We start from the raw sequence: 71,537 nt of genomic DNA on the forward strand, positions 1-71,537 counted from the left end.
TAGTTCTAATCCCTGCACCGTAATGCTGCCATAATCCTAATCCCCATACTGTAATTCTACCATACTTACTCCTTTTCCCTCAGGGGGGAAATACCCTGGCCTCTCTTTCTCTGATTTACCCTCCCACCAGGGGTATTTGTATGTATGTTTGTATGTTTGTATTGATTTTAATTCCGGTATAATTAGCATACAGTGTTACATTAGTTTCAGGTGTGCAATACAGTGATTCAACATTTCCATTTATTACTCAGTGCTCATTGTGATAAGCGTACTCTTTAATCCCCATTACGTATTTCACCCATCCCCTCACCCACCTCCCCTCTGGCAATCATAACTTTGTTCTCTATAGTTAAGTGCCTGGTTTTGGCTTTGTCTCTTTTTCCCTTTGCTCATTTGTTTTGTTTCTTAAATCCCACATATGAGTGAAATCCTATGGTATTTGTCTTTCTCTGACTGACTGACTGACTTCACTTAGCATTATACTCTCTAGCTCCATCCATGTTGTTGCAAATGCTGAGATTTCATTTTTTATGGCTGAGTAATATTCCATTGTATATATATACACCACATCTTCTTTATCCACTCATCAGTCGATGGACATTTGGGCTCTTTCCATAGTTTGGCTATTGTTGATAGCACTGCTATAAACATAGGGGTGCATGTATCTTTTCAAATTAGGGCTTTCATATTTGTTGGGTAAATACCCCATAGAGAAATTACTGGATCATATGGTAATTTGATTTTTAACTTTTGGAGGTACGGTTTTCCACAGCAGCTGCACCAGTTTACATTCCCACCAACAGTGCATGAGGGTTCCATTTTCTCCACATCTTTGTCAACATTTGTTGTTTCTTGTGTTTTTGATTTTAGCCGTTCTGACAGATGTGAGGTGATATTTCATTGTGGTTTTTATTTGCATTTCCTTGGTAATGAACATCCTTTGATGTGTCTGTTGGTCATCTGTATGCCTTCTTTGGAGAAATGTCTGTACATGTCTTCTGCCTAATTTTAATTATATTATTTGGGTATTTGATGTTGAGTTGGATAACTTCTTTATATTTTGTATACTAACCCTTTACCATTTGCAAATATCTTTTCTCATTCAATAGGTTACCTTTTAGTTTGGTTGATTATTTCTTTTGCTATGCAGAAATTTTCATTTTGATGTAGTCCCAACAGTTTATGTTTGCTTTTATTTCTCTTGCCTCAGGAGACATATCTAGAAAAATGTTCCTATGGCCAATGTTAGAGAAATTACTGCCTGTGCTCTCTTCTAGGATTTTAATGGCTTCAGGTCTCACATTTAGACTATTAATCCATTTTGAATTTATTTTTGTGTATGGTATAAGAACATGAATCAGTTTCATTCTTTTGTATGTAGCTGTCCAGTTTCTACAACACCATTTGTTAAAGACAAATGGTTTTCCCTTTGTATATTCTTGCCTCCTTTGTTGAAGATTAATTGACCATATAATTGTGGATTTTCTTTTCTGGGTTCTGTATTCTGGTCTATTAAACTATGCCTATTTTTGTGCCAATTAACATACTGTTTTGATTATTATAGCTTTGTAGTATATCATGATATCTGAGATTGTGACACCTCTAGTTTTGTTCTTCTTTTTCAAGCTTGCTTTGGCTATTCAGGGTCTTTTGTGTTCCATACAAAATAGGAATATTTGTTCTAGTTCTTGTTCCATACAAAATAGGAATATTTGTTCAGAGAAATGCTGTTGGTATTTTGATAGGGATCATATTGAATCTGTAGCTTGCTTTGGGGAGTATGGACATTTTAACAATATTTGTTCTTCCACTCCATGAACATGGAATATCTTTACATTTTCTTGTGTTGTCTTTGGTTTCTTTTATCAGTGTTTTATAGTTTTCAGAGTACAGGTATCTAACCTCTTTGGTTAAATTTATTCTTAGGTATTTTATTGTTTTTGGTGCCATTGTAAATAGGATTGTTTCCTTAATTTCTCTTTCTGCTACTTATTAGTGTATATAAATGCAAATCTATATATAGATTTTGTATCCTGTGACCTTACTGAATTCATTTATCAGTTCTAGTAGTTTTTTGGTGGGGTCTTTTGGGTTTTCTATATAAACTATCATGTCATCTGCAAATAGTGAAAGTTTTACTTCTTCCTTACCAATTGGGATGACTTCTATTTCTTTTTCTTGTTTGACTGCTGTGGCTAGGACTTCCAGTACTATGTTGAATAAAAGTGGTGACAGTGGACATCTTTGTCTTATTCCTGATCTTAAGGGAAAAGCTCTCAATTTTTCATCGTTAAATATGATGTGAGCTGTGGATTTTTCCATAAGTGGCCTTTATTATGTTGAGGTATGTTCTTTCTAATCTTACTTTGTTGAGAGTCTTTACCATGGATTGATGTTATACTTTGTTGAATGCTTTTTCTGCGTCTGTTGAAATGCTCATACGGTTTTTATCCTTTCTCTTATTGAAGTGATGTGTCATTTTGATTGATTTAAGAACATTGAACCACCCTTGCATCCCAGGAATAAATCCCACTTGATTGTGGTGAATGACTTTTTAATGTATTGTTGGATTCAGTTTGCTAATAATTTGTTGAGGATTTTTACATATATATTCATCAGAGATATTGGCCTATAGTTCCCTTTTTTGTGTGTGGTGTCTTTATCTTGTTTTGTTATCAGGGTAATGCTGGCCTCATAGAATGAATTTGGAAGCTTTCCTTCCTCTTCTATATTTTGGATAGTTTGAGAAGAATAGGTATGAACTCATAAGTGTTTGGTAGAATTCACTGGTGAAGCCATCTGGTCTTAGACTTTTGTTTGTTAGGATTTTTTTATTATTATTGATTCAATTTCATTGCTAGTAATCAGTCTGTCCAAATTTTCTGTTTCTTCCTGATTCAGTTTTGGGAGGTTATATGTTTCCAGGAATTTATCCATTTCTTCTAGGTTGTCCAATTTGCTGGCATATAATTTTTCATAATATTCTCTTATCCTCCTTTGTATTTGTGTAATGTTAGTTATAATTCTAACATGTTTCTAATCCCCATACTATAATTCTACCATAATTCCCATCCCATACTACAATTATGCCATAATTCCAATCCTGTACTAGAATTCTACCATAATTCTGATCCCTATACTGTAACTCTATAGTAATTGTAATGCCTATAGTATAATTTTACCATAATTCTAATCCCTATCTATAATTCTACCATAATTCTAATTCCCATACTATAATTCTACTATAATTCCAATCTCTATGCTACAATTCTATAATTGTAATTTAACTTTACCATAATTCTAATCCTTATATTATAATTCTAATCCCCAATTATAATTCTAGTGCATTCACCAGGATCTAGGAAGACAGGGGATAGTGGGGTCAGGGAAAGAGCATGGGTACCAAAGGAGGGGATAATATTGACTTGGTATCAAGCCCTCATGGCCAGGGACCCTCCTTGTACTCATAGTCTCCCCAGGGAAAACATGAATTTCCACATGTGGGATGCGGGAGAGCAGAGCACTCAAAGCAGAGGAAATGCCACGTGGAAAGGCCCTGAGACTAGGTGGTAAGGGGCAAGTTTGGGAGAGAATGGATTTCCAGATTTAACTGGAATCTGTGGTTTCAGTCAAGATGGTTTATAGCCAGAGCGCAGCTACCCTTGGATGCCATGGGACCCATTCAGATCTTATCCATTTGTGTTTTGAAGGGCTCTGAAGGTTTTTGACAGGAGAGGCACATGGTCAGAGCTGTTCTTCTGTAGGATGGAGATGGGGAGAAAAGAAGTTGGGAGTACAGAAGGAGGCATCCATCAGGGCTGACACAAACAGCCACAAGGATAGGCCCTCGCTCCATGTTGCACAGTATGTTACCTTGTGGCTCCAAGAGTAGAATTGGTGTCCTCTGCAAAGGTGTATTTTTTTTTACCCACAGCATTAAAAAAGTGAAAAACCAGCCCTGGCCGGTTAGATTTTGCAGCTCTTGCCAGCTGGGGATTTTGGGATCTGTGACAGCAATAACTATAACAGCTCCAGCACCCTCCAACAGGCCTTGGGTCTGTTTCCCAGGAGCAACTATTGCCATGGGCACTTATGGGGGTTGGCTTGGGGGAGTGGTATGGGAACTGGGACCCATGGAGGGCATGATGGCAGATGGGATCTTGACCTGCCACTTCCCTTCCTCCCAGGCCTGTGGGGAGGAGGATGCCCTAGGATATAGTCTTGTTAAGGTCTGGAGAAGGAGTCTGGGGTGAGGATGGGGGTTGTGGAGTGAGAGAGAAGGAAAGAAGGACTGTTTATGCCACTCCTGTTCACCTTCCCTTGCCACCTTCACCTTGCCCCAGCCCTGACTCAGGGGATGAAAGGAGTCTCTCCTTTTCTTTTGAGGAGCATCAAAAAGAACATCATGCTCCACAGCCCCTTTAGATTGGCAGTTTGGGGAGTATAGCCAGATGTGGCTTTCTCATAAAAGGCATTGGCCATGGAGGCAACAGAGGGGTCCCCTCCTATGGATCCATAGGTAGTAGGAATTGCTGAGAGGGATTCTGGCAGGAAAGCAAGATCATGGCTCCATTTTATAGGAGAAAATATGTATCTCTAAGTACAATGGAGATACCCTATGGAGACTCCAAATATGACTCTCTGTGTGTTGAGGAGGAGGGATCTTTACATAGGGCTGGTCCTTTGATGGTGAGTTGAATAAGGGTCAATAATTGACAGCAATTTATGGGAAAGTCCTTCCATTGTGCTCTAGGTTGGGGAGCCATGAATTACATGTGCACAGTCCCTGGCATAATGTAGGCACTTGATAAATGCTTGCTGAACAGTGTTTCATAAATGGGCATTGAGTGGTCATTGAGACCCAGGTCCTTTTGTGGCCTTGTTTATCCCTCCCCATAACTGCTTTGGGACACAGCTATTGATGTTTGATGTTTGCAAATCATGGGATGTATCTCCTTTGGTTTCCACAGACATCTGGTTTCACCCTCTGATGGAGGATCCCCAAGGGAGCACCATGTTTCTACTCCTAAAGTCTAAATGTTAGAGCCAGAACTTTTCAAGACTTTTAACTAACTCTCATCCACATAGTAGAGATGGAGAAATTGACCCACTGGTGGGAAATTACTCATCACAAGTTATGAAAGGAGTCAGGGACACAGCATTAGAGTCTGGCTTGCCTGATTTCACACTGGCACTTATTCCACTGAGTCTTCAGTACCATCCCCAGAGGGGAAGGGGAAGTGTTTCCCTATGAGAGTGGCCTGACATCATGGCAACAGAACTCTAGGGTTTCAGATCTCCCTGTTCTTTAATCCCCTGAAAAAGGACTTCAGGAAAAGTTATCCCTCATCCCTCTGAATGGTCAGGCTCTTAAATTATATTGCCCATGACTTCAGAGCAATTACTGGGGTTAGTGGTCACACCTTGGGCAGCATAATAGTTAAGGCCACAGAGTCTGAAACCAGACTGGCTGAGTTTGTGTTCCTGCTCTGCACTTGCTACCTATGGTGATCTTGGGAAAGTCTCTCAACCTCTCTGTGTCTCTGTTTTCTCATTTCAAAATAAGGATGCTAACAATACTTACCTCATAGCGTTGCTATGAGGATGAAATGAACTTCTTTTGTAAAGGACTTAGAACAGTGTCTGACACACTGTAAGAGCTAGACAAAAGTTTAATATACAAAGCACTGTTGTAGTCTGGGTTCCCTAGAAACCAAACCCAAGACAGATTCGGGTGCACGAGATTTATTAAGGGATCCTTAAAGGAGAAAAGAAAGAAGAAAGGGAAGGAAGACAGAACATGAGTACAACTTAGCTAAGGATGTGGTCTTAGCTGGGGTCTGACTGTATAACTCAGGAATACCAACTGCACCACAGAGGCAGTCTCATCCTAAGGCAAGGGGCAGGAGTTAGGAAGCAGGGAGCAGCCTTTTGCTTATACCATTCAGTCCTTGTTTACAGTTTTCCCTGAGCAGCAGGAGAGTGGAACGTCACAGAAGAGGCGAATTCCATTTGCCAAAGGCAATTCTAGTGAAGAGAGAGGCTGTGAGCCATTAGCAGCTGACACTAGCTGCAGTTGGGCAATGGGCCCATTGGCCCAGCACAGGGGATCCGAGCGGGGCACCAATGGCGCTGGCTCAGAGCACTAAAGCCTCTCAAATCCCCCTTTGCTTGATAGAAGGGAGAGCATTGTCTTTGGTCTTGACTCTTCCTTTCTATCTCCAGCAGGGCTGGGCTTCCTTTCCTACCCCACTCCCCTGCAATAAATCAAAATTCTTATTCAAGAGCTAGAGAAATTCAAGGGCATCCCCAACCCCTGCACCACATTATCAGCTCTTACCAGCTCCCTCCTAGGGGAGGGATCTCCTAAGGACTCCTGAACTCAGGAGGCTCTGGCTCCTGGCATTCAGGAAGGGTCCAGCCTTCTGGTGACAGCTTGACCCACCTACCCTTACCCCCAGGTCCCTGTGGTGGGGCCTTAACCATGCAGGAATTTCTATCACACCATGAGCACCTCGAAGGAAAATCGGCAAAATTAATTGGAAATTAAAGTCACCAAATGAGCACTGAATTAAGAAACCATTAACTCCAAATGACTGCTGGAAGGGAGCGGAAGTTAATTACAAAGGCTGCCTGGTTATTTTGCATGTTTTCTGCAACACAGTTATCGTCTTAGATCCTGATGTCTGAGTCTGATTAGAATTCTGGGCTACCAGTGTTGTTTGTGGTGAGATATGCGGCCCACCCCAGGTATCCATGGACCAACTCAGGCATCAATGAGGCCTCCCCCTGCCTGAGACAGGGCCTCCCCACAAACTCCCTGCCTGATGCACCACAGCATCTTCCCACAGCTGCCCCCTGCCTCAGTACCCTCTAAGGAAAGCCATCGCCTGCGGCGTCCCAGGGAGTCCTTGCCAGCACATTCTCATTGCATAATGGGCACCACCATCCACCTCATTAGGCTCTGTTGGGGATCAGGATTAAATGGAATAAAATGGAAGAAGCACATGGCTTATTAGCCAAGGGGGCTGTAGGAGAGAGTTGGGGCGGGGGAAGCTGACTGCTTGCCAGGAGAACCTCCCAGATGTACTGCCCTGAAAGGCAACTCGGGACCCGCTTCTTTCTCTCCCTGGAAGCAATCTACAGCAATAGTTGACTAACTAGTAGGATGTAAACCCCACAAAGGCAGAGGCTTTTGTTGTTTTTATCACAGTTCTATCCTTAGTGCCTAGATCTGTGTTTAGAACAATAAATATTTGTTGAATGAATGAGTGAATTAGAACCCCCAAGAAACCTTCTGTTGCCCATGAGCTGAGGGAAAGGCCAGTCAACTGCTGAGAGCCATTGTGACCTTTCACTGGTGTTGTGGCAAAGCCTCCTCACTCCTCCCCCTCCGTATTCCATCTGGTATCCCCATCTCCCTCCTCCATTCTCTATATTAAATCCCTGAGTAATTTTTCTAAAATCCATATCTAATCATGTCCCTCCCCCAGGTCCATACTCTATGCTGCCTACAAAGTAAACTACAAAAGTTTAAAAGGTCCCAGCCTGGCATTGGAGACCCTCAGAGATCTGTCCCCAGAGCTTCCCTTCTAGAATGTTCCTCCTCCACGAAGCCCTTCCCAACCACCTGAGCTTCCTATGAACCTAAGTTCTCCACTTTGACTTTCTGTGTCTTTCTGTGAGTTTAGCACATAACTAGGCACCATCCAGTATTTTGACTCTTTCATTAGTGTCCCATGAGTGATTTTCCCCCTCCCCCTATCAATTATAATCTCCTTGAGGAAATGGATTAGGATTTTCTTGGCACTCCCACAGAAAACCCAGGAAAGGGCTGAGAACACACAGATCTCATGATGAAAGACACTGATTGCTCCATCAATTACTTCAGTGGCTTCCCCTCCCTGTGCTCCTCCACCACATTGTCTTATCACAGCTCTCAGTGTGCTGCTGCTCAGTAATTCACACCCCTGTCTTGTAAGCATTGATTTTCCTATATGGCCTCAGCCCCTGGGCTGTGGGATCATTGAGCACAGGGTACAAATGCCCCTTCTTCCTTCAGGGAGAAGCCCCAGCAACCAGCACAGTGCCTGGCATCCTCAGCAAATAAGAGATAATGAAATGATACCTCCCTGGCTCTCTTTTCTTATCCCACACTCATACGGAGCTGTACATTGACCTTCTGGAGCATTCATTTCTTCTCTTACTCATGTACTCATTTCTGTGTTCAGCAACTGTTCAGTAAACATGGATTATGTGTGAGGCACAAGGCTAGGTATTGGAGAGAGAGCAATGAAAAGACAAGCAGCTTAGACATCTTCATTTCTCTACCATACGGTAGGTGGGCAAGTGACGATGGGAGGGACAGCAAGACATTGGTGCCGGCCAGTGATAGCACACGCAGATGAGAAAATGCTTTCTTCCATCCTGAAGATTGGGGACTGTCTTCTCAGAGCAGAGGAGGATTCTTGATCTGGGCAGTGAGTCCAAAGTGTGCCATGCGGACGAAAAAAGAAAGGTAGAGGAAATGGAATGTACAGAGACACAGTGAAGACCTGGGACATTTGGGGAATTGCTGGTGGAAGCTTGATACCGCCAGAGTTTAAGAGACAAAGGAGAAGGTGGGAGGCAAGTCTGCATGGGTAGGCAAGGGGGAGGGTGAATTGTAACTTAAGAAGCACAGGCTTAATCACGGAAGCTTGGCGAGACTCGGGCATTACTACAGTGAGAAGACAGTGGAGAAGGAGAGAATGAAAATCCCTGTGGGAGCAGTAATACAAACCCCGCAGCTGGGGTGAGACGTGTATCTATAGTTCTTGCTTGGTCAGCATCTTTTCCTCCATCAAGTAGGAGTATTTTCCTCTGGGGAACAGCCCTCTCGCTTATCCAGAATGTTACCTGCCCTGCACCCACCCCGCCACTAGCCCAGGCCTGGCCAATCACAGTGTTCCACTCCCCTGGCCAGTGATTGGCTCAGAGATGATCATGTGATCCCACCAAGCCACTGAGACTCAGTTCTGGGCTCTTTTGTTAGAGAGAAGGGGATGCCTCTTCTACTGGGGTGTTGAGAAGCCAGAGCTGTCTGCAGCCCTCTGCTCACCACGTGGTTCAGGCCTGCCTGGATGAGGCTGGTATTGAGGAGCCCAGAGCCTGGAGGTGGCATGCGGCTGAGCTCTGAGTCCTAAGAGCAGAAAGATCAGCTTCTGGGCTTTCTAGCGGAATTTTTTTTTAATTAAGCTAATTTGAATCAGGTTTCTGTTATTCACAACTGAAAACGTCCTAACGCACTGATAAAGGCTGTAAAGGTTGTATTGAGACTCCTAGGGGTGAGTAGTTGGTTAGTTGCTGGCCTGGATTAGAGGCTTGGCTCAAGGAAGATGAGCAGAATGTTGTGTGCCTGAAATGTTGGGTTTGGGACACATCTGTGGGAAGGGGCCAGAGAACACAACTGAATTAGCATCTGAGGAGAGTGGTTTGGATTTGAAGAGATAAGATGGACCTAGGACCCACACAAGTAGGGAAGTATTTACCCAAGAACAGAGGAAACTGGAGGAAGACCCCATCTTGAGTTGGGGGAAAAGGTAGACGTAAAGGGAATTATCAATAATACAGGACTGTGCTCAAAACAAAAATCTGTCCCAAAGGAAGCAAACTAGAAAGACAGTTGGCAACTCACTTCCTGTAAAGGGCCAGTTAGTAATTATTTAGGTTTTGCAGGTCATACAGTCTTTGCCTCAGTTACTTAACTCTGCTGTTGTAGAGCAAAAGCGGTCATAGACAATAAGTAAACAAATGAAGTTAGCTATGTTCCAATAAAACTTATTTACTAAAAAAGGTAGCAGGCCATATTTGTTTGTGAGTCATAGTTTGCTGACCCTTGAACTACAATGTAGGCTATTTAGTGCTGTAGACAGAGCCACGTGACAGCATGTGTCTGCAACTTGCAAATCATTCTTCAATTAATACCTGACTTGCTTGCCATAGAAGAATTCGTCAGTGGGGTAGCAAGAGTGCTAGGGTGGACTGAAATTCCCATAACCCCTCTAAATCTTGGTTTAAGAGTCCAGCCTTGAAGCTGAAAAGGGGCTTCAAGGGCAGCAAATGGTGGGAAGCAGTGGGCAGTACCAAAGACAGCGCCACTCCTTGGCCCGCAAGGTTAGTTTGGGAAGCATCCTGTTTCCATGTTCATAGAAAAGGCCTGTGATCAGAGCCCTTCTTGAGGTGGAAGAGGCAGAAATAAATAAATTAATTAAAATTAAATTTTTTTTTAATTTTAAAATGATCTGGATATCCCGAAAGGTGTCCTGAGAACCTGGGTGCTTAACTCCACAAGCCGACCCCTAGGACTATATAATCAGTGAGAATGAATCTTTTTCCTAAAAGATCTAAAAATAAGCCACAATTTCATGCTGGTATATCTAGGTGGTGTGAATGAAAGCAGTGCCTGGAAGGGATCTCTGAAAGTCACTTTAGCTCTTGGTGTCTCCTCTTCCTCACCTGTCAAATGGAGATAATAATCACATCCCGGCTTTGCTCACAGGGTCATTATGATTATCAGATGAGACAGTGGACAGGAAAATGCTGTGAGCAGCAGAAAGTATGGATGGGAGAAACTCCATCCAAAAGTCCAGCCTCTGACCTGCCATGATTCTCTCTCATCCTTTTCTTTTTTTAGTGTTAAAAAAAGAGAAAAAAGAAAAAGAAAGAAAGCCTTTCCTTTCCAAGCAATGCAGAGAAATGTCAAAACTAGTTTACTGCCTGTAGCAGGCATCGTTGGTCATGCACCCAACATCCATCCTACTTACCAGTCATTTCTCCTGTAACAGCACTTAGGCTGTGTGACCTGCTCTAGAAGGTGTGGGTTTCACAAAGGCAGTTACAGTTGTCCCATTTTCTTTGCCAATTGTTTTAGGAATTGATATTTGGCCAATGAGATGTGAGAGAAAGAGGTATGGATAATGTGCTCAAGTTGATTAAAATTTTAAAAAATTTTTTAATGTTTATTTTTGAAAGAGAGAGTGAGAGCGAGAGTGAGAGCGAGAGGGAGAGAGAGAGAGAGAGAGAGAGAGAGAGAGAGAGAGAGAAACTGGGGGAGGTGCAGAGAGAGAGGGAGACACAGAGCCTGTAACAGGCTCCAGGCTCTGAGCTGTTAGCACAGAGCCTGACTCAGGGCTCAACTCATGAACCGTGAGATCATGACATGAGCCAAAGTCAGACGCTTAACTGACTGAGCCACCCAGGAGCCCTGTTTTTTGTTTTTATAAAAAGAGAGAGTGTATGCAAGGAGAGGAGAGGGGCAGAGGGAGAAGATCCTAACCAGTCTCCACACTCAGCATGGAACGCAACATTGGGGCTCGATCTCACAACCATGAAATCATGACCTGAGGTGAAACCAAGTTGGATGCTTAACCGACTGAGCCACCCAGGCTACCCTATGCAAAAAATTTTTAAAGAGGGGCACCTGGATGGCTCAGTTGGTTGAGCATCTGACTTTGGCTCAGGTCATGATCTCACGGTTCATGGGTTCAAGCCCCATGTCGGGCTCTGTGCTGACAGCTCAGAGCCTGGAGCCTGCTTGAGATCCTGTGTCTCTCTCTCGCTCTCTGCCCCCCCCCCCTCACATTCTGTCTCTCTCTCCTCAAAAAGAAATAAACATAAAAAAATTTTGTAATAAAAAAATGTTTTAAAACACACAGGAAGAGTTGATGTCTCTCAGAATAATGGAGTGAAGCCCATAGTGGAAAAGCAGAGTCAGAGATGCTCCTGGAGCCCCTGGAGCCCACCCCATCCTTGGGCTACCTGTTTTGTGAGATACTGGGCTACTGTGGTTTGAGTTAGTTGGGCCAGAGCTTTCTCTTCCTTACAGTCAAAAGTGTTCTCACTGGTGATCACCACTCATAAGGAGGTGACCAGGCACTGGATACTCATTGGCAGCCACCTCTCCTCTACCCAGAACCCCCCTCATATTCATTTCAGGGCTTCATCTGAAAAGAAACCTGACAAGCCATATGCTCCCCAGGTCTACACTCATCTTTATTTAACCCTTGGGAGCAAAATGTTGGGATAGGGGGCCTGGCTGTAAGAGTGGAGCCCTGTCTCTCCACCTTCAGACCTAAAGAAGCTCTGTGCCATTGACATGCCTCTTTCATTTAGAGTTCATAAATGTTCGGTCAGACATTTCAGGGGAAATGTTTATTCTGACTTTGGACCCAGAATGGGAGAAGGAATTTTGTGGTTGTTGGGGTATGTGCTTGGGATCAGCTGAGGGTTAAGACCCAGCTCCTTGAGAGTACAGAGTCAGGCCTGGGCCCTGACACTTTCTCTCAGAGCTCGGGTCTGGGATGGGTTTGTCTGGGGTGGAGAGCTCAACTCACTCCCAGGTCAAAAAAGCACAAGTTGTGACTTAACCCTTTTGTCTCCACCAGGAGACATCAGCTCCGTCAGCTCTTCTCAAGCAGAAGACTTTCAGAGCCAACAGATGCTCAGAAGCATAGATGACAGGGCTGTGTTAAAGGTGGGAGTGTGACATGAGATGGACCATGGGGAAGTTCAGGATGAACTAGGTCCCCTACTGAGTCAGCAGAAGCATAGGGTATGGTTGGGTTTATTCAAATGGAAGAAAGAAGGACCCCTAGCTTCTGAGGCTGGTAGGCAAGAAGGAGACTCAGATGAGAAAAGGCAAGCCATGATGAAGTCACGAGGCAAGGCCAAGGAGAATGACTAACATCCTGCTTCCTAGAGGGCTAAGTTCTGTTGACCCAAGACCCAATCAATTAGTGGTATGGGCTTTTCTTCCCAACTCCAGCTCAACACAGTCCATTATCTCTGATGTCTTTCCCTCTGAAAACAGACTACAGAACATGGAAAAATGTGGCAGCTACATTGAGGATCTCTGCTGGAAGAGAAAGCATGACCTCTACTCTGGATTGGCTTATCCTCCAGCCACAAAATAAGGGAAGACTTTCAGGCATTCTCATGCTCAGATGTTCTTTCTCTTTCTCTCCATAGTGACCATCACTGCCCACATCCAATCCACCATCCTCTCTTACCCTGAGAGCCTCCCAACTGTCCCCCCACCTCCAATATCTTCCTTTTTCATCTATTGCCTCCACTCTGGAAACTAGAAGGATCTTTCTAAAGCACAAATCTGAGCACATCACTCTCCTGTTTAGAACTTTCAATGGCTCCCCATTACCTTCAAAATAAAGTCCAACACAACCTTCTTAATGGCTTAGGAGGCCCTTTATTGTCCTACCCTGCTTACATTTCAAGCTCCATCTCAAAACCAGACCCTTTTTTGAATTCAGGACATTGGCTTCATCAGGTCCTCAAATACACCATGTTCTCTTGCATCTCTGAGCCTTTCTGGGTAGACCATTTTATTCCCTAAAAATTCCGTTGTCTCCTCATTCCCCATCCCTACCTAGCTGCCTCTACCCATCTTTCAGCTCTTGCTAATGCCACTTCCTCCAGGAAGCCCTGGCTCTGGTTCACTCCTCTCTTCAGGGTTTTTGTAACTTCTGGCTTATTTCCACCAAAGTCCCCTCAAAGCTTCTCACAATATATAACAATTGCCCCTTTATTGATCTATCTTTCCCACCTACCTCTGAGTATCTCAGGTATTAAACTGAGACATGAAATGTCACATCTTTGACCATTTTGACTTACAAAATGGGCAACATCATATGGTTCTACCCAACGCAAGGACCATGATCATTTTGTCACTTGGATCCCAGTGTCTAGCACAAAATCTAAAACACAGTAAGTGCTTAGTAAATGTAGATCGTTGGTTTTCAGTGTGACTCCAATTAAGTTTTTACGTCTGATGGCCAACATCAACAGAAATCTCTTCGGTGATAGAACCAGGGAATATAACGGAAGGGTCTCCTAAGGTCACCTGATTCTGCCTCTTGCCTCCTCTTGGCACTGATGCACATGTGAGAAGCATCACGGTGTTGCATGGGCTGACTTAGTCTAGAGCTGTCCCCAGCCTGACATGCATTCCCACCAGGCCCAGAGCATGTTCTGAAGCTGAGGAGGCCATCCTCCCAAGGGTGGGTCAGTGACATCACCATGGCCATAGATGATAATCGTCTAATGTGAACATTCTAGTGTTTCTTGGGCAGAGGGTTTAACATGCCTAATTCACTTGTGCAAAACCAGGCCAGGCTTTAGGGACTATGAAAATCTTACATTGTGCAGACCCATTAAAGTTCTGGAACCCTTAGAAAACACTAGAAAGATCAGCCTCGATACTCTAATTCTTCTCACTGGCACACCACATGGTGCTTGCCCAGGGCCACACAGGTACGTGGATCAGGGGTGGAGAGTCCCCAAGCCAGAAGCATACCCCTCGAGTGAGGTCTCAGTTAAGGCACCAATAACTTATATGTGGTTTTCACCAGGGAGGAGGGCTTAATGAGATTACATCCTTTTACTAATGAAATTAAGTGATATGCTTTTCCTTTCCCGGGACCTCCTGCCTATGATAAAACCAAGAGCCCCGGGGGTGCATAGGCAGTCCAACATGTGGGTCAATCCTGGTGCTATTGCCGCAAAGGGAGGAAACCAGACAGCCTGCTGGGCCGAGGCACCCCCTGGGCCGCAGCTGAGCATCTGTGTCCCACAACGCTGTGGGCAGGCAGGCCGGCAGGCAGGCAAAGTCCCTGGCGGTGGCCAACGCTGTGCCTACATTGATGGTCCAGTAGCATCTTCTCCAGTTACGTGGGGGGTCAGGAGCGTGCACTCACATGTGGTCATGTCGCATCTCTGTAGGCCCGGGGTCCCAGTGCTGTTTCCTCAGCTCACGTGCACACTCACCCCTACATGCATATAGTTACGCCTGTGCCCTCGTCCAGGGCCAAGCCCTCCCATTTCTGCCCAGGGCTGGCAATACTCTGTATTTATGTCCCCCAGTCCACCCCTGTGGAAGGTTCCTGGGATTTCCGCTTCCTGGCTTTGCACCCTCAATGCCTTTCTCTGCCACCATCAGGATGGCCCAGGTGGGAACCCCAACCCCCTAGGCTCCCTGAAGGAAGGTACTCATACCTGAGCATACGCGAGAGGTATATAGTTTGCTAAAGATTTTGCAAGGCAGTTAAGGGGGAGTGTACATGGGCACACCCCAGAAACATCCTTTGGACCTGTCTCCAGAGCCCCTGCTTGGCTGCCCCCTACCAGGGCCCTCCCCATTCAGCCCCAGCTCCTGTGGCTCCTTTCTCCTCCACCAGGATCAAACCACCCCAATTCCCTCTTCAGCCCTCTGGGCTCCTACTCCCACACCTGCACAAACAAACCCGGCAAAGTGCCTGGTGGACAAGACGCCTTCCCAGTTTCGATTACTGACTTCAGAAAATAGCTTTAGATGCAGAAATTCTTTTGTTCTGCCTGATTCTCCTGGTTGTGACCTGAGCGCCCTTGCACCCACCCCCACTTGCCTCTCTGCCTCAGCACGCCCTCTGGATTATTTCCTGGCTCTTTCCAGCTACAAGTCTGTCTCTGGTCCCAGCAATGCTTCCTCCAACAGACTAGGTAAAGCCTTCCCCTTCCCGCCCCCCAAGAGTGCCCATCCCCAGGATCCCTCTGCCTGTGACCAGCCACGTGCCCATCTGTTCCTTGCCCCTGGCCTGGTGGGGGGTGGGGGGAGATGGAAAGGAGAGGGTGTGAGTAAAAGAGGACTGGGTGTGCACTGGGTGTGGACGGCTGGAGCTGAGGGAGAGCGTGAGGAAAGGAATGAAGGGGAAAAGGAAGGTGAGACTGATAGCGGGTTAACGGGGATTTCAAGGGTCCAAGAGGGAGGGGAAATGGAAGTGAATAGGTGTCAAGAGGCGTAGAGGAAAATGGAAGGAGACCCAGAGGCAGAGAAACTCTAAGAAATCCAGCTGGAGACCACACAAACCCTCCCCTGGATGGCACCTGCTCTGTGGCAGCCGCAGGGCAGACAGCTGTGTGTACCCCCATTCCTCGATGCCAGAGCCCGGGCTGGGGCAGCCTCAGGAGGGTACGCCCTGCTGGGTGTCAGAGGATGGGCCTGGGGCCTTGGCGGGTGCTCAGTTTACTCAGGGAGAAGGCAACAAATACAGAGGTTGATTGTGACCAGACCCCATTCCCGGAACCTGTCTCTCTACCCCTGCCCTGTGCGAGGCCTGCCTCTAACCCCCCCTCCCCGCCCCCTTCTGGGCAGCACCGGGTTGGATTCACCTACCCCATTTAAAGGAACTGGAGCCTGAGCCCCACAGTGCTGTCCTCACTGGGGAGAGGAGAGACCTCAGGCCCAGGAAGGAAGCCAGGCTGGCAGCCTTGGAGACCGGAGCAGGGAGCACCGGCTCCGGAAGGCCCCAGGGTGATCCCTCTGCTTCCCTGAAGACACAGCCTTTGCTTTTGGCCTGTGTCTCGGGGCCCTGAATGGACAAGCTGCCCCTCCTTGTCTGCTACCTTGGGCTGGGGGATCCTTTCTGCTTCCTCCCCTAGAATAAAGGCCTCCATACATGCCAGGTGTCCCACCTCCTCATCTATCCTCGGGCGTTCTCCACTGCCCCCCCCCCCACACACACACACACAAGCTGGCTCCAGCCTGCTTCCTCCTGGCAGCTGCTTAGACCGCTTCAGCCCTCCCAGACCTCACCCTCTGGGCTCAGGTCTCCCCTGGGGAGGGGAGCCGAGGCAGGCACTGTGGTGGGAAGGGACAGCACGGCCACCTTCAGGTTGTTTGGCACATGGTTGGGAACAGGACTTCACACATCGTCCCCAAAAGACAGCCCCGGAGGCTCTCTAGCTTGGGCCACTGCCCAGGTGGCGGATATGAGGGTCAGCAGAGGAAGGCCTGCAACTTGGGCTGCTGGCTGAGGTTTGGGGAACACCCTGCCGCTGCTCAGAGGAACAAGGCATCAGGGGATGCTGGGGGAGGAGCCTAGGGTCTTGGCCCACGTGGCCTCACAGCTACCTTGCTGGGACCAAGGCCCCTCTGGACCATCCATTCCTGAAGCAGCGGTTCCTGTGCTGGCCTTGGGAGATTTCCACAGCCGGCAATGGCTCCCACCTGTCCCCACTCCTGAGAAAGAATGCAGAGGGAGACCACAACCCAGCTCCAGCCGGCCACTGTCATATTTCAGGGGCGCTGGCAAGTCCTTCCTATCCTTGCCTCGGTTTACCTGTTTCATATCTACCCCATCTATTTAAGAAGGACATCTGGGCCAGCCCTGTGCCCCATCCCGACCTTTGTCCCAACAGTGGGGTGAGTAGTGGAAGGGCCTTCTCGGCAGTGGAGGTGAAAGGAGGCGGGGCTATTGTAAGAAATCCCTGCCTGGTCTCTAAGCAGTCAGGAGGCAGAGTGGACAGTCAAAATGGCTGGAACACATAACACATATTAAAATTCCCCGGTGTGGCCAACCTGGGGCCACAACCCAATACCAGACCGAAGATACAGAAGGAATCATCTGATAGCCTCTAGGGTGAACCTCTAGGGCATGAGCTAGACACTGACCCCTTGGCTCACAACCCATGTCACACGCCTCCCCCACTCCCACCTCTGCCCTCCACAGTTCCCTGTTTCTCCACGGAGCCCCCAACCCACCAGTGGGAGCCACACCTTCTTCTGGCCATGAAGACCGAAGGACAAGGTCTTGCATGGTGAAGTAGGTCAGGCCAGGGGTGGGAGTTGGGGTGGATAAGGGGCTCTGTGAGAGGCTCAGAGTCTAGGGGACACTCCAGAGAACCCTCATATGACAACAGCAGCTTCCCCAGGTGGGGATAAGGTGACTTTCTCGTTTCTCAGGGCAGCCTGCACACCTCTTTCCTATTCTAGGTTTCCCCCTTCCCCCACTGGCAGCCTGGCTTCCTCCTCCAGGACTTGTGGTGACTCAGAGATAGGTCCAGCTCAAAGATGTTTCCTTTCTGGGGCACCTGGCTGGCTCAGTCAGTGGAGAGCATGTGACTCTTGATCTTGGGGTTGTGAGTTCGAATCCAGGTTGGGCACAGAACTTACTTGAAAAAAAAAAAAAGATGTTTCCTTTCCATTTAACAAAGAAGCAAAACAAAACGGAAAGGAAAGGGTGTGAGAAGAGTGTTTCAGATGCCCTCAGCTAGGAAGGAAGGACAGCTGCCCTTCAATGCCAGGCATTGGAAGTCTGGGCACACACAGGGCCTCCTGAGAACTGCGCCTTGAGGGCTGGCTCTGCAAGGAGGAGGCAGCCTCATTGGGTCTTGGGCCGGGGTGCAAGCTAGCCCTGGGGGAGCCCTGCCGAGAGTCCTCACTGAGGCCCAGCTCCCCTTCCCTGACTTCCTGGACCCACAGCCTTGGGCTCCCCATTTTGGCCCCTGTTCTCATTGCCCAGCTCCTTTCTCTGCAGCCCAGGGCACTGGAAGGAACCTTCTGCTGAGGTCGGCAGACCAACCTTGTCACAACGGGTGGAGTGACTGTAGGCAAACCACTCCCCTCCTGCTTTGGCAGCCTTCCTGGCAGAGGGGGTATGTGAACATACAGGTCCCTAGGAGCCTCGGGCTAGACCCTGCTCTGAACTTCTTCTAAGGAAGGCCCCCTGCCATGGCTCTTGACATGGAGGCCGCCATGTTTGATCCTACCAGCAACCCCTATTTACTGGGCACGGCCTCACTACTTCTCACAACAACCCTGAGGGTAGTGTCTCCATTTTACAGATGATAAATCCAAAGTCAGAGAGGTGAAATCACTTGCCAAAGCAAATTCACCTGACAAATGGCAGGGCCAGGATTTGAGCCCAAATGTGTCTGACACCAAACTCCCCTTCCCTCCCACCCTGGTTGCTCCTAGAGGGTATAAGGCTGCCAGCAGGGATGTGTGGGCAAGGTGGACACCAAAGTGATCCACTGAGATAGGCTCCTACTTGGGACCGACAGGCCCCCAAGTTCTACAGGCTTATCTGGAATGTTCAAGAGGCAACCATCTTCCCATAGTGAGGGTGGGCAGTGGGCAAAAACTGGGCAGGACCCAGAGAATCTACCCCTGTTCCTGGGCCACTTAGGAGCACCAGGGCAGGGCTGCAGAGCCCTAGGTATTCCGAAGGTCTGAGACCCCAGCCTCTCTGGTCAATCCGCCAGGCTGGCCCAGGCTGCATGGAATTAAGAGCCAGTGGCATATGGAGCCCTGCAATGGGGCTCCTCAGATAAATCAAAGACCCTCATAGATCTAGACAATACTGTATCCATAGGGGCGCCTCTGTACTGTGTGCCTGGGATCGGTTTCGTCCAGGGGTGATGCATCTCACTCCTTGCTTGTGCTTTGTTTTGGTTGAAATTAAATTACCTTGCGTTTCCTTCAGTGCGCGGCAGTTAGAGTTGCAGTGATAAGCCCAGGGGACCCTTACAGGTCATTTTGTTCACTGTTTCTCAGCCCTTTTAAAGCCCTGCCTCCCTTTGATAAATATAAAAACCTCACACTTGCCTTTAGTGACGGGTGACATTTCTAAAGGGAGTCAATGCTGTGGTTCTAGTATGCTGAGTAATGGCCCCCAAGCAATTCCTGGGCCCAGTGAATGTTATCTTATTTGGGAAAAGCTTCTTTGTAGCTGTGATTAAGTGAAGCTAGAGGGGAGAACATCTGGACTGTCCGGGTGGACCCTGCATGCCACCACATGTGTCCTTAGAAGAGGGAGATGTGACACTCGCAGAGGGAAGGCCATGTGACTGCAGAGGCAGAGGTAGGAGTGATGTGGCCACAAGCCAAGGAAATCCAGCAGCCACCAGAATTCGGAAGAGGCAAGGAATGGATTCTCTCCTAGAGCTTCTGGAGGGAGTGTGGCTGTGGCGAAACCCTCCATTTCAGCCCGGGACTACCGATTTCAGACCCCTGGCCTTCAGAACTATGAGAGAATAAATTTCTGTTGTTTTAGGGCACCCAGTTTGTGTCAATGTGTTACAGCGGCCACAGGAAACTGATACAATGATTTAAAACAAGTCAGAGGGGCGCCTGGGTGGCGCAGTCGGTTAAGCGTCCAACTTCAGCCAGGTCACGATCTCGCGGTCTGTGAGTTCGAGCCGCGCGTCAGGCTCTGGGCTGATGGCTCAGAGCCTGGAGCCTGTTTCCGATTCTGTGTCTCCCTCTCTCTCTGCCCCTCCCCCGTTCATGCTCTGTCTCTCTCTGTCCCAAAAATAAAATAATAAAAAAAACGTTGAAAAAAAAATAAAAAATAAAAAACAAGTCAGAGCCACTGTGGATTCAATAAGCTGTTTGTAAACTGCAGAAGCCACCCTTGGAGGTTCTGACAGTCCCTCATGCTTAGGGTTTGATGTTATCTAATGCACCCAATTTACAGAGAAGAAACCTGAGGTCCAGAGAAAGGCAAAGACTAACTCAACGTCACAAGAGTAGTTATTGGCCGAGACGGGACTAAAGCTGAAGAAGCTCGACTCTCGGTCCTCTGAGGGTCCCAGGCTGTCTTCTTCACCCTTTATTCCCCTATCTGGGGAGACAGACGGGTCTAGAAAGCTCTGGTGATCAGGAACGGGAGATTGGGGCCAGGCTGAGAAAAGCCTGGAGCAGCACCCCCTAGTGTTAGAAGCTGATCCGATAGATTAGGTGCAGATGTTCTAATACTCTTCTTACTAAGAAGTAAAAACGGTATCTTTTATAACCTGTGATGGAGATCACAGTTGGGTACTGGGCAGTCAGGAGAGGCATCTGGCGGAGAAAGGGCACAGAAGGGAGGGGCAGTGGGGTGGGCTAGGAAGGGGGCAGAGCCACGGCCAGGGCCAGCGAGCGGAGTGGGCGCCAGCCTCAGAGTCCGCAAACTGCTCAGCTTTGCCGAAGACTAGATCTTGCCATGAACAGAAGCGGGCAAATGCAGCCAAACCTTAGCGTGTACATGTGCCGTGTGCACACGTGTGCTCAGAGGGACACACTGGATTCAGGCATGCACACATAGACCATAGACCATACGCGCGCGCGCACACACACACACACACACACACACCCCACAAGGGCTGGAGCCAAGCCTGGGCAGCCGGGGAGAGCTATTCATAATTCGTCAGTTGCCCTTTGGGTTACACTTTAAGTCCAAAAGCCAAATGGAGCGTGTTGCCACGATTTGTTCTCTTGGCATAACAGCTCTTGAATGAGCCCAGATCCCTAGCGTGAGATGCGCTGCAGCCGGGAATCGTACAGCTTCCTCTCTTATGGTCTGCAGCTGAGCCTACCAAGGGCATTCCCCCCCCCCCCCCCCCCCCCGCCCAGGGCCTGACTCCCTCTCCCCTCCGTTACATCACTCTGCTTGAGCCCCAGCACCAGAAATGGCAGGCCCAATTTCCCATGAACAATCACAAGCTCAAATGCTCCAGGATTTAGAAAATGATTTTTTTGAACTATTTTTCAGGGCAGAGAGAAATTTTCAGGGTAGAGAGTATGAGAAGGCCTGGAGTAGCAGCTGACCTGGGAAACGGAGCTGCCCAGGCCTGGGCCTCCTGTCATGTCACCTCAGCGTCTGTCTCAGAAAGACCACTGTCTGGGGAGCGGGAGATGCACACCCGAGGACACCAGCCAGACAACGTGTGCCCGGATGGCGCACAGAGGAAGGTGAGGACATAACCGGACAACTGGCTACCAATGCAGCACAGCCATCTGGGGTATAGGGACCAGAGGGCAGCTTATGGAACAGATAAGGAACCCCAGGAAACTTCTGGAACCCTGGGAGGAAGGACTAGCTCCAGGGAAAGGAATGATGGGCACAATGATTCCGGGTTGAGGTTTTGCTGTGCTGTTGTTGTTTTTTAATATCCTAAATAGTCTGGAGGCAGGCCCTGCTGCTGGGATGGTGGCCGGGCTGCAGGTCAACACCAGGGGAAGACCGGGAAGCAGTGTGTGCTCTGCCAGGCCCAGGACAGCAAATCCACTCGGAGACAGACCAGGCTCTTTCCCGGGGCTGGGATGGGTATAGACCCAGGGCAAGCAGGCCGGGCCAGGTGGATGCTGGGCCTCTGGCAATAGTCTGACCTTCCTCCCTTAAAGCGTGTATACAGGCAGCTTGGGGTCAGAGCAAAGGGCTTTGCTCTGGCTCCCATTGTTGGGGGGTGGTACCTCAACACGGTCCAGTCTCCTGTCTGCTGTGTTGACCCTGACCCCTGCATTGCTCAGGCCAGACCTGGGCACCGAGCATGCCCAGTGAGCCCCCATCCTGGGAGAAGTGAGGGCTCACCAGGGCCCCCCCCACTGAGTTCTACGTGGAGACTTCACTGGAAGCACCCGAAGGTCCCTTCTCCTCCAGAGTCTGGGAGCTACTACCTTTTGAGGCCCTCCTGGCAAGAAATGATGGAAATCCAGTTTGAGCCAGTGAGACACAAAGGGGATATGACTGGATCACGAAACCAAATGTTGGGGAAGGTCGGGGAGCAGCAAGCCTTAGGGGAGACGTGAGACCCTTACACCGCAAGGCCTCCCTCACGGCCTCTCTTCCCTGCTGGCTGAGGCCGTCAGCCTTCTTTTCTCATGCCAGCTTTCTCTGTAGGCCAGAGCCTTGCACATGGGCTCCGGGGTTCCCTCTGCCAAGAGCTCTCTGCAGGAAAGAAGGGGCCTTCTTTCCTGGGTTCAAATGTTCAGATCCCAGGGAAAGATGCTGATTGGCTAAGCTTAGGTCATGGACCTGTCCTGTGGCTGGGGACTGGAGCGGGGGGTGAGGGTGTGCTGTGATCGGCAGGTCCCGGAGCAGCAGGGAGAGTGGCTGGGTAGCCACGCAATGGGGATCCTAGATCATCTATAGCATCCTCTCCTCTGAGCAGATAGGAGCAGGGAGTCGGGGCGGTATAGGTGGGAAGGGGTACAGGTGACACGCAGAGACTGTCACTCCTCCTACTGCCCTGTCACAAATAGGCTCTCAGGTCCTGTCTTTGACATTGAAGTCCCTTTACAGCTCCTTCCCCACATCCTTACCGCTCCAACTCCTCCGGCCCCAAACCACTCAGGGACAGCAGAGCACCTGGGTTACAAGTGTGGCCTCTGGAGCTGCACTGTCTGGGTTCAAATCCCAGCCTGGCTACTTACTAGCAGTGTGACCTTGGGCAAGTTACTTGACTTCTCTGTGCCTTAGTTATAATTTATTTTATTTTATTTTATTATTTTTTGGAAAGAGAACATGAGCAAGGGAGAGGGGCGGGGGGGGATAGAGAGAGAGAGAGAGAGGGAGAGAGAGAATCTTAAGCAGACTCCATGCTCAGGGTAAAGCCCAATTCGGGGCTCGATCCCACGACACTGGGATCATGACCTAAGCAGAAATCAGGAGTCGGTCGCTCAACTGACTGAGCCACCCAGGTGCCCCCCTGCCTTATTTACTACAAGGATGAATTCAGTTTAGCCATACAAAATCACTTCGAACAATGCCTGGCACACAGTAAGCCCTCAGGAAGTGTTAGCTGTCATCCTGGCCTCTAAGACTTGGTTTGCACCGACCCCCACCTAGCACGTCCCTACTGTGGTCTGAATCCTCGTCTTCCTAAAGCCCTTCTGGCCACTGTGCCACTATGGATAAGCCTCATTTCAGAATCCCCATGGCATTCAGGGCCGGGCATCTTTGGGAATGACTCATCTTCCTAACCCGTCCAGGCTCCCTCTCTCGGTGCCTTCCGTCCCCGGAGCGCTGTAGCTGGTCTGGGCACACAGGGGTGTCAGGAAACGCTTGGGCACACCCCACAGTCCTTACAGGACAGGCAAGCAATGGAAAGAAGCAGTCATCAGTCACCCTGGAGCCCAGCACCGATGAGGCCGTTAGAACCAAGTAAGCAGGGCCCTGTCTCCCAGATGCCACTCCCCCAAGAGACGGGAAGACCTGTACCTGTGACATCACACCTTCACCCATAAAAATAACCAGCAACCTTAGCAGCCTGGGTGCAGCCTGCTTCACGGGGTGACAGGTTATGAGTGCACGTCGGCACCTGCTGGCTGAATGATACCCCTCCTCTCTGACCCTGCAGCAGGGGACATAGATGTGCGCCCACTGGCAGAGATCTCTGAGACCAGGACGGACAGGGAGACGGCCATAGGCCGAGTCCGGATCTTCCAAATCTAGTTCTGGAAACTGGCCGGGCCGGTTTGGAGCGTCTGATACGCAGTCTCGCTCTGGCTCTGGAACTGGGTCTCTGCCCCTGCTCCTGCCTTCATTCCTCCCTCTTCCGAGTCCATCAGGGCTGAGGGAGCACCCGAGGCTGTGGGTGGCATGACAGGGGTTTGAGGAAGATAAACACAGATTAGTCAAGGACTGTCAGACCCAATTATAGTTCCATGGAGCCTGGCAGCAACATGATTTAGTCTTGGCCCCCTTTAGTCTTGGGCCCCTCCAAACCAGACACTCTGGACTCTGCTGTCTACCACTGGGCCTCCCCTGGGCTCTGGTCACAGAGACAGCCTGACTGTCCCACCCAATCCTCTGAGTGAGCCCAGGATCAGAGCGGGTACCCACCTGTCCCTCTGGGCTCAGAGAATTGCCTAGGATGGGTAGGTGCATTTCCATGCCCTCCCAGCTTGGGGTGATACAGAATGGCACCAAGCAGGCCGGGGTCACTCTTGGACCCAGGGTCCCCCATCTTCCCGTTTCCCAGCGTCTGGGAGGTTATTAGAGGCAGCAATGGCCTGGAGGAACGCCCAGAGCAGGCCCGGACGCGTGCACCTGTGTGCAAAAGCAGTGGCATGTGGCACCAAGTTTGGGAGTCCACATTTGCTGTGACTGGGCCTGGAGGTGAGTGGTCGGAGGGGAATGTAGGATAGCTGATGACTGTATGCGGTAAGAGGGTGTCTAGGCGTGTGCCTAGGAGGATGAAAGCCGGGGAGGCTTCCTGGAGGGGGACACTGTGAAGAAGTCTCCTCCTACGCTTACCTGGGCGAATCCCCTTTATCCTCCTATCCCGCTGTATCGTTCCTGGCAAAGAGTGGGGCCGGAGAATTCCAAACACCGAGTCTATTTGGCTTGGGGCCTCATTACAGAATTATTTTTTCCATCAGAAAATTTGCTGAAGCAAAATGGTGTTTGGCTTCAGCAAATATTAAGCCAGTTTGTTTTCCCAGAGCTCACACTGGAGGGAGGGTGGTGAAGAGCCTGGGGCTGTGAGAGGCCAAGTGGGGACCCTTAATTGGCAGGGAGAACCCTCTGGTGTCTGCCCGGTGAGCAGCCTCACATCCAGGAGGGTCTCTCACCTCTGCCTTTGCCTGAGCCTGGAGCGCTCCCCCCCCCCCCCCCACCCACCCACCGGGAGCACAGCTGCTCTGCCTTCAGGGGTTAGTGCACCTGCCCTGTCTGTGAAGCCGGCTGATTCCCTTCCCCTCGTCACACCCCCAGCACACGCCTCTTGTGCTCAGTTGTCCTGATTCCTCTGAATGGTGAGTCTGTACCTCTCCCAACTGGGGTCTCTTGGCAACAAGCCTTTCGTTCGGTTTAATGCGCGGTAGCCACTTCCAAAAGGTTAGTGCGTATTGACCACCCACTATGTGCCAGGCACTTGGTAAGGAGCGCCGCTTTTATTCTCAACGTGACCACCTGTGAGCTCAGTTCCCTGTTGAGTATTCTCCTTTTAGAAAGGCGATTGAGACTCATCCTGTCCAGGAAAGGAGGCGAGCATCGAAGCGTGTCTTTCTGAGGTCAGAGCCCAAGGTCTTCACCGCTGTGTTACGGCGCCTCCCCACTGAGACGGAAGATCTGGACTCGAGGTCCGAAGGCCAGAGGTCTGTGCTGGCTGTGCCTCCTAGCTCTTTACGACCCAGACCTTGGCTTCTCCCTCCGTAACATGCAAGGCAGGTGCTTCCACCTTTAAAGGTCTATGCCAGTAGCAGGAAAGGCAATGTGTCTTTGGATCGGCATCTTGTTTTAAAGATTATTCTCTCTGCTTTGTTTGTTTGTGGCCTTCTGCCCATGGCCTCTGGAAGCCTGGCTAAGCGAGGCGGGCATGTTTTCTCCTGGCAGTTTGGAGCAGGACACGGTGCCCAAAGCCGGGGTCTCAGACACTGGACTTCAGTTGTCACTCTGCCTGGGCACTCCCGTGAGGTCTGCGTTACCCAGCCGCAGGTCTGGGGTCTGAGGCCAACGGGCGTCAGCTGAGCTGGATCGGAGCTGGCCTCCGGGACTGTGGGACAGGTGGCGCTGACTGCAGAGGGTCCCCCCTCCCCCCTCTCGGAGGAGCCTGTCATTCTGAGTGTCCCTAAAGCTCAGGCTGCCCTGCACACATCCTCCCCAGCTCCTCCAAGGGAGCCAAAAACCCAAGTCCCCAGCTGGGCAGCAGAACGTGGGAGGTAGTGCCCAGGGCACTGGCTGCCTGAGCGCCCAGCTGTGCCCACACCGCCTCTGGGCATTGCCAGACAAGCCTGCCCACCCCACCCGGGCCCTGGACAAAGGAGCCCTGGAAGAACGAATCAATGGCCCCAAGCCACTACCATCTGAACGCTTCCCACAGGGCACACATCTCTCCCTTCCTCCCCCTTTCCTGGCTCCTGTTCGGTTTCCTTGCTCTCTCTCTCCCCTTCCCCTCCCTTGCCTTCTCTTTTCTTTTTCCTCTCTCTCCCACACAGCTGCCTCTAACTCCAGACGATACTTCACAGCCTTGAAGCAGAGGAAGGCCACAGGGTCACGGTGTGCTGTTTGTTCTCAATTAGAGAAAATTTTCACCGGAGACAATCAGCCCGACTCAGGGTACCTGAACCCCAATCTGCAGGGACCGCGAGCTCCTCACCGGCCTTTAACCTCTGATTAAAGTCTCAAACATAGCTGGCAGTGTGTTAAGTCACTCCCTATGCACACGCACAAGCTCACAGGCACGTGCACACACATGTACACACCAGACCCCCCCCCCCGATCAGACCAGAGACTGAGTGGATGGATGGGTAGATGTGCCAGAGATGGAAAGGTGGGTGCCACCGCAGTCAGACTAACGAAGCTGGCTTGGACAAATGAAGGGATGTTGGATGGTGGGCTGGAGGTGAACGGGCAAACAGGAAGATGAGAGCAAGTGTTTTGTGTTTTGCGTTGTCGGGGCGTTGAGGTGGGGACGCACCCATTGGGGAGCTAGGCTGATAACACCCCACACGATGTGATGGCGTGCCAGTGTGTGTGCAGGAACCAAGGGATCGCCTGAAAATTTGTCACCCGGCCACTTGGGCAGATTCCGTGACCCAGATGATCTCTGGACAGCCTCATCAGCAGGCCTGGAGGCAATTCGGTAAAGAGATAAAGGGCATAGGAGATCAAGGACTGGCCAAGAACAGGAGTCCGCTGACTTCTCTGTGAAAGGCCAGATAGCAGACAGTCAGGCTTTGTGCAGGCTGCCCCGTCTCCGTTGCGACTACTCAGCTCTGTGCTTGTAACACAGAAACAGCCCCAGATCGCAGGAAATGAACGGACGGGCTATGTTCCATTATTCAGGGGGCTGAAATTTGAGTGTCATATAATTTTCACATGTCACAAAAGAGTATTCTTTTGATTGTGTGTCAATCATTTCAACGTGTAAAGACCATTCTTAACTCACAGCTCTACAGAAATGTCAGTGGGTTGGTTGAGGCCCACGGGCCATGGTTTGTTGCCCCTGAGGGTTAGGGGGGGCCTGAGACCGATCAGATCCCAGGGTGGGGCATAGGCATCAGGCCAGCCTCCCCTGCCCCACCCCAGCTCTCTAATTCAGATTCACCGCCGAGTCTTCTGATGACGATCTCCTCTTGTCACCTGCTTTTAGCGAGAGAAGACAGACTTGGCAGTATGTCAGCACCCAGACCCCTCAGAAGTCCTGTGTCTCGTTGCAAATTACCAGCCCAGCGTTGCTGATGGTAATTTGACTTCCCATGTAGCTTGCCTACTGGGAGAGATTGTTCTGTCAAGGCAAACATCCGTTCCACTTGAGTAGCATTTCTTATTATAAATTAATGGCATCAGGGCGTATATATAAATATCAGTCCACGTGAGCTTGGTAAATGTGAGTCTGTGGCAGATTGATGAATCTCCTTGCACCCCGCCTACCAAAGCAGATTCCTGCTCTGGCCCCGAGGCTGCTGGCTGGGTCCTTGGTACCGTCACAAGGTAATGCCACCTTGAGAACCCTTCCGGCTGTTAGGTTGCTGGCGACGAGCCTCTGTGCTGTGCCCCACCGTGCGCCTTTCTGTTGCACAGGTAGCTGGCTGAATGGGTGGCTGGATGTGGGAGGAGGGTGGCTGGATAGCGACTAAGTGTGTGGCTGGCTGGGTAGATGAGTGAAGAGATGAATAATGGATGAGACACTCGGGGGTGGGAGGATGCAGTCCAATCCGTGCCTGCCAGAACGGTGGGCCCGGTGGGCACGGCGGATGAGAAGGCAGCCGCAAATGCCCCACGAGGTAAAGGCCGAGCCAGGAACTAACCTGTGTGGCCCGCCTGCCCCCTGCAGCTCTGAGCATAGGGCTGGTTCCCTCTCCCTTGTCCCCTCTGTCTCTTCTCCCTGCTCTCATGACCCGGTTTGCATGACCTTGACCTTTGTCGCACCTAGACTTCATTTCACACAGAGAGATGTAGCAGTCTGTGGTTTCCGTGTGTGTGTGTGTGTGTGTGTGTGTGTGTGTGTGTTGGGAGGGAAGCTCTCAGGCTTCCCCACCTCCTCTCCCTGTGGAGCTGAGCTGGGATGACGAGCCCCCATAGGTGCTGAGCTTCTTAAATAAGGAGCCGTTTAATTTTCTCAGCGAAGCTTCCGTCAGTGGACGCGCTAAGGGAGCATGGTGGGCCCGTGGAGGAGGGAACCACCAGAAAATAAACACTGGGCCTGGCTATTATCGCTTTTTGTTGTTGTTAATTTGTCCCCTGTTTGGCTTCTGATAGGCTCCGAGATGACGAAAGAAACCCAGGAATTGTCTCCCCGCTCCCCAAAACTTGATCTTCAGCAAGGGAGAGCTCAGGCTGTGGCATAAATTAGCAGAAGCTGGAGTGTAAAAATATGATTCTGTGAACAAACAAAAGCATCCAGTCATGAGACCAGCAAGCGGCTAAGCTGTTCCCACTGCTGTCAGCTCTGTTTCCAAGCAATTAAAAAGCAGAGGAGAAGAGACAGCACGCCCTGAGCAGGGGGTGCAGGAGGGAGGCCGGCAGCAGGTGCGGCCCCCACCAGGGCCCTGTTACGTCCCTTGAGAGGGATCTGGTGCCCGGCTGCCCCGGCAGACCGGAGTCGTGGTCTGTCTAGCCCCAGGCTGCTGGGGGACCTCCTGGTGTGGTTTTTGCCTCTTGGCCTCAGTTTCTTCATCTTTAAAATTAGCATAATAACTCCTGGTAGCTTTCGCACATATCTGTCACGAGGATCAGACAAAATACAAGGTGAGAAAGGGTTTAAGGAAAGGTAGAGGTACCTACCCCCAAGGGGCTGCCGGGAGGGTGTGTCGGCCCCGAGACCTCTCTTCCTAGGCAGGCTCCACCCCTGCCCATTCTACGGATGTCAAAAGTGAGGTTCCACGAGGTTGGAACTGGCCCGCTGTCACTTTCCAGAAATCAAGCTATGTCTGCCACACACGGAAGCCAGTAGGCTCCCTGGTCCACCTTATAATCAGAGCACTATTTGGCAAGCTGGAACTGAACAGCTCACTGGGGACCCACAGAGAGCTGCAGGGTGAGCCAGTGTGAGAGTGTGGGGGTGACCTGGGCCTGGTCCCCCAGAACCGATCTCCTGAGGAGAGGGATTGGGCAGCCCACAGCACAGTACCTTCCAGAACACTTGAAATTAAAACTAGCCTCATCAGAGCCCAAAGGCATCAATTCTCTGGCCTCTTGCAGTAGAATTCTGGCCACTCAGATCCTAAGAAGGCCCATTATGAACAAGGGCTCTGGGGACCCTGGGATGGAAAGGCATGGTCCCTGTCACCAAAGGGTTTCCGAACTCATGGGCAACCTTCATGAGAGGCTGTTACATGGTGGTGATGCTATAGAGAAAAATAAAGCAGGAAAGGTGGGGGTGCGATGGGGTATGGTTTTAAATCAGGTGGTCTCATTTAGTCCTTAAAATAGTCCTCATTTGACAGTGGAAGAAACTGAAACTCTGACAGGTTAAGTAACTTGTCCACGGTCAGACTGTGAGGAAGGGAGGAGCTAGGATCCGAACCAGAATCTTCTGAAGGGGGAGCTTTGTTCTTAACTACGGGGCAACCATGAGTCCGGATGACCCCACAGCAGACAGAAAGCCATCTGGACAGAGGTTCCAGCAAGGAAACTAACACATCGAAGAGTTCTGTTTATTCTGTGCGATCAGGAAGGCTTCATGTAGGAGGTGGCAGCGCTTGAGGCTCACAGGGGAGAGGTCCCTGCTGCCCCCATCAGAAGCTGCATTGGACCTGGTAGAGGGTGCCAGTGCAGGCTGAGGCTGCCTCTGTTTCCCTGCTGGCCAGCCTTCCCTCTGCCTGGAGGGACCGCCACATTATGTCAGCCAACCCCTGCCTTCCGGAGCCGACTTGGCTTGGGAGGCGAACAGAGATGAGAGGTCCCTCCCTGTGCCAGTCTGTGCCGGGCCCACAGCCAGCCCCAGGCTGTGGCTCCTCCTGGTTGCCTGCACACAGCAGAGGAACCCCCAGCCCTGAGCTCTGGGCGTCAGCCTGTTGGCCCAGCCGAAAGGCTGCCGGGGGAAGTTTGGCTGAAAAAAACGTAGAGTTGAGGGAACTGATTTTTTTTTTCAGCCACAGAGTCGTAAACATAAACTAGAAGATGCATCCCTTCCTTCACGGGAGACCATCAAAAACACAGTACAAGTTTATGGAGGGAATGTGTCTTTCTTACACGAGATATTTTCCCCCAAACACTCGGCAGGTGAAACCACTCCATTCCAGAGGTAAGTTATCAAGTGGAAGAGGGAGGGCAGGGGGGAGGAAGAGAGAACCCCGGGTTTCATGAAGTCCTAGTCAGGAAGGGGGTGTTGTCCCCTCATTTCTCGCTCCCTTGGAGACCCAGTGCCATCTGAGATGAGCTCAGGGACCCACAGTCAACCTTGGGTGGCCAAGAGCATAGGCTGGGACGTCACCTCCCACTAATGTTTAAGTGCGGGTCCCCCTGGGCGGCCCCTCTGTGCCGGGCCCTGTGTGGAAGCCGAGCACGGGCAGATAGGTCCTGATCCTCAGCCTGGAGGAGCCAGCCAGCCAGCCAGCGGGACAGGAGACTTTTAGGCGACTCATGCCGACCATAGGGAAATGAATTAGGAGCATGTAGATGTCTTCTCTGCCCGCCTCCTGTCTTTTCTTCTCTCCCCGAGCACTCCAGGGCCCCTGGCTAGGCACTAGCCAACAACTGGTCAGCACGGCTCTCCCTCTGGGTTGCTGAAACAGGGCCTTCTGTGGCAGCAGCGGTGCCCGGAATTTGGTTGCCCAGAACCAAATGCAAGCAATCCCCTCTAGCAGAAACCAGTTATGGCTCGGCCGCACTTAGGGGTGAACAGTTCTACGCAAACTCGGCGTCCACTTCAAGCACCAGTCTTTTCCCCCTTTTCCTGTTTTCTTTTTTCAAGTTTATTTATTTATCTTTTGAGAGAGAGAAAGAGCAGGGGAGGGGCAGCGAGCCAGAGAGACAGAATCCCACATAGACTCTGCGATGTCAGCGAGAAGCCCAGCACGGGGCTTGAACTCACGAACCGTGAGATCATGACCTGAGCCGAGGTCAACAGTTGGATGCTTAACCGACTGAGCCACCCAGGTGCCCCTTTCCCACTTTTTTTCTGATGACACCAGTGCCCGTAGGGCTCATGAGCAAGTGCGACCCGGGAGGGCAGAGAGGGTTGAACGCCCTCCCGGGACAACCCCCGACCAATGGGGGATGGGAGCCAGTGGATAGATAACTGTTCCAGCCTTCGATCTTATAGGCAAAGGGTTCCGGAGGACCCAGGAAGATAGAGCCCGCTTGCCCCCTATCTTGGCTTCTCTGCTAATGCTCCTTTAGACCCCTCTCTCTCCCTCCCTACTCCCTCCTTCCTGCTTCTAGACTCATCCCAAATCTACCACCATTACCCAAGTCCCGGTCTCGAGTTTTGCTTTCAAGGAAAAGCCTCTCCAACTCCCACTTCCATACCCCCCAACCTACAGTATCTCTGGCCTGCCAAGCACCTGGAAAATTGCTCAAGATGTATACATTCTCAGGGCCAAGGAGCAGAGCCCAGAGTCAGCAGGGCGGGGGGAGGAGAGAGGACAGGGCCCCTCCTCCTGGAAGCCATCCCTGCCCCCTCTGTAACTTGGCCACAGATAGCGAGGCTTGGGGCCCGATGGACTTGGGGTAGGGCTCAGCTCCACCACCACCATGTGACCTCTGAGAGCCTTGCTTTCCTGGCTGTAAAGTGAGGACAATGCCGCCTCCTGAAAGCATTGTGAAAGCTACAGGAGGGCGTGTGGGGAAGCAGAAGCACGATCCAGGCTGAACACGTGAACCACTGTTTGTATGAGTCTCGTCTCCCTAAACAGACTGCCGATTCCTTGAAGGCGAGGGCCTTCTTGATCTTTCCCCGTCTCCCCCACAGCACCAGCGTGCAGCTCTCATTGAAAACTCTCTGGGCAGACTGGGGATGGGTCCTAGGCTCCTCTCAGACCAGCCATGCCCAGGGGCCGGATGACGGGGGCTGACTTTGAGCATGCCCTGGGCTGCATGGGGCTGGCCTGGCCACCTGCCTGGTGCCAGCAGGAAGACAAGTGGCCTTCCTAAGCTAAGAATGGAGGGGGGGTGGGGGTGGCTGGCAGGAACCTCGGAGAAGTGGCACTAGCTGGTGCAGCCAACCCCCCCCTCCCCAAAATTCCAGGATGACACTGTTGGGGGCTTTCGTCAGCCCTGAGCTCTCTTTGAGTAAAGGGAAAAAATTGGCTTCCACTCTGAGCCCAACTGCATCCGACATCTGGCAGCTCAAAGTGAAGTGACTCATGCAATCCTTAGATACAAGGAAGTGGGGGGAGGAGAGGGAGAAGGAGGAGAAGAAAATCCTCGCGGAGGGAGGGCAGGCAGGCAGGCAGGCGAAGCCACCGCGGACAAAAGAAACAGCGGCCAGAAGGGAGAACAAAGGCTGGTCCCACGCCCAGGTGGCTTACAATGGGTTGCCCAGCCTTTGTTGAGCTCACCCAGCTCGTGCCAGAGGTTCTGACTCTGAGCGTTGCCGCCCGGGGGTGGGGAGGGTGGGGGGGGAGGGGGGAGGAAGAGGCACAAATGCTGACCAACCCAGGCAGAATAAAAAACGATGCTACAGAGAGTGAGCAGACTGTCCGTAGAGGCAGACAGAAGCTGGATGAGCCCTGGTGGGAGCGTGTGAAAGGCTCTGGCCTAATAACCACATGTGCTTGTCTGACCCTGAGATGATCCATCAAGGGCTTGAGAGGGGACCGGCCTTGGGGGTGGGGGATGAAGTCACGAAGATTAAGAGGCACCTAATCTCATGCCTAAAAGCCTGGCCATCTGACTCCAGGGGCAGACGCCATCCCTCTGTCCATACAGGTGACAAGGGCAGGCAGGAGAGGGGTGGCGGGGCCCCGCGGCGGCTTCCCCCGTAGACCAGGGCTTGGTGGCCTTCTCTTCTCCAGCCTAATTGCTCTGGGATGAGGCTCATCCTCTCAGGGAGCTCAGAGCGTGGCAGAGAAGCAGGCCTGTTGAAGGGTAGAGGGAGAAAGCCCGCTTTCGCACAGTCCCATTAATTTCATCAGAACAGGCAGGCCAAGAGCCACTCGAGGAAGTGAGTGGTCAGGAGGTGCAGGCAACCTTGAGAGAATTCTTGGAGGAAGTAGAGCCCAGAGCTGGTTCCTCCCACATGCTTGGAGATCGACAAGATTTCCTGCCCGCCGCCGCTCCCCTGGGAGAGCCACGCACCCGCAGAGGGAAGCGTGGAGGCGGGAGAGCTGCCCCCCTCTGAGCAAACCACAATGTCCTCCAAGGGCCACCGGGAGACACACACACTGTATGGGGCCTTAGGGGCACGGGCTCAGCAATGAGATCCTGAGCTTATGTGCCAGCTTCCCACCCACAGTCAGATGATCATGGGCGAGTTAAGGAACCTTCCCACACCTCAGTGTCCTCATCTATAAAATGGGAATATAATAGTATCTACCCCTCGAGTTCTTATGAGCAGTAAATGAGTAACCTATGTGAAGTGCTCAAATGGTCACACCCGGCTTATCACAGGGGTCCAGCGTTACTCAGGTTTAATGTTCAAATGGTCCTGTTGTGAGGACCCAGGCCCCTCTGTCTACTTGCCTCCAGGTTCCTCAAGGTCAGGGCTTTGGAGGCCCCTGAAGGTACAGAATGTGTGCTTGAGAACCATATCACGAATGTACATTTGATTGTTTCATAAGTCTCTTGAGCCCCGAGGACTCTCAGGGACAGCCGGAAGGGAAGGGACCAGGAATGTGGAGCACGAGGCATCCCAGAGAGGTTCCTGCGTAGTCGGGGTGCTTGGTAAGCCCTGGGGGAGGGGCTACTGCCGAGAGCAGAGCAGCTTTGGCCACATCGGGACTCTTTCACCGTCAAGGAGATTTGAGAAAATGACATCAAGGGACAGGCAGGCCCTGTCTTTCTCCTCAGGTTTCAAAGTCCCTCGGTCCCTTGGCTGGGTCAGACCCCCAGGCTGCTACATCTGCCTTGCTACGGATCTGGACTGGAAGAGAAGTTCGGGGTGCTTCTAGGGAGGGGGCCTGGCCAGGGGGTTCCAGGAACCATACTACAGGAGACGCTTTTACTTGGAGATGCTCTGAGGACAGGTATTCTGGCTTTGGTCTGTTTCCTTCCCGATACTCTCCTCCCCCCACCAGTGACCAGAATGGGGCCTGTCGGTGGTGGCTGCTCTATTGAATGAATGAACGAATGAGTGAACAAGCGAATGAATGAACGAATCAGCAAGTGAGTGAATGGGAGCCAGAGTTATTAGGCAGAGCTTGCCCAAGGGACCCTCCCCGCGATTTCCCAGAAAAGCCCATATTCTTGGAACCCTCCCACCACCCCGCAGTCCCTGCCCAGCTGCAGCCCAGTCTCTGCCCCTACCCCTCCCGGCTCCCACCCCTGCGGGCAGCCCAAAGCAGCCCCTAGCAGACTTGCATGCAAGCCCAGGGAGGGGAGCCGACTTGCCAGCTCTTTGCTGTCATTAGCTGTCAGGTGTCAGGTAATAGCTCCTGTGGAGAGCCAGCTGCCTTCCCAGAGGAGTTTGCACTGCAGCCCGGGAGGGGGCAGGCGGACCTCTGCAGGCTTCTTGCTGGCTGTGCTGCTCCTACGACCGGGGGCGGGTCTCTCCCGCACTCTGAGGTCTCCTGCGGGACAGGCTGCAGGAGGCCTGTCCATTCCTGGCCCCTCCTGGCCCTACCCCTACCTGGCCCAGGCCACTCCTGGGCAAGGAGGAAGGCAGATGGGGAAACTGAGGCTCAAGCCAGGCACATGCCTTACGCCAGATCAAATATCCAGCTGCCTTCTGTCTGTCTCACCCACTAGGTGGGTGAGGTATAGCCGGGCAGACAGAATGCACAAGAGTGTGTAGCCAAGGATACAAGTGGCACCGACAGGCCCCTCAGGTCACAGTGTTGATCCCAAAGGTCAAGGGGCCAGAGGTAAGAGGGGAAGAGACAGCCCCTCCCTCCTGTAGTTAGGGGGTCCACCACCCAGGAGAAGCCTGAGGGTAGCTACTCGCTCTCCAAAGAGCTGTGTCAAGGGTTAATTGCTTCCAACCAGGGTGACCAACTCGGTTCAGTTCGCCTGAGACTGTCCTGGCTTTAGCACCAAAAGTCCCACGTACCAGGAAACAGCTCTGACAAACCGGGACAGCCGGTCATCCCACTCCCAACTTGCCCCGCCTGTGCCCTCCCAGCTGAGCACAGCCTGGGCTCCAATCTCAAGGGCTCCTCAGTTACCTATCCCACCTCTGCAGGGCTGGGGCCTCCCTGGGAATGGCCCTGGTCTCCTTTGAGAGCCCCCAGAGGCCTCCCACGACAGAAAGCTCCCTCCGTTTCTGGGCCCGGCTCCAGTAGAAGGCTGTAACTGGCCTGCCACACTGTCCCGTCAGGAACCTCCGCGGCCATAATGCAACACTGACAAATGGGACTTCTCAGCCCTCCCCAGAAGACGGACGCCAAGTGCAGGCCTCCCGCCCCCGAGGGGGCAGGCCCGGGGCCAGGGTGTAAGTACCCAGCCAGGCTCAGGCTGCCCTGTGGCCCCCTCCTGTGCTGGCTCGGGGCCGGTCCAGCAGGGGCAAGGATCTCTAATTGGGTCACCCCCACCTCTCCCCTCACCATCACCCTTCCACCCGCAATAGCGTTTCAGCTGCAATTAAGAATTTTAAGCTGCAATTAAAAATTAATTGGCAACCGTGGGTTGTTTATGTCTCTCGGACCTCTGCCCCCCGGGGGGCTGGAGGGACAGAGTGTGGAGGCGGGAGGACAGGTGAGGGGAGGAGGATTTTCAGAGCAGTTAGCCATGGAAGGAGGGGCCCTCTGAGCCGGCCTGGGTTGAGTTGGAGCAGATTTCTCCTGGAGGCAGAAAGGAATGAATCAACAAGTTGGCCCTGGATTCTTGGAGAGCCCCAGGGCATGGGGTCCGTGGGCGTGGGCGGAAGAGAGGCGTGAAGAGAGGAGTGAAAAGGCGCTGGTGGCAGAGGCAGGACCGAGGTAAAGGTCAGGGTGGCCTGGTTCACGGCTGCTTCCTCAAGTCCCTGGCTGCCCCTCCCCAGAGGCACTGACAGCCAGCAGGGTGGGCAAGGAAGTGGGACCAGGTTGGTCGGCCTTCTTAGAGCCCACAGAGGGCACTGGATACAGGGTGGGAAGTATGGAAACTTCCAGTATATCCACCCTCTGAAATGGCCCACAGGCTCTCTGGCCCCACATCTTGCTGGCCAGGCCCAAGGGCGAGGTTCTGCCTGATGCTCTGAGGCAGAGAGATGGTGAGCTCACACTCCTCTGTCTCCTGCCGGGGCTTGGCCTGACCGTGATATCTGTACTTTGAGATGAAGGCATTCCTCCTGCTCAGTTCCCTACAGAGGTCGAAGTCCCTTTAGTGCTGTTTTATCTTAGCCTCTGCTTTCAGAGGGCCTCTCTCCCCTCTGTATCTCTCCTTCTCAAGGCGTGCTGCCCTCATTTGGCCTTTCCAGGTCCAGGGTTCCCTCTGCCTCCAAGAAACTACCTCTAATTCCTACAGGCCATCACCTCCTCTGAGATTCAGAGCCCTTCCTGGCTACGGCCCTCTGTGGACCCGGATTCTATCCTGTCTGTATCACTAATAAACCGGGCCGTGTGAGGCTAGTCTCCCCCAGGACTTGGCGAGGGCAGGTCCTGGGTTCTCTTCTACTCCATGATGTAGAAATTTGGCCCAACAGCCCTAGAAGCAAAAAGGCGGTCAATAAAGCAAATTCTAGACGCCAGATCTAGACGCCAAAGCCTCAGAAAGAGTGAGCCATAGTAAAGTCTGAGGTGGGGACCAAAGAGATTGTTGACCTCTTAGAGAACATCCGTGACTGCTTCTTTCCCATTGAAGTTGTGTGCAGAATAGTGCAAAAGCACATACATGCCCATCCCTGCTTACAGGTGTACGTGCCTGTAGAACTGGATACCATGCTTTATCACATTCTCAAAGGTGTCAGTGCATTAGTTAGGATTTGCATTCAGCTGCTAGTAACGGAAACAATGGCTTAACCAAATTAGACATTCATTCTCTCTCAAAAGAGAAGATTGGATGTAAGCAGTTCATGTTGGTGTGGCAGTCACATGATTATGAGGAATCTGGGTTCTTTCTATATTTTGACCCAGCATCCTTAGCATACAGCATTAATCTTCAAGGGCCCAAAATGGCTGCTTGAGCTCCAACCATCACCTCCACATTCCAAGCAAGAAGCAGAAATCAGGAAAATAGGATAAAAGGGCATGTGTTATCTGTCTACCTTTGTCTTAAGGAGTATTCTTGAAAGTCCACCCTTACAATTTCTGTTTCTATATCACTGGGTGACCTCTAGCTGCAAGGGAGGCCAGGAACTGTCTTTTAGCTGGGTATCTTGCTACCTGGAATAAAACTGAGGTTCTATTACTAAGAAAAAAGGGAGAGGGGCGCCTGGGTGGCTCAGTCAGTTGAGCGTCTGACTTTGGCCCAGGTCATGATCTCACGGTTCCTGAGTTCGAGCCCCACGTCAGGCTCCGTGTGGACAGCTCGGAGCCTGGAGCCTGCTTCGGATTCTGTGTCTCCCTCTCTCTCTGAGCCTCCTCCGCTTGCACTCTGTCTCTCTCTTTCTCTCTCAAAAATAAATATTTAAAAAAATGTTTTAAAAGAAAGGAAAAAAGGGAGAGAATGGCTACAGGACTGCAATAAGTGAGCCGTGTCAACAGCCAGCCACCACAACAAGCCAGATAAGCCCCCAAACGTTGAGTTCGGCTGGTCTGGGTCAAGACGTTGTCTCTTCCAGGAAGGACAGGGGCCCCACGCAGTCCCAGGCCTGCCCCTGAGCCACCACCTCCCGGTCCCACTAGAGAGTGGGAGGCCAAAGGTCACTTGAGCAGGTGCCTGTAGAGTTGCCTCTTGGCTGGAGTTTATGGTTACACTGGAGGGAGTTGGCGGGAGGAGGACTGGCCGGGTGAGGCCTGGGCCCGAGATGGGGAGACAGATCAGGGACTTAATTATATTTCATCTTCTATTGCTGTTTCCTCGTGCGTCTAAATTGCTGGCCTCCAAATAAGTCTTCTAGAAGGTGGTGGGCACCACGACACCCCCTTCCCCAGCTCTTTTCTAATGAAACACCTTTGCCAGCCTCTAGCTCCTGCTAGGAGAGGAACAGGATGCTGCCCAGAGCCTACAATCCACCCTGCTGTTTTAATTAGGAAAGAGGCATCTTCTGAGGATGTCCACAGCGAGGCTGGTAATGAGGGAGCAAACTAACTGCTTGCTCTTTCAAAACTGATTTGGATACCTTGGAAGGGGCTGCCTTGGCCAGTGCTGTTTACAGCCTCATTAGTGAACTTGTTTTGAGCACTTGGGATGTATCAGGCAGGGGCGAGGCGATGGGGAAGATGGATGCCCCCCACCACGCACACACAAGTAATTATCAATGTGATAGGGGTCGTGAAAGAGAATGCAGGTTAGAAGGGGGCCAGCCGTTCAAGCAGAAGGCCCAGTAAGAAGTCCCAAGGCGCAGAGGTGAGGGCTGAGAAGCAGCAAGGATGCTGGTGTGACTGGAACAGAGTGAGGGAAGAGGGACAGGAAGGGGGATCAGGTTGGTAACGGGAGAGAGGTCGTCAAGGGCCTAGGAGACCACAGTGAGGACACAGGGTGCTGAGCTGGCCGCAGTGTGGCGAGGAGGCTGGGGCAGGCAAGGGTGGGAGCAGGGAGACCAGCTGGGAGAATATTATAATGATCACAGGAGGTAGTGAATGTTTTGGCCAAAGCTGTCAGGTACATTTGATTTAAAAACAACAACAACAACAAAAAACTCAGAACGGTCTAAGCACGGAAAAAGGAATTTACTGGCTCACATAAAGGTGTAGGTTTCAGGTATAGTTGGATCAGGGGCTCACCCGGGGTCATCAAGAATCCATATGCTTTTCTCTGTGCCACCTCCCTTGTGGTACAAGGGAGTCCTCAGCAGTTTCCAGTTTACATTCTACCAGCTTGGCGATTGTAGTGGAGACCCCCTTTCCGTGGTTCCAGCACATGTCCCAGAGCAGGGTCTCATTGGCCTGGGATGGATCACGTGGCCCCCACTGTGACTCTGATTGGCTAAAGCATGGCGATGTGCCCATCCTTAGAATCATGGGGGTGGGGTCAACCCTACCCAGACCTCACAGATGGAAAGAAGGGAAGTTTCAGAAAAGGAAAAGATGGTGTGGTTTCCAGTAGAAGGGGAGGCCAATGCAGGGAGAGCAAGAACAAGTATGCTTTGCATATAGCACACACAGAGCAGAGCAGGCTGGGTGCACAGCCATTGTCTGATGACCGAAACGGAGGGAGACAGGAGGAAAGGAAAGGAGGGAGGAAGATTCAGACCTAAGAGGACTTGTTCCAAAGGGAGATTAAAGGGGGAAAAAAAGCCATTAGGGAAGGCTTCCTGGAAGGGGAGGGACTGGTTCAGGGGCAGAAGAGGACAGGTATATTTGGGTAGGGAAGGGGTAGACAGAGCCATTGCCCTGGGTAGGCGCAGAGCCTCGCGGGTTAACTGCAGCGGGAAGACACTGAGTAAGTAGCAAGGGTGAGTCTGCACGTGCCTACCCGATGCCCTTGGAATATGTCCCACCAACTGCCTCCCTGGCCACCTTTCTATTTGTGAAGCAGTCATCACGCCCCATGTTAGACACGGCTGCTGTTCCAAATGGATTATTGCAAATGATTTAATCACCCACATTAGCACTCTCTGGCTCCCACGTGGGGGCCCCAGAGCTGCTCTCCTCTCACGTTGGCCTGGCACAAGCTTTTCTGAAGGGGCTGCTGCCCAAATCGCTACAATTCAGGCAGGCTGCTAGTGCATGAAACGGTCTCCAAAGTACAGTGCCTGCCCCCAGTGGGGGGGTGGGGGGACACAAAAGAATCCACTGTTATGTGGGAAGGCAGTATTAGAGCTTCTATTTACATTTGATTTTTAAACTCATCCTTTCGAAGTCACCGTTTTGTATATGTTTTCTAACATACAGAGCATATTAGCACAGAAACAGACACATGGAATTTACAAATGAATTAATATCGCTCTCTATGAGAGGGGTCCTTAAATTTTTTACTGACAGAAGTGGGCTGTCAAAAATGTTTCGGGGCTACTAGTGTAGCCAGTAATAGCTGACAATTGTACGGAACTTGCCACGTTCTAGGTGCCGTGCTCATTTGTTCCTCGTAACAGCCTACTTTACAGATAAGGAAACTAGAGTGTGGGAAGGTTAAGTAACTTTCCGAAGGCCGCTCAGCCTGGAAGATATATGGCTAGCTCGGGTTGCTCCCTGGTGGTCCGGATTAGAATCCATAATGCCTGCCTGATAAGACTGGGGTCCTGGGACAGGAAGCGGGGGGGGGGGGGGGATCCAAGATTATTGAGTTCATCCTTTGCTTCTGACAGGATGGCTCCTCCCCAAACAGAGATCAGCGGCCGGGGTCCCAAAGGAGCGCCCCAGCCCCAGCCCCAGCCTGGTCCTACTTCTCACGGTTCTCCTTTGCCAGCCCATCTGTCTCATCCTCGCTGCCCCATTGCAGTTCAGCCCATTTCTCTCCTTTTCCCCTCTTGGAAAATGGAGAGCAGATGATCACTTTTGTTGGGCAGGGCAGGGAAGGCTGGCTGGTGCCTGGAACATTGTCCTCTTAGAAGACATCCAAATGCAGAAGAGAGGAGGAGAAAGGCCAAAGGGAATGAGAGAATCCTGGAGCGTAGTGATGGAGGGACTGAGAGGTATGTCCACGAGCAGCAGGAGCAAGAGAGGCATGTGGGACCCAGAAGACAGGGGGGAGCCCAGCAAGCTACCATCTAGAAGACTTGAGTCCTCACCTCCAATCTGGGGACTGAGGGCCGGGACTGCAGGGCTGATCTGTCCCCCGGAGAGCACAGGCAGCAGGAGCCAAGCAGAGTGCCAGAGACCTCTGAGAAAAGTTGTCAAAGGGATGAGACTCCTGTCCCCAAACCTTTTCTACCCCAAGCCCTCCTGCCTCCAATTAAATTCCACCCCCCCCCGCCCCCCCCCACCCCAGGACCCGACGGTTCTCTTGGCCATGAATGAGCAGGGAAGCTGATCCTTTTGGCTTTCTGGCCTCCCTCCCCTCCCACCCCCCCACCCCTCCCACCCCCGCCCCGCTGAGTCAGGAGGGCAGTGTTGGGACCAGCTGTGACGCGGTGAGCCCCAGAGCCTGCAGGACCATGACGATGGCACGCATATGCACAGAGGCTAATGTTTCCTGACACTCACCATGTGTCAGCCTCAGAGCTAGCCGCTTGTCACCTCATTCAGCCTTCCCAAGCTATGAGGCACATCCCCACTTCCAGAGCCACGGAGGGTTTAGAGGCTAAGGACGTTGCCCAAGGTGAGAGTTGGCCAGTGGTGAGCAAGGATCTGCACCCAGCCTGGGACGGGGCTGCACCCAGGATCTGGACCCCACAGCTCCTCCTAAGGATTACCTTCCACTGCTCCTAGCAGGCTGTCCCTGTGCCCCTGGAACCCCGCTTCAAGGCAAGTCAGTTCCTAGAGACTTTCCCTTCTGACAGTAGCTCCAGGCTGAACTCTGAACACGGTCACACAAGGAGCCATGAGCCTGGTCACAGACCCCGCCCCCCCCAGACCTGGTCACACACTAAGGATGGAAGTCCACATTCAAAACAATGGCCAGTGCCACCATGTGTTCAGCAGGTCCTTGCTGCTGGACTCCTGGGAGCTATCCTCAGATCACGGTCTCCTCGGTAAGCATTTGGGACATTTGGACCGACAAGGGAACATTGGGAGTCTGGTTGGAGGCTTGGGATCCAGAAGGGGTTCTTCCAGTGGTCACGCTCCGGATTTTGGAAGACAGGCCCCGGCAGGTGCACCACGCAGGTGTCCAGCAGGTAGGGTGGCCAAGCTGGGGCAGAGCTGCCCAGAGTCTGAAGCTTCGGTGATGGCATGGAGGGGAGGGCCATGTCTGTCCGACTAATTCACCAGCCCTGCCTACTGGGAACCTAGCCCACTTGACAGGGAAGAGAAGGGTCCCAAGAGCTCCTCCCCAGGAACACTGGGCAGGTCTAGCAGAGTGAGGTACCCTCCTGGGCTCCCACAGAGAATCACATTTTCCTCGCTGGCTTCCTGCTAGCCTGAGCCTTCCCAGAGAGAATCTTACTTAATCACCCTCCAGCACACCCTCAGATGCCCCCCCCCCCACCCTGCAGCATGGAACTCCCTCCCAGGGACCTCTAGAAGGAGGGAGTGGAGCAGGGATACCACAGCCTGTTTTCCAGATGAGGTATCTTGGGTCCAGAGAGGGAAAGTAGTCATCAAGTTCCCTCTATACCTCCCAGGAAGACTTCCTGATGCCTTGGATCCTCTCAGAGCTCTCTAGCCCCCACCCACAGGCATCGAGGACCCAGGGCTTCTCCAAAACAGCTTCTCTGTCCCTCACCATGGGTCTGGCCCCAATTCCCCTCCCACTATCGAGATCAGGCTCATCTCCCACCTGGAGTGGATGGGGTTGTTAAAGCTCTGTGTGACCTTGGGCAAGTTACTTGCCTCTCTGTGCCATTCTCTCATGGGAAATTAGAACAGCAAAAGTGCTCACCTCACAGGCTTGCTGTGTGAGTTACATCTGGTGATGCATATAAAGCAGCTTATAAGTGAGTGGGATCCAACAAAGCACCTGGGACAAAGCCTGGCCTTAGGAGAAGGTCAATTCAGCAGACTTCCAGTCCTTACCCTCGGCCTACTAGCTTCTCTACACTCCAATTGGTAAGAGGTGGGGTGGGGTGTCCTTGCCTGGCCAAGGGATCCCTAAACCCCAATCCTTTATCCCCCTTGAATCCTCAGACCCACCCCCTCTTGCCTGCCAGCTCATTCCAGCCGTTTCTCCACTCTGCCTCTTCCCACCGCGCGCCTTTGCTCTTGTAGTTGTTGGTTTAATGTGCACAATACAATTAAAGCACAATGGCTTTCCCATCAAACCCCCAACAACTTCCCACCCTACCTCGGCATCACTGGGCCCCATTCACTCCTTCCCTCAGGGACCGTGGAGTTTAATTTCAGGAAATAATTCCCTGAATAACTCTCCTCCACGGAGCCTCGCACACACCCCAGAGACCCCTTGGAAGTTAAGATAGGGTTTTGTCGGACAAGAAGCCCCAGGAATCAGGGTCAGAGCCGGTGAGAGAAGGAGTCGTCAGTCAAGAAATTTCTTCTGCGTAGCTCATTGTCTTGATAAACGTTTTCTCCAAAACAGAACCTGAGACCAGGACTCGAGAGCAGAAAGTTTGATGGTGTAGGACAGCAAGCAGGGAGAGGGGACCAGCCAGCATACAGAATGCCCTCAAGGTCTCTCTGGTGGAGAGTACGGCTCCATCCTGCCTTGACCCCTGAGGAGCCCAAGGATCCTCTCCAGAACCGTCCACCTGAAAAGCGGGGACTGGAGCCATTACCCACAGGCTCCCATTCCCCATTGGCTAAGGATTGTCACGGGGTGTTAGTTCCCCTGCGCTTTTGGCTTGCGTTTGTTCACGGGCCAAGTGGGCTCTCCTGGCATGGGACAAGGGGTGTGCTTGAGGAGGGACACTTCCAAGACAGGGCGAACCCAAACTTGCCCAGAAGCGTCTACCACGGCTCTGGCTGAAACGAGCAATGAGCAGAGAGAAGGTTGTGCCGAGCAGGGAGACATCCATCACTCTAGGTGTTGCCTGCCTGCTTAGGTTTAAGTGGCTTCATTTTGTTAGAGATCCTACAAGAGTGGAGATCACAGGCTTTCTCCGTTGGAACCATCCTGCACATTCACGCCAATATTTATATTCTATAAATATTTCTCAGGGCCAGGCCCTGTGCTGGGAGCTGGAGGCATGCAGGTGAGTCAGGCATGGGCCCTTCCAGCAAAGACTTCCCAGGCTAGGGAAGGAGGTAGACCTACCCTTAGGCAATGCCTTAGAGGCGTGGGAAGTGGGAGCATAGAGGAGGGAGTGAGCTTGGAGGAGTCAGGGGGGCTTCGCAGGGGAGGTGCTATCTGAATTGGGTGTTGAAGGATGAGTAAGAGTTCACCAAGCTGAGAAGTAGGCGAAGGTTGTCCAGGTCTGGGGCCTGCCCACGGCACACCCTGTAGGCCGTTGTTAGCAGAGCACCTTACTAAAATCCATGTCAGCTCCTTTAAGAGCTCCTGCCCAGCTCTGCCTGCCCCTCCCCCACCAGCATGACCTGGGTTGGGCCTTTAGGACCTGAGCCACCCTCCCTGGGCCCCTTTCAGACACCTGGGTCCTGCCTATGCCTCGACCTCCCAGGGCCTCCATCTTGGCCTATGTCAGATCCCACCTCCCTCACCTAGTTACCAGGCCTCCCCGGTGCCACCTTGCGTCTCACCGGGTCTCTAATGCCACCAGCCCGTGAACCTAGTGTGGAGCCAAAAGGTCTAGGAGCTGGAGTCCTGGGGTGCACACCCTGGATTTGGATCCTGAAGCTACAGCTGCAGAGTCGGGGGCAAAGAGCCTTCCTCTGTGAGCCTCGTTCCCACGGGCTGCTCGGTGAGCGTTACAGGAGAGAACTGAGGTGCGTGAAGCACCTTTGGCACAAGCAGGGTGAGGTGAGGCGAGTGTCATGGTCAAGGGGATTGTTACTTGCATGGGGAGATTGGGAAGGGGCTACCGGCCAGCTCAATGGACGACAGGAGCTGTGGACTCTACCCAGCCCACCAGGGAACTTACCAGGACTGCTGGGTGTGGGGCCGGAACCCAGTGCTGGGTACCAGGAGGCCAGGCTGGAAAGGACCCCAGAGACACTGTCCCGGTCGCCAGGAAGAAGGCTTGGGGTGGATTTCCTACAGCAGCGAATTCTTCTAGGAGCTCCTGGCAAACTCTCTGTATTAACATGAGAATGGGGCACCAGCTGGGATCAGGAGGGTCCAGAGGTATTTGTATTCCAAAGAGCTCCCCTGTAGCCTCAAAGTCAGTGCTGTCAGAGCTGCGAGGCCAGGCTGGGATCCAGAGGCCACTGAGAAGAAGGGGAGAGAGGCACCTTCCAGAAGGGAGCCGCCCTGGGCTCCGGGGCCTCTGCTGTCCTCCCTTCCCAGGCCTTTGCCAGGTCTCTCTCTGGTTGGCCCGAGGGCCCCACAAATCCAGCCCAAACTATTCTTACCTCCCACCCCTCATAGTGAACCTCATTTGTGTGTGGGGGGGGGGGGGCGGTGTTCTTTCACTTGAAAAAACATATTCCATATAAGCACTTTGATTTGTTTTTGGCCTCGAACTTTTATTTCTTTGCCATTTTAATCCTGTACCATTAAAGGGAGGAGTTTGAGGTCTCTATGTTTACCACAAGGGAGGCTGGAATTCTTCGAAGTTGAGAAACACTGCCCAAGGGGATTCACCACCACAACCATACTAATAGCAGACACGAGGTAGCATTTGCCCCACGCAAGGCATTATGCTAAGCCGGTTACCTACACAGTTTTATTTTAAACCTCATGACAACCCTGTACTGTTACAATCCCCATTTCACAGATGAGACGACTGAGGCTTAGAGGAGTAAAGTGACTTGCCCAGGATCACAAAACTAGTCAGCGGCAAAAAGGACCCAAGTGGCACGCCCCCAGCCCCCTCCCCCCCCTCAGGCTGCTCTCTGAAAAGCAGTAGCACTAAGTGGGCATGGGGAGGTCAGGCGTCAGAATAAGGGTGGGCACTATTCCAGGTGATCCCTCAGGCCCCTCTCCACTGATCCTGCCCTGGAGGTGCCTGCTGCCAGGGAGGACCGGCTGGCATCAGGCTAAGAGACGCCTTCTGAGCCTTGTATGCAGCACTGGGGCTCGGGGCCCATAGTTAGGGTCTCTACGCAGGGCTGAGTTTGAGGACGTTTCCAGGGGAAGGGTAGAGGAGTGTCCCCAGCTCACGGTACAGTGTTGAGTGCCATCCACAAGAAAGAATCCTGGGTACTGGGTCTGCCCGGTAAGGATGTTCTTTATCTGTCTGCCCAGCTTCTCTCTCTCCTCTGTGTTCTTGCTCAGACACTCCTGACGCCTCCTCCCTACCTCCTCCCTTTCCCCTCCTCCCTGCCTGCTGAGAGCCAAGAGCACATGATGAGGGCTGGCTAGGGCCAATGAACAGAAGAAAGTGGCAGGCCCCTGCCAGGAGCCGTGGGAGGCCAGCCCGTGACCCCCCAACTGACTCTTCTCTGTGAAAGCTAATACTTGATTCCCTTCCATCAGGGTTCCATCATACAAACCAGAAGCTCCCATATCTGACTTTGTCACTTCCTCATCCAAGGAGTCCCAGGATCCCAGTGTGGTCTAGGAGATCCTGACCACTCCTTCCATATTGGGTAGGAGTACTAGGGGTGACACCAACAAGAAGTGCTAATGGGGAGGGGGGGTCCAGGCACAGGGCAGTCCCTGTGGTCTGTGCATCCTGAGAGCCATGGCTGCCCAAGCCCCACTGTAGACCAGGGAACAAGGTCTTCGTCTGAGCCCAGAGAGGCTGAGGTAGGGGTGGGGGCAGGCTGGGGGCTGGGTGGGGAGGGGGCCCTGGGCAGGAGTGGCCTTGCCAGGATTTTCATCTGCACCTCACTATCCTCTCCCTCTTCTGGAGAAGGTAATTAAGGCTTCCTCCCACCCAAGGCTAAAGGCTGGCTTCCCCCCAAGGCCTAGCTCACATGGAAGGCTAATAATGAGTGCTCTCCAAAGCCCGGGGAGGGGGTAGGCGCCCAGCCCGGGCTGTGCCCCCACCCCCACGACACGCATTCAGGAGGCCGGTTTGAAGGTCCCCCATTAGTGCTCAGGAAGCTGAGTGGGGGGAAGTCCAGCTCTCCAGGGCATCCTGATGGCCAAAAGTGGAGCCATGTTGTCCCTGGTCCTGAGGAGGGTGGGCAAAGGGGAGGGTGACAGCAGGTCCTGGAGGTGATGGGGAGCCACCGAATGTTGAGGAGCAGCAAGTACCAACAATAGGCCATGGGAACAGTGTCATGGGGTAGAGGGGGGCAGGGTACAGCAATGTCAGGAAACTGTTCTGGTCCCTTACCTCCAAACAGGGGAGATGGTTCTTAGAGCTCGGCCTGAGGGGATCGGGCTGGGGATAATGTAGAGGCTGGTGCCACACCTTTGGCTATGCCATTGTCTGTGCCACCTGGCCCCAGGCAGCAAGCTACCCTGACACGAGACATGGTACAGTAGGAATCAGCCACACCTCTTTGAGCCTCAGTTTCCTCATCTCTGAAATGGGATAATGACGATGCCTACCTTGTGGGCTGGAGAGCATTAAAGGACATAATGTGTGTGTCAGAACAGATCTGTTCAAGGTTGCCACCGGTTTCTTCCAGCCAAAGGAGGGCCTGGACAGGTTCCCTGCCTTCTGAGGGGCTCTCAAAGCCTGGAAATGAGCACATTTAATAAGAGGGTGTCAGGCCAACCTCCAACTTCCAAGTAGTAAGCATCTTGGCCCAGAGCAGTTACTCAATTACCCTTAATCTTCCCGATGATATGAGCTGGGCCAGACATTGCACAGCCCCAAACCCAAGTCCCCGAAGCCCGATCTACCAGCTGCCCAGCCCCAGGCCCCCTTCCTACAATCCTCAGGTGACGTGGGTGGGAGTGTGGCCAGCTCAGGAAAGCTTTTCCCTCCTGCCCAAAACTGCCTCCTTGTGCCAGTGGGTCAGGCTGGCAGGCCGGAAGAGAAAATGTTTTGGGCCACGGAGACCTGGTTTTAAATTCCACCATTAGCGCTTGGCTGTGGGCCTGGAAGGCCCTTCTCAACCTGTCAGTCCCCTCTGGGCACCCTTATTAGTCAGGAACAGCTGCCTCCAGCAGCGGTTTTATTGGATCCCTCCTAACCAGCACACCTCTGGGGAGGGGCAGGTTTGGATGGTGGGGATCAGAGCAGAGGGCATCGGTCTCGTGGGGCAGGAAGGGAAGCCGAGAACGTTGAGCACTGACAACCACCCGGGATGGGCACAGATCTCAAAAGCCAAACACACCAGGGCCCTGCCTCACAGCTGGTGTTTAGGTTGAACGTGAGCACACACGCACACGTGCATACACGCGCACACACGTGTGCACACACGCACATGCACACCAAGGAAACTGACTACTTCTAGGCGAGACCCTACACCCATCAGAGAAGGGGCAGAGCATGGGAGGCTGAGGCTGGTAACCCAGGCAGTAACCTCACTCAGCTATGGACTCTCTTTTTCTGGAAAATGGGGACGTTTTCTCACATCCTGCTCCCAGAACTGATGTAAGTACCACACAGGTCAGAGCCCTGGGACTGGAGGACTGAGCTGTCCTGAGGACTGAGCTGTGACCACTTCCCTGGGGAAGCCGGCTCACTTTGGTGTGGCTAAATCACATGACTGGCAGGACAAGGGATGGGGAAGGGCTGCATCAAAGGTGCTGGAAGCCTGCCCTTCTGCTCTGAGGTGAGACAGGCCCCGGGGGGGGGGGGGGGGGGGTGGGTGGCAGAAGGGACACCGGGGGCGGGAAATACAGGTTTGTTTTCTTTTTCTTTTTTTCATCCAAGCACCGTGGTTTCAAGCAGATGCTGCCACAAGGTGTCACTAAAGGCCCAGAGAGGTTTACTGACTTGCCCAAGGTCACACAGACCTTCTGATGCCCAGCCCTGGAGGTGTCTCACCGGACCCAGAGTGGAGCTGCCCTCCATCTGAGGTTGGGTAGGGGAGCTAACACTGCTGGCTGGTTGACCCAAGCCCTTTCATAACCCCTCTCTCCCCAGCCACCTTCAGTGACTGGTGTAGAGATGGCCATGTGACCCACTTCTGGTTAAGGAGATGCAAGTAAAGCGCTGGGTGGGGCTTCCGGGTGCTCGTTTTAAAGGGTGCAGAACTGGCATTCCTTTTAGCCTTTCCATCTCCTTTCTGCCTGGAATGTAGACAGAGGTCTGGAGCTGCTGCAGCCATCCTGCTATTATGAGGCAACGAACATGAAGACAAAGACTTTCACACTAAAGTTGTCAGAGGGGAGCCTGGGGCCCAGAGCTTCCACACAAGCCATGGACTGCCCACTCCTGAACTGCTTGCTGTATGGAACAAATACCTTCCCGCCCCCTTTGTGTCTTAGGACAGTGTTTTTTAGGTTATCTCTTATAGCCATATGCATCCTTAATTGTTATACCACCCTCCCCCAGTTAGAAATGCTGAGCCTATGCAGAAAAGGATCTCTCGGGGTGACTGGGTGACTCAGTCAGTTAAGCGTCTGACTCTTGATTTCAGCTCAGGTCATGATCTCACAGTCACGAGATTGAGTCCTGCGTCGGGCTCCGCACTGAATGTGGAGCCTGCTTAAGATTCTCTCCCTCTTTCCCTCTGCCCCCTCCCCTGCTCACATGTACATTCTCTCTCTCTCTCTCTTTCTCTCTCTCTCTCTCTAAGAAATTTAAAACAAAAAAAAGGATCTCTTTCCCCTGACCTTGGTACTTGCAAGGGAGGTCGGGTCACTGAACTTCCAATGCACTGTGAGTCCAAGACCCTCTGGGAGCAGGAAGTGCCCTGGAAATAAGGCTGAGTGTTGACCATCGGTAACTTCACTAACAGACTAAGGTCAGGACTCACCCCCCTGTATGGTGCCCGCACACCTCTTATTCCCTGCTCTCTCTCCCAGCTCCGCCAGCCTCCCTGCAGCCTCCCGTTTATTCTTCGCCATCTCTTCCAAGAAATCACTGCTGCCCCCTTCCCTGCCGCCATCCTCCCTGCAATGTGGATTAGACATTTCTCCTTTGTGCCCCCACAATACCCTGGGCCCCTCTTAGCACTGCATTTATCACCCAAAGGTAGAATGTGGCATGGGTGTGTTAGCCTCCCTCATTGGACTAGGTGTCTTTTTATCTCAATGTGCTGGTACAATGTAGGTGTTCATCGTTCAGCGAGCCATCGTTAATTTGCTCATTCATTTGTTCCAAAGATGTGGAGCTCTCTGAAAGATCCCAATGCCACGTGGAACAGCTCTGCTGTGTCAAGCTGTCACAGGACTTAGGGCATCCTTGCATAGGGATCCCCGGGAGCAATCCCCAAAGCCTGGACTCGGGTGGGTTCTTCCAGCATGGGCCTAGCTTCACAGAGCAGGGAGGGGATTCAAGCCTGGAGCCAACACAGCAAAGCAGATTCTTTGTGGCCATTCTGCCCACACCCCCATTCAGCCCTGCTATCTGGTGAGGAAGGAGAGTCAAGGTGAGTATGAGGCAGAACCCCCCATTGCCTAGACTCTGGAGCTGGAGGGCCGGTCATGGGGGTACCTCACAGAGCTGATGATTATAATCACCCACTCCAGGACTCAGATTTGGAAGCTGGGGATCCTAGAGGGGGCAGGGGCAGGAGACATCCCCTCTGGTTGCACCCATCTAGTCTTGAAGGCTTACTGGAGAGGGAAGCCCCTTAAGGGCCCACTGATGGGTCCCCTCATCAGTAGGGACTTACCCCACTTCTTCTTCTGCACCAATAAATCTTTCCTCTGCACTTCCCCTGCCCTCATTCCCTTGTTCCCTTTCCCTCCCTCAATAAACATTACCCAAGTGCCAGTTGGGCACTCAGCATTTCAAAACCAGAATGGTGGGGCCCATTGACGTAGAGGTCCCCAGTGCTCCACTGGCCCTCCAGGCTGTCTCGGCCTCGGGCAGCCCCTCTGGTCTCAGGTGCCAACCTTTTGGGGCCTTTCTGCCCTGGCCCAACTCTCTCTGGCATTTGAGAAAAGCTCAAGCCCCACACCCAATGGGGAGGTGCCCAACCTGGCCCTCCTGCTTTGATGGAGGACAGGGGACAGCAGGATGCCAAATGCAGTGTCCCGAGACCTGTGTCCCAAGCCTAGAGTGGGTATACTCTGTTACAACACACAAGTAAGTAAGCCCTGTCATTGCCAAATAACCCTGTCTGGCAGGAATTGTTACTATCTTCTTACATTTACATCTGCAAAGGTATCAAAACTGACACAAGAAGAAATAGAAAGTAGGGATGCTCCCAAAACTCCCCCAAAACTTGAATTTGTAATCAAAACTCTTCTCACAAACCTCCAGGCCCAGATGATTTTGCTGGTGAACTCTACCTAACATTTAAGAAAAATAGATATACCTTATCACACAGCCTTCTCGGTAATGGGAAAAGGTGGATTTCTTTCTGAGTCCTTTTACAAGCTCGGCATAACCTTGACATCTCAACCCCCACATCTGTCAAGTGGGGACAATAACAGGTAGCACCTATCTCAGAGGTAGGGAGGAGAATTAGGATTAACAATTAGGGTTAAGGGAGTTGTATGCATAACCCTTGGCATGATCCCTGGCACCTACCTAGCACGTGCTCAGTGAATGGTAATTGTTTCCATAAGGCCAAGCCAGGACTGAAGCCATGGCCTATGTCTTACTTGCCCCACGCTGAGTCCAGAACAGCATCCCTTAGACAAAGAAAGGAGAAGATCACTGGGGAGCGACCGTGAATGGGGCTGCCGTCAAACTTGACCTCATTCAACCCTCACAAAAATGCTTCGGGGTAGGTGGATCCATCTCATTTTACAGGTAGGAAAGATGAGGCTCAGAGAATCTATGACACCACGTAAAGTCAAAGCCAGGCCCATCTGAAGATAAAGCTCGTGATTCTCTGACCCTTACTAATTAGGCAGGTGTACTAACCAAGCAGACCACAGCAGTAGGGCTCTCTGACCTTGAGCTAAGCCGTCAATGGACTTAAGGGTCCCTACCTAGAAAATGGGTAGATGAGCTGCTCTCTTGGTTGTTGAAAAACAGATTAGGCACACTGATTCTCCCAGAAGACCTCTGCCACGTCCGTCTAAAAAGTTCCCGTGAACCAGCCCACGTGGGCCCATGGTAGATTCACCCTGGCAAACCAGGGCCTTCCCCCACCCCAGGTCCCGCCTGCCCCAGCCCTCACGTGTACTGCCCAGGACATGGGGAGATGGGTCACCCTCGTGGATACGACGTTTTTATGGCACAAGTAAGACGTGAATACATTCTCATCGTGATAAAGTCGACCAATTCAGAAGCACATCGTATCGTAAGGGAACATGCCCGCTCCACCCCCCTTCACACCACTCCTCTACCCAGAGATGAGCCCTGTTCAAACAACAGGACAGATCCCCTTCCGGATCTACTTCCGGATCATTTAGGCTCATATACATTTAGGATCTACTTCCGGATCATTTAGGCTCATATACATTTCTATGCATACACACATATCAGTACCAGGTTGTTTTTTTACATGACTGCAATCATCCTGTATGTATTGTTTGGCAACTTGCTTTCTTCACTTCACAATCCCACGTGCTATTTTTAGCTTCTCTATTTCCTGAAGGATTTGAGGAGGTTTACCAGAGTCCCAGAGGGTGGGGTGCAGAGCCACGGAGAGAATGTGAGTGTTAGGATGATGCTGACCCGGATTGATACCCCAGCTCTGCCACCTGTATCTGGGTGACCTGTGACCAGTCCCTAAACTCTCTAATAACAGTAGTTACCTCCTAGGGTCAGTGTGACTTTGCTGGAGCCAACAAAGAGGGTTTTCAACTGTTTATGCTCCCCAGCCTCCCTGGGGCTTTGAGAACAAAGATCTGGAGGCCAGAGGTAGGCCACATGGTCCTTAGAGGACCAGGGTCCTCAGATTCCAGGGTCTCTAGGCCTCCCCACTTCTCCAGCCATAGCGATGTTCTCGGGGTAGGGCCAGGTCTCCTGCTCCTCTGTATCCATGGCGGTGGCAGTTAGGACACCAGCCTGGCTCTGTTTTCCCTAAGCAGGAAAAGCAAGCTGAGCTTAATAAATATGTGCTAATGTTCTTTTGAATAATTCCACGATCCATTCCTTCACTTCCGAAACTTATTGGAACTCTCTTCTCCCCATTTGGAAAATGGGGAAACTGAGGACAGGGAAAATCAAGGGCTTCTGGACCTCTAGATGTCATCTGGCCCAGCCTCCTCATTTGACATAGTAAACAGGCCCCAAAAGGAAGAAAGTAACTGCCACACAGGCGGTTCTGGCACAGAGTTAGTGTGATAAACATTTGCTATGGTTGGGGCCAGATACTTGCATTAATTCTCACTGGGCCCTGTGAGGCAGGTACTGTGGTTTCCCATTTCACAGGACAGAAAGCTTAGGTCACCTCTTCAAGGGAATACCACGAACAGGAGCCAGAGTTAGAGCTCTGTGTGTGTCTCACCAACCGGCTCTCCGGGGCTACCATCTACGTGGGAAGCCCACTCTGCCTCCTAAGCGCCCTGCCTCATCCTCCTGGCATGTTCTGTGAACTGCGGCTCCCCGAGGAAGCCTCTCCTGGCCCCGCAGCTGGCTCTGCCCACTCTGCTGTGGCCCGCTGCTCTCTCTTGACCTGCAGAACACCTGAGCTCCCTGATCCGGTGTTGAGTCTGTCTGCTCCTCCCCGACCGTAGTCCTCAAGGACAAGGCTCTAGTTTCAATTCATCTCTGCACCCCCATGCCCAGCACAGGGCTTGGCACGGAGTAAGCAAATGTAAATATTTGTGGAAGGAAAGGAAGGAGGAAGGACTTCCAGAGCTCATGCTCTTTCATCCATCCCACAGGTTTTGCTTGACCAAGTCAAGGTCAAGAGACAGAACCCCATGCCCCAAGGTTTTATACCAAATATGATCTGCTTCCCCCTCTCATAGTCACTGCCCCTTCCCCTTCTTCCCAGTCTCCCTCTCCCAGTGGCTGGTGCCCACCCCACCCCCCCGCCACTGCCAAGGGCAGCAGGCCTGCCTCACCACCCACGGCTCCCAGGAACTGCCCTGCCAATCTCCCTCCCATGAGGGCCCAGGCCTCAGGAAGGGCTCCCTCACCAGGCCACTTGCCTTGAACAGGTGACAGAGCCGCGACCACAGACCAGTTGCAGGGGTGGGGCGGTTAGAGGCCAGCCTTGCCTAGACCTTCAAAGCAACTGAGAAAGTGGCACCTCCTCCATCGGGGCCACCCTCTTGCTCACCGGGAGCTCTCCAGGTCCACGTTCCCTCTCCAAAGTGGGTAGGGGGCTGGGGAGACTCCCGGTGTTTGTCAGCCAGAGTCCTGTAGTTGGGAGGATTGCGTTTCCATGGATACAAGCCATGGGAGCTGCTGGGAGAGGGGGCCATGGTGTACACAGACAGATCCACACGGATCTGCAAGAAAAATAGCAACAGATTTGCTGAGTCATTGGCCCCACATATTTATAGTCTCTGGCAAAGGCAGACCTGCCTATCAGAGGCTAATAATACTGCAGCAGCGTGTTAATTGCAAAGAGGGAGTCTTCAAGCATCCATTCAGACACCCGAGACCGCTGCTTGAATAAAGAGTGGGGCCCTCACAATGAGAGCCGGCATGTATGCGTGTTAAGGAGTGTGTGTGTGTGTGTGTGTGTGTGCGTGTGTGCAGGTACGTGGAACTCAGCTCTGGCAGACTAAGAAAGCTCAAGTATCACATCAACAAGTCTGAATCCACCCCGTGGCAGTGTTACAAAGCAGTCTTCAATCACCTAAAGATGTCTAGGACTCAGCCCACGTGAAGAGGGGGACGGGAGAGGAGAGGAAGCTGACGGCTATCTATCTCTCAAGGAAGGGGGACAGAATGCTGCTGTACTGCCCGGGACCTTCAACCCATAACCCATGGGCAACCATGGTCTTCTAGCTCTGGGTAGTCGGGCAGTTAGAAGAAAGGGAAAACGCAACCCCTGCCTTCTGGGAGGTCAGCCCAGTGGGCCACTCGTCCCCCGCCCAGGCCACACAGGGGCCCTAATTCAGGAAGCAGAGTCAAGGACAATGGGTGCCCAGGAGCCCGGGTGCCATCTTGAATAAACACCGAAGGGCCAAACTCAACTCCAGAGGAGTCTTTGCATCCTTGCCTCAGGGAGCCAGCAAACCCCCTAGCTCCGAATCAGGCCAATTGATTGTCTCCTACAACTCCCATCAGGACGATGTGGCCCCGTTCCTAAAGCATTCCCTGCAGCAGCATTAGTTATAAACATAACATGTTCCTGCCCACCACCTCTGCCACTCTGGGACCCCCACAGGGACTGGGGCCATACACTCCCAGCACCTGGCAGAGTAGCCCTCAGTGGAGACTTACAGTCGAGAAAACAAATCCCTCTGCTTCCTTGAAGGCAGTTCTCAGGTCCCCCTGGGTCTTCTGAACTCCAAGTCACATACTCCTCTGGCACGGGTTCTGGTCTCCTCCCTGGCTCTGCTCCTCTGGGGGTGTGCTCCTTCTGACACTGCGCCCCTACTGGATGCAGAGGGCAGGGGATGGGGCCCTGATCCCTCATCCCAACCTATGGCCCATATGGCCCCCAGCAGCGCTAAGACAAGGATTGCTGGGTCTGCATTTGCCTTTGCTTCAGCTGGAACACGGCCCCCTGGCCTCTTCCCTTGGCTCAGTCTAAGAGGACAGAAGCCATACTCTCCCTCCAGAATTCTGACAGCAGAGGGGTGGTGGCCTCCACGGCCCCACGACCCCTTCATGGTCCCCACAGAGGACCAGCAGAGCAGGGCTGTTCAGGGAGGAAGGTAAGAGGTTCACCGCTGGGCCTCAGTCCTCCCACTGCAAACCCCCAAATGGCACAACACAATCGTTCGTGACTGAGTTCCCAGTATTCTAAGGAAGGGAGGCAGGCGGGGAGGGAGAGGGGAGGGGGGAGGGAAGACAGGGCCATTCTTTCAGTTCTCATTTCTCTTCAGGAGAAGGTTGACTCAAGAGCTATTATTAATAGTAAATTAAATAGTGTGGTTATTCTGAATAATAAAGAGCTCTCCTCTTCCAAGTTTTCACTGTCCTCTCTCCAGGGAAATACCTGCTGTGGCCCGAGATGTGGCATCCGGTGATGGGCATTTGGAGGGCAAAGCTGATGTCCCCATCATGCTCAGCCACAGGCTCAAGCCCCCAGGGATGCCTCCTCCACCCCAGCTTTGAATGTGGGACAAGACCGGTTCAGATGTCCCCGGTGCCCTTCCTGATCCCACTCCGGAGCCTGGTCTGTGCTCGCCTGAGGGTGGGAGCCTGGTCGGTGGAGTGTCCCGGCTGACAGAAGGTGGCTGTGTCACCAGAGGGCGGGGCGACCTTGGGCAAGTGCGAACTGGTCAGTTCCCTCATCTGTAAAATGGGGATAAAAATAGGAGAAAGTTAATATACATAAAGGGCCTCTAACTCTGCTGGGTACTTAGCAAGCACAATGCAAAGGTTTATTGAATAAACAGGACTGCCGGGATGTTTGTAGGGCAGAGCCCAAGATCCAAGACTGCAGGTGGCGAGGCCTTTGGGATCGAAATTATGGTGAAAGTCTCCTCAACAGACACAAGCCCCGGCTGAGTGTTTCGGCAGCTTGATGTCCTGCTCTCTCTGGGTCTCGGTTTCTCCACCCACCAATGGGAGACAAGGCTGTGTCAGGTGAAGCTGTGCCCAACCTGCTCCGACCTGTAATTTTTAACATCAGCTGCCCTTAGTTGACTTCCTATTATATGTCAGACATGGTGCTGAGTGCTTTACAGTCAGTCAGTCAGTCATTTCACTTAATCCTCACAACGGCTCTGTAGGTGGGCATTGTTCCACAGATAAAGAAATTGAGGCTCAGAGAGGTTAAGCAATGTGCCCAAGATCACACAGCTAGCAAGAGGTGAAGCTGGAATTTGAAGCCAGGTCTGCCTGACTCCACAACCTGACCCCAATGCCCTTTAGGCCATGTCACTTGATCTCTCATTAGATCCTTATCCAGGGATGTGTTGTGTAATTTAGGATTGCTGGGGTTGGGGGAAGGGCGTAGACAGGGGGACAAAAGAGAGGGGTAGATGTGAGCTACCCCTACCCGACCCCAGGCTTAGTAGCCTTCCATTTGACAGCAGCTTATTCCCAGAGGTCACCTGGTGACTGGAGGAAGGCAGGGAGTTGAAAATGAATCCTCTTCCGGAGGGGCTGAGGACACCCCGGGGGGGCCAGGGGAGAGCCTGAGACCCAATGGAAAAGACCAGGCAGAGCTGTTGCCGAGGCCCAGCTCAGGTGCTGGCATCTGGGCTGCGCAGGAAACCCAGGGGCACACAGCCCACCTAAAGCCCCTCCTGCTTGCTCCCTCCCATGGATCCCCAGTCATCTGGTCCCTCTTGGGCCCACTTGGCCTCCCCTCCCGCGTCTCCAATGGCAGCAGCTTTGGGGGGAACACTGTCCCATGGGGCCCGATGCTGTGCTAAGTCGTTGTTTATGAAGAGGAAACAAGGCCGACTGCATTTTTTAAAGAGGCTCCAGGGAGCTGTAGCCGCCCATGAACCTCTGTACACACTTAGCTGTTGGAGTGAGGACAGTGAGCCCTGGGGGTCACAGGTGGGGTGGGGGCTCAAGCAGGGTGCACTCATGAGTATGAACACTTGACTGTGTTCATGGATGTGTTCAGAGTGTGTCTGACGTGGGGCTGGCAGAGAAACACTTGTTGTAGGGCAGGCGCCGGGCTGGGAGAGGGACCCTTGCTGGGGCTCCTGGAGATAAAGGTACACACAGAACTACCTTCTGCCTGGAAAGTACAAAAGACGTAGTGAACTCATCGGCTGTGGCACCCAGCAGGCTGGGTCAGGAAGGCTCCCTGGACCAGGGACTGATGAGCCCTCCCTGGGGAAGGACATTCCACACAAAGGGCACAGTGTGTGAGAGGGCCCAGAGGCACAGAAGGTGACAGGTTTGCCACCTGCCGAGATTTCCACGCGGTTAGAGGGCAGAAGGTGGAAAAGATGGCGGGCAGGGGGGTGGCGCTGGACAAAGGCCAGTTGTAAGAGGCCCGGGCAATGTGCCTAGAAGCTTGGATTTTCTGCTGAAGGCAATGGGGAGCCACTGAAGGGAGTCATTTGATCTGCCTGGCCTTTCAAAGATCACTCTGCGATCAGCCGACACCCCAGATCTCCAGAGCTGTGGCTCAAGCCCCTAGACATCCCAGGGGCCTGCGTGAGATTATGCCCTGGATTAGGGGGCGGGGTCGGGGGCAAAGCTTGCTCATAGCCCTGGGACTCAGAGCAGCATATAGAGCTGCTATTCAGCCCAGACTCCTCTTGAGCAACAGATCTCCGCCTCTATTCCACAGATAGCCATGTTAGAAATGCAGCGGGGTGAAAATGATCACATATCAGGAAATCAGTCCATGTAATTAATCATGTCACTTACCAGAAAGGGAAAAGTTACCTGACGATCTTAACAGAAACCCCAAACACATTTGACAGAGCTGAACTTCCATCCTGTGAAAACTCTTTCATGAAATAAAAACAAAAGAACATTTCCTTGACGTGATGAAAAACATCTGTCCTCAACCTAACGTCAACAACATTCTTGGCAATAAAACACCAGCGAGAGGTATTCATATTTAAGCTGGAGTGGCACAAGAATGCCTGCTGCTGCCACAATTAGTTTGCATCGTTCTAGAAGTTCTAGCCAACGCAAGAGTACGTTAAAAATACAAATAGAAAGAAGCATAACATTCAGGAAGGAGAAACTGCTATCATTATTTGTTCATGATACGATGGTTTATCCAGAACACTCCAGAGGATAGACTGAAAAACCAGTAAGAGACTATGAAAGAGGTCAGGAAGATGGCCAGTATCAATAAATACGCTAGCAAAATCCAATTAGAAAATGGAAAAGGGAAAAGAAAACAAAATCCCCAACATGAGGTTTTGGGTTTTGTTTTTGTTTTTCAATTCTTGTGCAGTTAACATGCAGTGTTATCTTCATTTCACGTGTACCATACAGCCATTCAACGGTTCTACATATTACTCAGTGCTGATCAAGACAAGTGTACTCTTAATCCCCTTCACCTATTTCACCCACGCAACACCCTCCCCCCACTGCCCTGCCCCCCTCACCCCACGAATTCTTCAGTGATTCCTCGAGCGTGAGCAAATGGAGAGATACATCAGCCCAAGGGCACTCAAAGTTCAAGAATAAGCTCCAAGCACCAGGGACCTGGCTGGGACAAAGGGAGATGGGACACAGGGCAGAGATGGAGAGAGCAGAGAAAGGAGGAAGAGGAGGGTGTCCCGGAGCATCCGCCAGGACTCGCAACTGGTGGGCTTGGGCCGGAAGCTGCCCTGTTAGCAGAAGACCCCAGGCCTTTGGGCCCGATTCCCGCGGCCCTGGCAGACGGCAGCTCGGGACAGTGAGACCCAGGTAGTTCCCAATGGTTCGGTGAACCTGGGCTCACCGAGGGGCAGGACTCGCCCACCGGGGGATCCAGGCTGCACCGGATACGGTGTAGAGGGCTGCAGACACTGATGCAGAATCTACACCCACTACAGGCCACAGACTCCCAGCAAGTGAGATTCTAGCTAAAAGAGTGTTTCTGAACATTTGATGGGCTGATTGCAAATTGTGCTTCAGGATTCATTAAAGCTGCCTTTCCAAGAGAACCTGTCAAGGCAAAGAGACATACCCAACCAACCTCCAAGTTCCACTCTGATGCCAAGGGGCTCACTCCCCAGCTCCCTGCCTCCAGACTCCTAGCAACTGGGCCCTGTCTTGCTTGAGGTAGCATGATTCCCCTGGAGGCACCCAGCAGAACTGCTGGTGTATCTGGCACAGGCCATCTGGCTTCTAGGACCTAGTCTCAGAAAGTAAAGCTTGTAGTTTGCTCTTCCATTTTCCGTGGTGTGAGTATGGCATGATATCCCTGTGTGGCTCCTCTCGGATGTTGGGTAATCTCTGCGTTTTCCATCACTCGCCCTCGGAGAAATCCCACAGCCAAAGGCGTGACTACTGGCCAACATTTCAGGGTAGCAAACTCTCTTGCCTGCTTTCTCTTTCTCTTTTGCCCTCACTTACAGACTCCACCTACACTTTTAAAAAAAACCACTGTCCCCATCCCTCAGCACTACTGCCCCTGTCCGGGGTCCAAGGATAGGACAGTCTCCTCTCAGATGACATGTTGCCATTTACAGGGAGGTTCGGTGCAAAGCAGTGGAGCTTCCGTGGTGAAATTTTCGGCACTAGGACAGCAGATAGGGACATTTTAGTCACTGTACTAGGTAAAGACTGAATTATTCAGTGCTTGAAAACAAGAAATTAATGAGAAGCAATGTGGTGCTTCAAACCCCTCAGGAAGCTGTGGTGGCCCCATGGTTGGGAGGAGGGAAAGGGCAGCCGAGAGGAAACAAATATATATCAAGCACCTGCTAGGTGCTTTAACTGTGATGTCCCATGAAATCCACAACCACAGGGCATAGGTGTTATTTACACCTGGATCACTTGGATTCCACATCCACAGGCTGTATTCTAAGGCACTGGCCCCTGTCTGCTCCTTAGAAAACTGAGCTTTAGGGGTGCCTTAGGTGACTCAGTCAGTTAAGCATCTGATTTCGGCTCGAGTTATGACCTCATGGTTTGTGGGTTCGTGCCCTGCATCAGGCTCTGTGCTGTCAGCTAGAGCCTGGAGCTTGCTTCAGATTCTGTGTCTCCCTCTCTCTCTGCCCCTTCCCTGATGGAGCTCTGTCTCTCTCCCTCTCAAAGATACATAAACATTAAAAAATTTAAAAAAAAAGAAAAGAAAACTGAGCTTTAGGCAGCAGCCCCCAATTCTTCACCAGATGCTAATCTCCTCCCCTTGCAAACCTACTTCTCTGCTCTGTTTCCCACCTCCCTCAGTCACCTCATCTACCTTGGTGCCTAGAATTGCCCTGTTAATGCTTCCTACACTGGGGATCAGAACTGCCCTCCTATCAGTGCTTGGTAACCGTCCAGGTCTGGCTGTGAGAGGCCACACTCAGCACCATGCCCTCCAGGAAGGGACCTTTTTAGGCAGAGGACAAAGGGTGGAGCACAGAAAGGGAAGGAGGGCACAGAGTTCTTTTGCAAGCTTTGCCTTTGTGCCCCACTCCCCACCCTTCCCTCTTCTGCAAGCTCATAGATTAGAGTCCACTTCCGAAGCCCGGTATCAGGAAGAAGATTCTACTGGGTGGGTTTGTCTGGCCTAATTCACCACGTCCCCCTGGCTCCTTGGTCTTGTCACCATGGAAACCTTGTGAGGTCACCAGTATCATTAAAATGGGAGGGAAAAAGTGTTTCTCCCTCTCCCCAAGAGAGCACCCGCTTGGCTCCGGTGGCTTCCGTGTCAGAGTGAGGAGGACAGCATGCAGGGTGAGGGGAGAGATTGCGCCCCATCCTCAGGGATGTATTAACCCCTTGATACCCAGGATGCTGGCTGCTCAGACACAAGCCTTCTGTATCCCTGAACATTTTCAGGCATCCTTGCCCAGAAAGAAAGAATCCCGTATCTTTGCACATGTGTCAAAGCAGGCTCCATGCTACACCCGGAGAAGTACGAACGGGCTCTTCCCAGGCAACGCTACCAAGTAAATGCTCATCTATCAGACCCAGGTGGTGGTGGGGGCCGCTGTGGGAGAAGAGAGGGGGAGCCAGACCACTATTCCAGACATTTATCCCCCTCGGCCAAAGGTGAGAGTGGGGATCGCTGGTTGGGGCTGACACAGGAGTGGCAGGGGTCAGGGTTGGTGCCTTCTTCCCACATGCTCCAACAGACCGTGGATGCTCGCCGGCACTCGAGAGGGCCCAGTGCACCTACTGCTCCCCTCAGAGGTCAGCAGTGGGGCCGACAGCTCAGCTCCTCCTCTCCACCTCTGTTCTGCACACAAGTCAACTCTGGCCCGTCTTCCTCCCACGATCCGCAAAGTCTCTCGGCTGCCCTCCGGGAGCCCAAATTTCTCTTGCCACTTTCAAGACCCTCCCCAGCACCCACCGCCATGAAATTTCTCCCCAACCATCCTGTCGGCCAGTAGATCTCCTCCCTTTTCTTGGCACTAGACTCAGGCTGCTTCTTTTAATCACACTGTTCCCCAAGCCTGAGACAACCTCTCCCTCCTATGATGTCTGTGTAATCCCATATTACATTTTTATCATCACTTGTACCATTTCCACAACACCCCACATCACCGCAGGGACGTCGCTAACCCTCCACTACCACGGCCACCACCGCCACCACCATTGGACTCCCTTCCCTGCCACCACCATCACCACGGCCACCATCGCCATCCCCGTGATTGCCTTCTAGCTATCAGTGCTCCCCTACACCCCCGCACCGTCTCCTCACAATGCCGCACCCCCTCTCACCTCCACCGTTATCTGTCATCACCCATGTCTTCACTGCATGACCACTTATCATTACCAGCACTAGGCTGGACTCGTGATCATCACCACCATTTGGAGGGATGTAACGTTTCCCTTCATATGATCAGTGGTTCGATCAGTCAGTCAATTTCAAATCCCTCCATGGTGGCCATGGAAGAATCCATATAGGGAGGGGCAGCTGGGTCACATGGCCCCTCATTCTTGCTCCCTGGGTCTAATTGCTCACTGGTTGCCATTGTTGTCACCAAAGTGGGGCATGGGGGCTCTTTCTGTAGCACCTCAGGGCATGACTGAGACATAGCTAGAACACTAACAGTAAGGGGGCCATAATAGGAGCGGCTGCAGAGAGTAGAAATCAGCACAAACTTTCTGAAAACTCGTTCAGTGACACGACAAAAGCCCTTGGAAAGTGCATTCTCAGAAATTTTACTTCTAAGAACCCAACCTAAGGAAATAATTAGATAAATGTGCAAGGATGATGTGTGGGTGTTATAATAGCAAAAACTGGAAACAGTCTAAATGTAAAAAGAAAAAAAGAGATGGCTTTTAAAAAATCACATGGATTAATATGCAGCCATTAAAACAGAAAATATAGATTTATCTCAGGACATAAAAATATGCTAACTCTGCATTGTTCGTGAACAAAAGTAGGTTTGATATCAGCATTTGTAGAATAGCCCCCTAGTTCTAAAAAATATAAACGTGTTCGTGAAACAGAGTGAAAATAGTTTATCTTCACAGTTGGCACCAAATTCTTCTTGGACAGGAAACTGTCTTTGTTTAGAAAAAAAAAAAATAGCTTGGTCAACTGTTTAATCAGATGATGGTCGCAAACCACTCAGCATGAGACAAGGAGAGGAAGTCATTTGGCTCCTAAGGAGGATAGCAGAGAAACACACAGTGATCAGAGAAGGGAGAGAGATAGGGCAGTTGGCCTGGAGGAGATGGGACATGTGTACCAGGAAAATTCCCTGGCCATTTGGGGGGGAGGGATAGAAGACTTTTGGGGGGGGGGTCCCTGGCCTCTGCTTGCATAGCTGCATATGGGCTACTTCCTCTTCTCTCCCACATCAAATATGTCGTCAGCTTCCAAGTTTTCCATTCATTCAGAATGGACTTGGAGAAGGGGCCCAATTTCAGGTCTGATCCACCCCAAGTGGTTGTTTCTGGTGGGGTATATGATGGGATAGTACCTGCATGATTTAGTTTTGTTTATTTGTATTTTCTGATTTTCTAAAATAAACATTAATGAAAAAAATGTAAATTTCAGGAACCACACATTGGGAATACACCAGAGAGTCCGGAACCAGATCACCTGAGTTTAAAAGAATGGCCCACACCCCCCTCCACAGACCCCCAAAGTGCCTGCACATTGTGGGCACAGTCTTGACGCGCCCCCCACCCCCACCCAGGACCATCCATCCAGATGTTCAGTACCTTGGAACCTGGTCCCGAGAGTAACATTCTGGGAAGATACAAGGAATTCCCAATCCTGTGTCTAAACTTAGGTCTGTTTTCTCAGTCTGATACCTGCTCAGAGGACCCACATCTTCCTGTGTGGTTAACAACAGGAATGACCCCCTTTTACAGGGGGTGTCCCGCAACTCACAAGGACTTAGGCATTCACAGCATGGTATCTTAAGATAACACATACGACAATTTCAATAATCACACAAAAGATGCACACACGTACCAGCAGTGTGGCTGTGTTTTGGAAGATCACCATCACCACCGTAGCCTCCAGCCCCCTTTTATCCAGCCAGTTCTGCCTCCATTTGGGGTTAGCTTGAGGTGGGCCTGAAGGGACACAAAAAAGAGGAACTGGGGGAGGACTGTTTTGGCCCCATCTCCTGCCGTGTCCCTAATCCGCGCAAAACCCTGTGTGGTTCATTCACTTGGTATTCAGTGGAATAATGTAGCTGGTAATGAATTTGTTTTGCATTCAGTTGGATAACACTGTTAGTTATGAATTTATAATTTGCAAAGGGATAAGGCTTTTTTTTTTCTTCGAGGCGTCAGAGAAGCTGTTGCTTACAAACTTGTAATTCGCCGCTGCAAATCCATCTGTAAATGACACTATTGCAAGCCGAAAATCTCTCAGGCACGGGGGATACAGCCTCAGAATTAAATTGTGTGTTTGACAAGAACCTGCTGTTCTGTCCTGCCCCGGCCCCGTCGGCCCCTCCCTTCCTCATGCGTTCAGGCTCAGCCTTGCCAGCTTGACTCTGGCAGTTTGGCTCCCCCCACCCTTACCCCCAAGTCATCCAGTGCCAGCCCCTGAGGGGGTGGGGTGGGGTGTGCAGACGGGCTCGGCCAACACAGGTGTAATCTGGGCCTGTGGAACGAACACAGAAGCCCACTCTCCATTCCCCCTAACTCCTTCTGGGCCTCTGTTTCCCCATCATGGGAGACCCCAACCCCCTTAGAAGTGTTTCCCACAGATTTGTCAGCCAGAGGGGTGGTGACTGCGCCCAGGGGAGTGCCCCCCCCAACCAGGACTGAGCCCAGACTACAGGAAAAGGGTGGGAGTACTGGCCCGAGGACCAAAAGGACAGTGATCCGTAAGACCTCAGCCCACACAGACTACACGGAGCCGAACCTCTTTGTCTCAACCATTTCTGGGCTCTTGTGTTTTATATTTTGGGTCTTACTTCGTTTTTGCTTCTCCCAATTACTATTCACTCATTTATCTTTTTTTTTCCTTTTTTTAGTAAAAGTTTCTCTTGAAGAGTTAACTCAGGACGAAAATGAAAAGGAGGCTCAACCCATAGCGGCGCTGTAGAAGGAAACTGGTGCCGGGTAGAAAGGCAGGGCTGGGAAAAAACTCGGAAGGCGCATCAGCAGGGAGTCAGCCATCCTCGGCACGGGCCAGACACCGATTGGGAGCACCGGGGCACAGCGTAACCTCTGCCGTGGAGGCTCGAGGCTCTGCCAATGATCGGGCAGCGAGGACAAGGTGAGACCACTGTTTTGATCGAAGGAATCTGTGTGTTGTGAGGTCCCATGGCAGAGGCTGTGTGACCTCCGGCAAGTTGCTTAACCACTCTGAACTTCCTCCGTTGTCCGTCAGTATCTGCTGAGCACTTGCATTGTAGGCCGTCAAAAGGATGTACGTGCAGTCTCACGGGGAATCCAGGCATCACATTATTACAAATAACTGGGGGCATAGTCTGGGGGAGAGTCCTGGGAAGGACTGAAATTGAAGCCAGGATCTGAAGGATGAATGGAAGTTAGCTGGATGGAGACGGAGGAAGAGTGCCCCTGGGGCAGAGGGAACAGCATGTGCCACAGTCTAGAGGCAAGACACATAACAGGTGCATCCAGGGTGCTGAACGAAGGTCAGTGTGGCTGATGTGCGGGAGTAACAGGAAGCGGGGAGAGTAGCTGAGAGAGCTGCAGGGTCCAGACCACCCAGGGGCTCATGGGCGCCCTACAAATGTGGGATTTCAGGGAGATGTGAAACACGTGACGATTTTAAGCAGGGGAATGATCTATCCGACTCAGTGTTTTGCGATCCTTTTGGCACTATGGGGCTAATGCCTTGAAAGGACCAGTGAGCACGTGGTAGGGGGTGGATTTCATTGTCTGGTGGAGACATGATGGTGTCTCAGACAAAGGGGGTGGCAGCAGAGAATGGAGACAGGGGAAATATGCAGGAGGCAGAATGAGCAGAGGTGGATTTGATGTGGGGGGTGGAGACAGGAAGGTACCAAAAAATTCCAGAGTTTCTGTGAGAGCCGCAGAGATATGGGATCGGGGTTGTGCAGGGGTGGGGGCGGGGGGCATGTGTCAGAAATATCCCGGGTTTAGTTTTGAATCTGAGCTCCCCGGGAGGCAGAGGATCTCACGAGTCTGGAACCTGGAGAGAATCTGGGCTGGAGATGCGTTTCGGGGATGAGGAGCCTTGTCGGTGGCATCGGCGACCACTAGACGGGTGGGGGCGGGGGGGGCAGGACAGGACGGAGGGGGTAGGATGAGGGTTGAGGATGAACAGGACAACGTAAAGCTGAGCCTGGGGCAACTCCAGTGCTCCGACAGGGCAGGGGGGAAAGCGGCGGAGGCAGCTGAGAGCCAGGGGTGAACACTCAGCCAAGCAGAAATCCGGGAAGGCTTGGTGCCCCTGAAGTTGAGGGCAAAAGAGGGGGCTGACTAAAGAGGTGGTTAACTAACTGAATGCAGTGGGAAGACAAGTCAGATCAGGACCCGGGGTGGGGTGTCTTGGAGGTCACCGGTGACCTTAGCATTTCACTAGACAAGCGGCACAAGCAGGTGCCAGATCGCTAAGGGAGGGAGAATCAGCGGGGGCTGGGGAAGAAGAAGCAGGGCATCTTGGGGAAGAGACAGCTCTTGGGGTAAGTCTGGCTGTGGAGAGAGGAAAGTCGAGCCAGTGCTTGGAGAGGGAAGTGGGATCTTACTTTTAAGACAGAAGAGTTTAGAAAGCAGGTTTAAATGCTGATGGACAGAAACCAGGAGAAAGAGGCGGGGGGCAGGGGGGTGGACGGTGATTTCACTGACAGGAGAGCAGAGAGTGAGGGGTAATGGATAACATAAGACTCCCCAGAAGACAGGAGGGGATGATAACAACACAGTTTGCTCATGCTGTTGGCAGACTAATGCTGTTAGCGGGGTCTGGGTGTCAAAGGTTCAGGGGAGGGAGGGGTGTGAAGCCTCGGAATGTGCACTGGGGCCTGGGGGGGTGCTGAGTTATATGCCCTGTTCCTTCTCTCCAGCTTTTTCCATCCCAGGTCACCTTAAAGCTATTTTGTTTCATAAAGACGTAAGACAAATAAGCATTGTAGAGATTCCATATTCACGAAACATGGCTTGAGAAGTCACTACAGCAGACTCTGCTGGACGTCGAGGACACGGAGGTATCTGCTCTCCAGCAGCTCGTGGTCCGGTGGGGGAGGGTCGGACTCACAGTGACAGTGTAGTGTGGCAAGTGCCGCACTTGCAGTGGACAAGGGCTCTGTGGTGGTGCAGAGGAGGGACCTCACGCACGGCGAGACTATGTCAGGAGGTTCTGGCGGTTGGTCTCCAGGAGAAGAAGAAGGCGAGCATTCCACCCAAAGAGGAGAGCGGGTGTATTGGCTAGTGTGTTGAAGAGCTGCGAGTAGCTCCTCCTGGCAGAAGCGACGGGAGCAAGAGGCCACAGAGAGGAGGTTGCGGAGACAGACAAGGGCCAGCTCCTGAAAAGAGCAGAATGCCAAACTAAGGACACCGGATTTTCCTTGTAGGAATGGGGAAGCCATGGAGGGTCATAAACAGGTAGATCAGAAAGCTGATGTCAGATGGGGCGCCAGCGTGGCTCGGTCTGTTCAGCTTCCGACTTCAACTCAGGTCATGATGTCGTGATCTGTGAGTTCGAGCCCCCGCGTCGGGCTCTGGGCTGACAGCTCCGAGCCTGGAGCCTGCTTCGGATTCTGTGTCTCCCTCTCTCTCTGCCCCTCCCCTGCCCGTGCTCTGTCTCTCTCTTGCAAAAATAAATAAACATTAAAAAAAAAGGTGGGGGCTGATTCCAGCAACAGTGGACTCCACAGAATAAATCTGAAGGTTGGCAGATCCATTAGTTGGCCATCAGCTAATGCAGGGGCCAGTGGGTCCAAGACAGGGCCTGGTCATCAGTAGAGAGAAGAAACCTGTCTACACAATTTTAAGAGGGTGGAATGAACAGCACTTAGTGCCCAGTTGGATATGGGAAAGCAAGAGTCTAAGATGATCACAAGTTTCCAGCTTATGTGGAAGGCTGGAGGGTGGCGCCATCGTCCGAGATGGGGGAGATAAGAGGGGGTACATTTGGGGGTGGGAAAGACAATGGGTTCTGGCTTGGGCACACTGAGTTAAGGTGCCTGCATGACAGCCTCATGGAAATGTGTAGCAGGCAGGTGGCAATACGGTCTGAAGTTTTGGAATAGTCTCTTCTGGAAATAGCAAATTGGAAGTCAAGAACCTTTAGGGAGTGTGGCAGACTTCCCTTGGGGAAAGTGTACAGAGTGAGAAGAGAGTCCTAGTGAGAATCCTCATGGATCACCAACATCCCAGGGACCAGAGGAAGAAGAATCCTTGAAGCCAACTCAGAAGCAGCACTCAGAGAGGTAGGAAGAGAACCAGGAGAAAATGAGCTATGATGCTATAGAGTAGAGGGTGCCCCAGTTATCAGGGTCGGGACCACAAAACGATCACCTTGGACAGGGGACAAAGAGGGTCTGCTGGTCTTAGCAAGCGCAAGGTCTTGCTCAGTGAGGGTGATTTCAACAATGCAATGACAGCTGAAACCAGGCTGTGAAGTTTAAGGAATGATCGGAAGTGAGGAAGAAGAGGCAACCGGTGTACAAAAATCTTTGGAAAACCTTGCCTTGGCTGGGGAGATTACAGCGAGCAGGAAGGTGACAGAAATGTCCCCAGACATGGCTTCCTCGATAGGAGCCCCACCTCTGTCCAGCTGCAGAAAAACACATGTCGTCGCCTCCTCATTCCGAAATGGCCTTTCCTAGGAGATCAGATATAGGCACTCCTTTACCTGGGGATTTTCTCATGGAAAGTTTGCCTATAATATTATCCATCGATCCCACCTTTGTGTTCAGAAATTTCCCTAGGCTGCAAATATTGACAACAATATTTATGAACACTTACTAAGCCCTGTGCTGAACATGTTACATGGCGTTAGCCCTCAAGATAACTACCAAGATACTTGGTATCTTGATATCTACCAAGAAAGAAGGGAAACTGAGGCTTGGGAAGATTTTAGCAAGTCACGTGGTTAACAGAAAAGCCAGCATGTGGGCCTTCCAACTCCACTGCCAAAGTGAGAGCTTCTCTATTATCTATTTTCTCTGAACGTGCTCTCTCTGGCTCTGGCTCTGCCTCCCTGGTGCCAGGACTCACTCTTTTTGAGAATTCAGCCTGCAGACTGAATCCTGGTTTCCTCCTGACCTGCATGCCAGTCTCAGTCCTATGCTATCAGTCACAATGGATTGCGGGCTAATAAAAACAGCTACCATTTTCCTAGCTCTTGCCTCCCATGCCCCCACCTGGGGCACAATGCTTGGTGCTTCCTGTTCTTATCTCATTCCATCCCCAAGGCAACCGTATGCAGTCTCTATGACTTTGACCATTTTGCAGATAAGGAACCTCAAGTTCAGAGAGGGTAAGTAACTTCCCCAAGATCACACCACTAGTAAATGGCAGAGCTGGAATTGAAACCCAAGTCTGCCTGATGCAAAACCTTCCAGTACCCACTGTCCCCTTCCATGGCCACACGGCAGCAGTTCCCAACCCTCGGGTTCCAGGATCTCTGACATCCCACCCTATCCGGGAATCCAATCACTTAGTCATCCGTCAGCATTCCCTGAGTGTGTTTGTCAGACTCCCATTGGTCGTGTGAGACACAAACCCAACGAAACCAGTTGGAACAATAAAGGGATTTATTGGTTCTTAGAGATGGATAGGATGTAGTTGCAGCTCCCAGGACTGAAAGAAAGGCTGCCAGGCCATAAAAGCCAAGATTGGGACTCAGTGCCACCAGCGTGCTCTCTAAACTCCTCTCCCCTCTGTTGCCTGGCTTGGCTCCTCCAGTTAGTGGGAGAGTTGGCTGTCAGCAAACTTTGCATCCTGGTAGGAAGAAGGCTTCCCTCCCCCCTGCATCTACATATCAGTCTCCGGAACGAGTCTGATTGGTTCCGCTTGGGTAGTGTGCCCACCCCTTGGGCCAATCACTGGTGCTAGAGGATGAGGCTCTTTGACACCTGCAGCCCACCTGCTGGCAATGGGGTAGGATAAGTGGGAGTAGCGGGCTCTGCAAAGGACGACCCACCAGGTCTATGTGACAACACGGGGGAGTTTCCCAAAGGAAGGGGATGTCAGAAGTGGGATGATGGAAAACGGGCTGAAGAGGTAAAAGCCACCGTCACAGTCCACTACACGGGTCCGTGTGAGAGATGGGGGCGGGCACGACACAGACACCATCTTGGGGGAGGTCACAGCCTCCCGAAGAAATAAGGCTTGTAGACACAAAGCCGTTAAGAAGAACTGATGGCAGGTACCATCCATGGAGTACCTACCTGGTGCCAGGCATTGGGCCAAGCACTTCCACAGGCATTATTTTATTCCAAGCTCACAATGACCCTGGAAAGTAGGTACCATTATCATCCCTATTTTTCTGAGTCAAAGAGACATTAGAAGACAACTTTTTTTTTTCCTTTTTGGCAAGGCAGCCAATATAGGGAAAAATAAAAATGTTTATGGGCTCCTTATCCTCGCTCAGAGAGGTTAAGTGACTTGCCCAAGGTCACACAGCCAGCACATTAAATGAACATCCTGGGAAACATTTGGTTAGGGGCCAAAAGAGTGCTTCTGTTTTTCTCTGCCAACTAAGGACTAGGGAAGGCTGTCTGGAGATGGCAGGGGGATGGAATATGGATCTAAGCAGAAATCTGAAGGCTGGGACATCTGGGTAGGCAGCCAGGGAGGTTGAGGGGAAGAGAGAATGAGTTAATCTCCAAACTCTAAGGAAGGCAAGCCCGAGCACCTCCCAGAACCTAGTTATTCCCTCTCACCCGTGACAGCCCTTTGGAGATTTATAATCAGATTTATAATCTTCTGAGAATTCTCTTCTTAAGCCTGCTCTGACCAGCCCACCCCTTCTTCACAGGACATTTACACCAGTCCCCTCCTCTCCTCCATCCTGGCTGTCCTCCTAGGGATCCACCCAGTGGACTGGGGTCCTAGATATTTGATCCCCACAGGTGACAGAAGAAATGTCACCTCCCTTTTTCTACACAACTCACTTCTATTAATGAGACCCAAGATCAATTAGGTATTAAGCAGTCACATCTTACCCTCTGAAACCAAGCTCTCTGTCTCCTAACACTGACAGTTCAAACACATCTCCCCCATTCCGGACATGGGCAGATGGTTCCATGGACCTCAGG

This window comes from Acinonyx jubatus, chromosome B3, assembly GCF_027475565.1.
Source record: "Acinonyx jubatus isolate Ajub_Pintada_27869175 chromosome B3, VMU_Ajub_asm_v1.0, whole genome shotgun sequence".
NCBI classification, from domain to species: Eukaryota; Metazoa; Chordata; class Mammalia; order Carnivora; family Felidae; genus Acinonyx; species Acinonyx jubatus.